General features: G+C 47.8%; 1 long non-coding RNA gene across 3 annotated transcripts; it reads left to right on the top strand.

Moving 5' to 3' along the window:
* The first annotated feature begins 43005 nt into the window (after positions 1–43005).
* Gm12111 (predicted gene 12111) lies at positions 43006–66285 on the top strand. 3 transcript variants are annotated; one of them, NR_166843.1, is made up of 4 exons: positions 43006–43116; positions 46556–46636; positions 55285–55447; positions 65955–66285. It is a non-coding gene; the product is annotated as a predicted gene 12111 (long non-coding RNA). The 3 variants fall into 3 exon arrangements; NR_166845.1 differs by lacking the exon at positions 46556–46636; NR_166841.1 differs by lacking the exon at positions 65955–66285 and having other exon boundaries at positions 55285–57675.
* The last annotated feature ends 5467 nt before the right edge of the window (positions 66286–71752 follow it).

Genomic DNA, 71752 nt, shown 5'->3' with positions numbered 1-71752 from the left:
CATCATTTCTACACTACCACCACCACTATTAACACTTACATTATTACTCTGCTACCAGCAACCACCGTTGACATCAATACTAGCGTCACCATCACCACTACTCCACCGTATCTGTATCACTACCACTACCCTCACCTCCTTCAGTAACTATGTTACTTTCATCACCATCCCACCCCCACCCCCATTAACACTACCATCATCCCCACCACTACCATAATCTCTGCCCTCACCAGTACCACTACCTCTACAGTCTCACCATTATGGTCATTGTCATTACCTCCACTGCCTTTATCACCATCACTGTGAACTATTTTGTGGTACCACCATCCATCCTCTACTTCCACCACAATCGGCTCTTCCATCATGCCAGTCTTGCCCTCACTATTATGCTACAACAATACTAGTTTCCCCTTATTGCTGTAACAAACAGTCAGAAAATCGGTGGCTTAAAACAATACGAATGCATTATCTTTCAGTTCTGGAGCCAAGAGATCCAAAACAGGGCTCTCTGAGCTATAGCCAATGTGCCAGCAAGGCTGCATTCTTTCTAGAGAACCATTTCCCTTTCTGACCCAGGTTCTGGAAGCTGCCCACTTTCCCCATTCCATCTGTGAGCCACGAGCCTTTCTTAGATTGCTCCACTTTGCATCTCTTCCTCTTCTCTTGTATACTACCATGGATGTCCCTATGATGACCCACAGTCATCAGGGTAGCCTCCCTATCTCCAAGCCATCAGACCGGCAGCCCTAATTTGCCCTCGCCATTTGATATAGCATATCCACAGATCTGAGAATTGCAGGAATTTTCTCTTACCCAAACCGTCATTGTCATTGTATCCAAAACTATTTCCACCACCCAACTTTGCTTTCACCACCATGGCTAACAATGATTACCTCTGCTACCATTGGTCCCAGCATCTCCTCTCCCCTCCAACCCCTCGCCCCAGAGCAGATTCCAGACAGGAGCACCTTCTCCTGACATTGTAGCCTTCTTAGAAACTCCCTCTGATCTGTGTGCATCCCACATAGAAAGGGGCACTAGACTGTCTAGAAAAGGTAGGGACCTGGTCTGACACGTTCACTGTAGCCATCAATATCTGGCCCAGAGACACACTCAATAACTAGCCACAGAAGAGAAGAATGTGCTGTGGCTGTAGCTGAGCCTTAGGTATTGACCTACAAGGTATTCCTGGAGGAGTAACATCCCAGCTGGGATCAGATGCAGAAGGGAGACGAATGAGGGTAAAGGATGGTAAGAGTCAAGGTGGGTTCTGGAGGGCAAGCTGTATTTTGAGAACTCAGGGATTTGCAGTGTAGAGCTGCTACAAAACACCCTGACCAAAAATGAGACAAGGAAGACACGATATCTTTAGCTTACATTTCTATAACATTATTTACCCTTGAAGGAAGCCAGGACAGGAAGTGAAACAGGGCAGGAACCTGAAAGCCAGGGGCTGATGCAGAGGCCATGAACAGCTGCTTACTGGCTTGCTTCCCATGGCTTCCCAGCCTGCTTTCTTATAGAACCCAGGATACCAGCCCAGGGCCCTTTCCCATCAATCACTAATTAAGAAAATGCCTTGCAGCTTTGTCTTATGGGGACATTTTTTTTCCAGTTAAGGTTCCCTCCTTTTAGATGGCTCTAGTTTGTGTCAATCACACAATGTGTTGCCATGGACAATAGGTGACCCACCAGAGGTGAGATGAATGGGTGGGCAAGCAGCTGAGAAGGTCCGTCCTTGTCCTAAGAGCTGTGGAGGTCTTTGGAATGCTTATGGCTTGTGAGTAGACACGTGTTTCTAGAGGGTCACTCTAGAGGGGAGAGATGTAGGTGGTAGTAGCTTAGAGAACTTTTTGCTATCTGGAAGTGAGTGTTAAGAATGGCAGGCAACGGAGAAAGAAAGCAGGGTTGCTGACTGCAGTAGTTAAAAACTCAGAGGTAGCTCAGGTGTAGACAGATAAGGGAGGAAGGCTGCTGCTCAGGACTGCCCAGGTCTCCACTTGCAGAGCTGGGCTAGGACAGAACTGACTGGATCCTAAAGGGCAGAGACCATTGGTTCATGAGAACAGGGGCAAGCTGGTATTCTGTGCCCTTATTGTAAATACTAGTAAGCCACAGAAGCAGGAACTAACTAAAAATAGCAAATTCCCCAGAAGCTAACCTGGGAAAAGAGATGCAAAGGCAAAGGCAAGTAACGGGAAAGCAAAGCATCCAAGGGGGAGGGGAGGGATGAGAGAGGGCCTGAATGTGGTTCTGAACGGAGTTCTCGCAAGGTACGGATACCATTGACACTGGGGCGTGGACCTGCAGGGGACTCCAGGAGCCAAAGGAGAACACCACCTCAGGGTCACATCACCCAAACATGAGGAGCTTGGGGGACAATGGTCCCTTCTATCCTTTCTGGTCCATGGTTTGATTTCCATGGTCTCTGTTACACCAACCACAGTTCATAAATACTATGGAAAATTCCAGAAATGAGCAATCCTTGAAAGCTTAAATAGCATTCAAGTTTGTCATTTTATTATTGTCGCCTATCTCATACTCTGATTTACAAATTAAACCTTAACACGGGCATGTTCATACAAGAACCAGGTTCAGAACTCTGACATTTCAGTGCCCCCACTGTGGATCTTGAATAGAGATGCAGGGTCACTACATTTATACACAGTGTGACTTGTCAGTCATTGGAGGTAGTGTCCAGCGGTGTTGATTTTCCACTTTACTCCAGCTTTCCACACTTAGGGTGAGATGAGAGAAATCCCTAAGGTAAAAGCAGATCTAGTGTCTTGCCCACTGATGCAGTAGGAATTGGGAGCCTGAAGGACCTTGGCGGCTTCTGCTTCTGCAGTCAATACTAAAGAAAAGGTTTCAAATTCTGTCTCTTATGGAGCCAGGAGCTGTGCATGCGCAGTAAGCATCCACCCCCGAGGCTTATCTTTAGCCCCAGTCCATTGCTTTTTAAATCTCAGGCTTATGAATGAATGAGAACATGGATGAATGGTTGAAAAGACAGACAGACAGACAGACAGACAGACACACACACACACACACACACACACACACACACTGATGATTGGATGATAGAAATTCTAAGAGAATGGCTGGGTGAGTGTTTGGGTAAATGGATGTATGGATGGTATAATAGGTGGGGTTGGGTGAATGGATGTATAGAAAGATGGAGAGATGGATTGGATTTTATCATATGTGCTGGTGGATCTGTTGCCTAGAGTGTGCCTGTGACTTTGAGGCTGGACAGTGAGGTGAACAGATGAAGTTCACGAGGAGAGATGGCCAAATGGATGGACAGACAAATGTATGGATGACCTAGTTTACAGCAGGTAGATCCTCAGCCTTCAGCTGAGGTGAGCATCACTCCATCTCTTCTAACCCTCCACTGATCCAGGAGGACTCCTTCTTAGTCTACATGGACCCCAATTCTGCTCTCACACTGATGGCCCCACATAGAGAACCAGATGGGGACCCAGGCAACTGTGGAGAAAGTGTGACTTGGGGAAGCCTGTATGGTAGAACAGAAGGAGGTTGCAGTAATTGGCTTTGTACCTAGAATGATGGTGTCTTGCCTGGGGCTGGCTGGGCATCCGTCCAAGTGACAACATCATAGGGCTGGCTCCGGCCACCCTGCCCTAAGGGTGGATGTCAGACATATCCAGGCTTGTCCCACCACTGAAGCACCACAGTGGCTGAGGTAGAGTACAACTCTCACAGTGGGAGTAGGGAGAGGAGGCTGACATCAGGGGGAAACCCACCATCTTGGCAGAGCCCAGGGGAGCCCAGGGACACCAGGCTCCAGCCCAAAGCACAGCTGATGGGCTCAGCTCTGCCAGGTTTCATTGCCTGGGGCACATTTTTATGACCAAGGAATAATGAAAGGCAGACATGTAATTCCCAGATTTTCCTAGTGCAGGTGTGTGTGTGTGTGTGTGTGTGTGTGTGTGTGTGTGTGTACATAGATGTCATATGTAGGTCTTATGTTCCTGCTTATGTGTGTATTCCAGAGTTTGCTAGGGCACTTTGGTACACATTAGCATGCTCATGTATGTAGGTAAGCATTTTAAAGCAGGGGCAGCTGTTTTTATGTGATGTGAGCATATTTGTATGTAGGCGTTTTTGTATGTATGAGCATGTATGTATGTGTTCAATATGTATATTTGGGCATATAGTTGCTGTTTGCCTAAGTGGAATCCATCTGCTTTCTCTCTCTCTCTCTCCCTCTCTCTCTCTCTCTCTCTTTCTCTCTCTCTCTCTCATTCTCTCTCTGTCTCTCTGTCTCTCTCTCTCTGTCTCTCTCTCTCTCTCTCTCATTCTCTCTCTGTCTCTCTGTCTCTCTCTCTCTGTCTCTCTCTCTCTCTCTGTCTCTCTCTCTCTCTCTCTCTCTGTGTGTGTGTGTGTGTGTGTGTGTGTGTGTGTGTGTGTATGTGTGGCAGATATAAGAGGTAATCAAAGAACAAGATCCATGGGATAGAGTTCCATTCTCTAGCTCCATTCTCACCTCTTACCCCAACCCCTCACGACTGTACACCAACTTCAAGAGTTGTTCACACATTTTAGGCTACCCTCAGGCCACCATAGCTTATATGCATCTTTGCCCTTTCTTCCTGAGGGGGAAGGATTGTGTTTAATTCTTTTTTTGAAATTCCAGAGCACAGAACTGAATCTGATGTGCCATGGGATGGTGGAGGGAGGGGCAGATGAATGGATAAACAGATGGGTAGGTGGATGGATGAAAAGACACATGTGTAGATGTGCAGACAGACAAAGGATTGGTGGACCTGTGGATGGATATGTACACAGGTAGAGAACATGATTAAACTTCGCCCTTCTGCTCAAGAGCACTGGGTACTGGGGCCAGTGTGCCCAGGTTTTTTCTCCTCACCCTCACTGTGGTGTGGCAGAGACAATCTCTTCTAGCTACAGAGTCATCTCTGCCCTCTCCTGTCTGATCACCCCCGCTCTCAGGACTTCTGGCTCCAGGTTGGCCACCTACCTCCTCACCAAGGAGCAGATCAGAGCTAAAGAGGCATCGCTAAGTGGCTTAAGTTGGCTCCTGTTTGTGTTTAGAGCTTTCAAAGACTGAGGAGGGGCCTGACTTGAGGCCCACTGCTAAGTGGGCAGGGATTGTAAGCCCTCTAGGCCTTGACTGCAGGCAGCTCAAAGCAGGGCCCTAGGAGTTCTGAGACAGGAAAATAGTGTTTTGTCTTCTGAATGCATTTACTTGGCTTTGCCCTGGAGAGCAGGCAGGTGTCCCCAGACGGCTGCTTTGAGCTGGTCCAGGGAAGGGGGCGGGGCGCACTCAAGCCCTGGATTACAGAGGCCATGCAGAAGAAGGAGGCCTTTGATGGGGCCAGGCCTGTTGTCCAGAGTCTGCTTTGCTGGTGGCTGGAGCCCCCTAATGAGGGGAAAAGGGCTCCACTCTGAAGCATTCCCTGGGCCTCCCCTGGGTAGCAGGCGGAGACCTCCTTTGATGTTGGAGTCCTTAAGCCAAGTGGAGACTAATTGCCAAAAGGTACAGAGTGTTCTGGGTGCTTGGGGGGTCTGCAGCTTGCTCACAATGGCACAACCACCCTGGGGTTGAGGGGAAAAGCCAGCCACCAGCCATTCTCCTGATGTAGGCAACTGAAGGACATTTTGTTGCCCCCCTCCACCCCACCCCACCCCCAACTCCAGGCATTCAGATCCACACACAAAATGGGAAGCACACTGTCGTCCACAGCAGGTTTGTCAAAGGCTTCTCTCGGAAATTGTCTTCTTTGAAAATCAGAACCAGTGCATCGGGAGAGACAATAGGCGCATGAGAGGAAGTCAGCAATGGCGGCCTGGAGCCAGCCGATCCAGACTCCAGTCTCTGTTTTATCACTTGTAGCTGTTGAGTGTCTCTGGACTGTTTTGGCAGATGCTGGGCCTGACACACAGTAGGGCTTCTGTTTTACTGTGTGTGTGTGTGTGTGTGTGTGTGTGTGTGTGTGTGTGTGCCCTTCTGATGAGCCAGAAACCAAACGCTGGGACATATTGCTAGGGCTGCTGAAGAAAGCAGGTGCAGAGCCTGGTTGGTCAGGTGGGACCCACCTGCTCAGGGAAGGAGAGTTTCTGTGGATGCCCACGGATGCCTCCTGGTTTCCATCGAAAGAAGGATACCCATGCAGTGACTGACTTGAGAGTACCCAACCCACTCCCACTTCTACCTCCCCATGGAATCTGGAGCCAGACGGAACAGTTTCTATGAGAAGAACCATTGCTGTCAACAGTTAGGTTTTTACTCTACTGTGCACAGCACTGGGTTCTTGGCCTACAGTCTTGCTTGCCTTCACAGGGACATGCTCAAAGGCTAGTGGATCGTTTCCCAGACTGGGAAGCCAAGACTCCAAGATAACATGTTCAAGGTCATCCTATGTGGGAGTGGAGGAGCTTTCTGATAGACCTGTCTGAGGGTCATATCCTCCACAGCCTTCTTCAGCTGAGCTGCACGAGCCCCTGTAGGCTTCCTTGCCCATCATCTGACCAGCAGGAATAACAGCAATGGTCTCCCTCCATCCTCTGGCTAGCTTGCAGTGCCAGTTAAGTGAGGTCACCTCAGGAAAGTACCCAGAGAACTATAGAGACATAGCAGGGACTTCCCTCTACTGCCTCTGTCCATTAGAGGGTGTTCTTGTGGAGAGCAGAAGTGTGTGTCTAGGTTGTTCTTTGGGACTATGGTGCTCTGTGTGTCTCCGCCCTGTCTTTCTGGCCTGCAGAAGCTTCAAGGAATGAAGAGGAGAGCTGCCTCACCTCTGTGAGCAGCTGAGCAGAGGAAGGGCCTTGGTATCGGGGGAATCCGGCAGGCGCTTGTTAAAGGAGTCTACCTTTGCCTCTGTCAAAGTCTGCAGCCAGTGTGGGCAGGGCAGTGGGGTTTGAAGAAAGTATCATCTGTGTTTCCCAGATGAGACATGGGCATCCTCGGGCGTGCACAGAATGCATGGAGAAGCATGGGAGAAGCAAGAGTCTGGCAGATCTGGGTCCTAGAAAGAGTAAGGGTAGACTTCAAAACTGGCCTGAGGGGGTTGCAAACTAGGTATAGCCCCGAGGGTCCCTCCTAAGAGGAGATGCCCCACAAAGAGTGCAGAGAGACAGTGCCACAGCTATCCTGGGCTGTTGGAGGTCTCCCTGACCATAGCTAGCACACCTGGACAGAGAAGGGTCTAAGAGGCTCTGAAGTTTCTCTGTCCCCAGATGTCATCTCTACTCATTCTCTTAATTAAAAAAAAATCAATGTGGAAACAACTTCCTTGTTTTATAACAGTATGTACCCTCTCCCTTTCATGCCTGAAATAGAAACAGATGGAGCTGGAGAAGAGCTCAATTTCCAAGGCCCTCATTGGGTGCCTCACAACTGCCAAACTGCAGCTCTAAGGAACTCCGACTCCCTCTTCTGGCCATCTGCGGTATTGCAGTCATGTGCACAAACCTACTCACAGATATACACATAAACACGTATTTGAAAAGGAAAAAAAAAAAAAAAAAGAAATACAGATAGGCCAAAAGAAGCAAATAAAAAGTGGCCAGAAATGACTATACCTGTACATTCAGCTGTCCCACAACATCTGTAGATTCCTCATCTGCAGATTAAGCCAAACAGTGGCTGAAAATCTGTGTGCATGTCTGTACTGAGTATGCCCAGACATTTTCTTCTGGTCCTAGCTCTTACCCAGTGTCAGTGTGACTAGTCACACATCAGTTTTGGCATCTCAGGCATTAGAAGTCACTGTGAGATGATGACAGTAGACAGGAGGCTGTGCAGGGGTCTGGTGTCAACACTACTCCATTTTGTGGGAGAGAGTTGGGCTCTTGTGTGTGCTAGTGTCTAAGGGAACCCCGGGGCTAGTCTGCCGTCCATGAATGTGTATGCATGCATGTGGCATGGAGACCCAGTCTCTTTTACTTATACTTTGCAGGCATATGCACATATCTGAATGATGACTTTAAACAGTTTCCTAGCATCCCAAGAAAGGTCATAGTTTGAGCATCCCCAGCTGTTGAGTGTGTAGTTGGTTAGAATGCTTTGTGGCGAGTTCCCTTTCCACACTGGTCCTGTTCCCTTCTGCGACTGAGCTGTTTGTTGAGTGCTATCGCTGTGCTGGAGAGTACTGGTGTTTGAAGCCACCAACAGCCCTGATGTTCCCTGGGAAGACCTGTAACATTCTGCCTCCCCTTGCAGTACCCAGAAAGCGATTTCTCCCCTGGCATCAGCCTGGGTTTGAGAAATCACATCTTAACTTTTGGTGATCTTGCATGGGAAACAAGTTCTCTCACACACTGTACATACCTTTGGCAACTACCTCAGTTTCTTCAAAGTAAATACAGTGGGTACCTATCCTATCCCAGGCATCCCCTACCATAAGGTGGTGATGGTGTCTATTTAAAGCACGAAACCAAGCAGTAAAACCTATCAGGAGGAATGGTGGCCTGGTGAGTTGGACTCGTGGGAGCTCTGACCCGTCCACGGTCTGTCCGAATTGACTTTCCTTTCTATAGGCAGCCAACCACCACGATCTCATAGAAAGTGTAGTGTCTTAGTTAGCTTCGTGTTATTGTAACGAAACACTGGAGGCAAACCACTGGAAGGAGGGAAAGTTGCTTATGGTTCATCTTCTCTTGGTGCTATTGTGTGGGAGAATGCAGTAAGGCAGAGCATGCCATGCACTACATGCCACAGTGAGAGGGCATGGCAGTAGAGGCTGGTTCACAGCATGGCCAGAAATAGGAAAGAGAAAGGACAGACTAGGGACCCTTAGTCCTTAAGCGAAGCTCTCAGTAGGCCCCGCCCCTTAAAGGTTCTGTCATCTCTCAACAGCACCAACATGGGGATACTTGAGTTAGTTCCAGACGACAGCACATTCCATAAACACAGCTCCACTTTGTCCTGACTTCCAACCCTTCCAGTTAGACATTTTTCTAAGCATTTCCAACATAGGCATTTAGAATGTCCTTATTAAGAAATTCAAGGCAGGGGCTAGAGAGATGGCTCAGCTATTTAAGAGTTGCTTTTCCAGAGGTCCCGAGTTCAATTCCCAGCAACTGTATGGTGGCTCACAACCATCTATAATGGGATCCAATGTCCTCTTCTGGAGTGCATGAAGACAGCTTACTCATACATATAAAATAAATATACATATACACAAAATAAATAAATCTTTTTTAAAAAGTCAGGCTTACTACATATATAGCCAAGAAAGAGAGAGAGAGAGAGAGAGAGAGAGAGAGAGAGGGAGGGAGAGAGAGAGAGAGAGAGAGAGAGAGAGAGAGAGAGAGAGAACCAAGGCAAGGGGCTATCTCTTTTCCAGCCTGCCAAGCACTGACTATGGCATACACTAGCATGCCCAGCAAGGACTGCCTCTCTCCTGAAGAGTCTCATCTGCATAGGCCTACTTCCCTTGTACCGTCTTCTCCAAAGGGCAGCTCTGGGTTCCCCCAGTCTAAACCTCTCTTCATTCCAAACTTAAAATGCCCTTACAGGACCAGATAACCAAACAGGGACTGATTAGTGCCCTCCACAGTAGGTAGCTATGGTCAGTCCTCTGCTTCCCCAGAGTGGCTGGCCTGGGGGCAGGGGAGCACTCACAGGCCAACAGTTCCTTTAACCTATTTCTTACTTCAGTATACTATTTCCCCATAGTAACAGAGGTTCCCAGAATGCTCCCCCAATTCTTTTTGCGTGAACTCACAGATAAGACAACTGTGATTCAAGGAGAGTTAGGGTTCTGACAAGTTTACATCTGTAGGAAGGGAAACTCCTTGAATGTCACAGCAGGGCCTATGTTCCTGTATCATGGTCAGATTCAAAGTCTATCCTTCTGCTCTGGACTAACATGCATGGGAGTCTTGGGTCCTTGGTAGTAGTCTGAGAAAGGGCCTTGTCTGTAGTTGGTATACCCCCAATTGTAAACTGAGTCAGGAGCCTAACACTCATCTGTCCACCCGGATAGGCATCTGAGCAATGCAAGCATATGGCTGCAGTCACCATGGGTGATGGGCTAGGCAAACTTTCCCTGCTGTCTGATGTCATGAGCTCATTAGAGCAATGGGGTTTATGGCACAAGGCAACTGTCCAAGCAATAAATTAAGCTGCACGATTTAGCACTTAATTATCCTCTCTCTCTCTCTCTCTCTCTCTCTCTCTCTCACTCTCTCCCCTCGACTTCACTCGCATTCCCTGGGTGTCCATCTGGCCCTTCTGCTAGATAGAAGGATATTCGTGGGCTTCATACCCCACAGTCTCTATCATGCTGCCCCGATGGGGCCACCTTGGAAACAACCCTCAGATACATTCCCTCTTCCGAATCCCATGAACTTGACCCCTCACCTAGTCCTCGTTCTTCCTTTGCCCCCAGACGATTACTGCTTGATCTCTCGGGCATTAATTCCCTCTTGCATCTCCCATAGCATCGGGCATTTAGCTGGCTTTGGCCTGAAATCTAGTCCCCAGAATGTTGGCATTCAAGGGTGATGGTAACTTTGGAGGTGGCCTGCTCCTTACCTTACCATCCTCTTCCTCCCAAACCTACACTGGTCACCACCCCATATGGAAGCACCCAGACCTTCCTTAAGAGGCACACATGGAGACTTCAGGCTAACCCACCTCTGCACCATGACTCCCCCAACAACATGCACACTCTTGTAGACTTGCCAATCTACCCATCCCAGTGGCACTAGGCTTGAGGGACTTTCCAGGTGAGCCTATAATAAGATTTCTCTTTTTAACTGCCCCCTGGCCATCTCTCAGGAATCTCTTCACAGGGCTGCCCCTCCCCTGAGGGTGCACAGTGTCAGCAACAAGGCCACCCATCTGTGGAGGGCTCTGATGAGGCCCTGTCCCGCTGAGCTCCTTCAATGGCTTCATAGTGGGATGCTTATTCAAGCCCCAGGGGCCCTTTTATAGGCTATGCTTTAGAAAGGGAAACTGAGGTTTCGATGCCAGAGCCTGGTCTTTACTGGGTGAAGCAAAGACAGTGACTTGAGGTCTAAAAGGACAGGCAAAATGACCCTGTGGGGTACCATAGAGCAGGAGAGTCTTCAGGGACAGACAAACATCAGCTGGATCAAGGATGTCGTCTGACCCAGACCAAGCTTTCCTGTCAGTGGGCTGCACCTCACCAACGCTTCTCTTGCTGAAGGTACAATAAGGCTTGTGGAAGAGGGGTCACAGTGACAGAGGAGGGGCATGAGTGCAGCCAGTCTAACCTCTCTTTGTCCCCTCTTCCCTTTCCCTACAGTTGGAATGAAACATTTCCCAGGCTCCTACCTACTGGATCCGAAGGCTAGTTGTTAGCAATATAGAGATAGCTGTTGAGGTGAATTGAGTTTGCTGGTGGCTGGGCCTGGCACATGGTGGTGGTGGTGTGTTCAGTAAGCAGAGCCTTAAATGACTAAATTAACAAGCAAAGGCCACGAGGGCCATAATGTAGCCCAGCTATAACACTGTGAGCACTAGGATTACCACATTTCCTTGGGACCTAAAGGGGTGGATAAATGTGACCCAAGCCTTGCGGGGGCATCTTGGCTATAACCATCATTGCTCCCATTTTGCAGAAAGAGGCACTGAGGCTCACAGAGAGTGCGAGACTAGCCTCATGCTCTGTGATTAGAAAGCAGTTCTCAGCCATTCTAAGAAATGAATTCAGCATATTGTGCATGTGGTGTGTGTGTGTGTGTGTGTGTGTGTGTGTGTGTGTGTGTGTGTGTGTTATACATAAAGAATGCTTTCCTTTTGATGTCTAGACAAGAGAAGTCTCCCTGAGAAGGTCACTCGTTGTAGATACCATCCGTTCTCCACAGGGCTTTGCCAGCTTCTGCTACATATTTACCAATATCCCACCACGTATGGATCAAGACTGCATCTTCCAATGGGCGGTAGGGAAAGGGCCACGCACACTTTGCAAGCCTGAAGCACAGAGCTGTTAGTAGGCTAAGGAGCTGGTTCCAGGCACCAGACTGGGTGAGCGCAGCATGGGCCCTTCCCAGCATCTGGTCCCCAGTCACATCCAAGGCACGGGAATGTCCCTTGTTTCCATAAGGGGGAGCCTGTGTGCAGGAGATCCCAGCCCAGCTAGAGCAATCAGAGTCCAGGGACCAATTCTGGCCAGAAGTGGACATTTTGGTGGCTCCAGTGGACATCTATCCTGAGGGGCAGCCGCGGGGTTCTAGTGAACAGCTTTCTCCCACTTACCTATGTGGAAAACCAGGGTAAATAAATGAGTGTAAGGCTGCATGTGGAAAGAACACAGCTTTGGAATTGACACATTTGAGACTCAAGCTGGCTTCATCAGGAGCACCGCATAGCCTTAGACCCCAGTTTTCTTATCTGTAAAATGGGGAGCCCTACCACCTTTAGAAACAGTTATATACAATTATGACAGTGCCTAGAGCATAATGAATATAAAACCAGAGGACTATGCTGATTGTGGACGGGATGTGCATAGAAGTCTTAGGAGCTGCACAGTGCGGGCTCACCCATCTGCAGCAGACCCTGCAGACAGAGAGAAGATGGGCCGGCATGCCAAGCTTGTGGCTGCAAATACAGAGCCACTACAGAGAGAAGAAAGGGAGGGAGGGAGGGAGAGGGAGAGGGAGAGAGTGCTTGGTTCCCTCCCTCAGATTCATCGCCTGCTCTTACTGATGCAGTGGCCTGACACACACACATTTAGCACAGTGAGACATACCAGGATCTTCATTCTCCACTCTCCACAGAGTTTTGGTCAACTTTTCAGCTTCTTTCCTGCCAAAAAGCAAACCCCATCCATCCCTATCCCTTGGGCTGGGAACAGCAGCCACGCAGCTTTGCTCTGCACAGACCTGGTCCTACCTTTAGGGCAGGATGCACAGCAGGTGCCTGTTGGCCTTCATTGCCTTCTCCACACTCATGGGCATTTTGTGTTGAGACAGGGCCTTATTATGTAGCTCTAGCTGAGCCTACCATGTAAACTACACTGGACTTGAATTTGTGTCATCCTCTGTCTGAGATTACAGATGAGCACCACCAGAGAGATAGCTGGTATGTGACTCCTGTGAGGGTCTAAGATCTGAGAACCACTGCCTAAGGCATTTCTACCACCTACATTCTACTATACCCCAAAGTGTCTCCCACCTATGTCCTTCTATTCCCCAAGAAATCCCCCAGCTATGTTTTACTGTCCCTTAAGGCACTCCCATCAGTGGTCTCTGTCTAGCCTTTCAATGGCTGTTCCAAGTTAAATACACAAAACTAGAGATTCAAAGCTAAGATCCATGGTGGCAGAAACAGCAGGAGCAACAGCTGAGAGGTCAGATCTTGATCTGCAGGCACTAAAGGGAGAAAGAGAGAGAAAGAGAGAGAGAGAGAGAGAGAGAGAGAGAGAGAGAGAGAGAGAGAGAGAGAGGCAGACAGAGAGACAAAAAAACCAAAGGGTACAGCACAAGTCTTTTGAAACCTCAACACCTGTCCCCAGTCACACATCTTATCCAAGACCATACTTCCTGACCCTTCCACCAGCTGAGAAGCATCTATTCAACTATATGAACCTACGGGGCCATTCCCAGTCAGAGCAGCACAGAGATCTAAGATGACCTCTGAAAAGCCTGGAAACAAACTGCCTCCTGACTGTGTGCCACTCCCAGGCGTATTCCCAAGGATTCTGGGTCCTACTGCAGAGATGCTCGCTTCTTCAGGTTCACTATTCACATGACCATGACCTTTGCTGGGTGTAATCTTGACTTTGAGAAGTGGTTGGGGGGCAGGGGCGGGGGTGTCTCCTCAGCCTAGCCACTGAGCTGGGCATACCCAGTTATATCCAGTCCAGCTTCTATTGCATAGTGTGCTCTTACTGGGAAAGGGTTTATTGTTGCTTCATAGAATAAGAGAGGGTGACAATTCAAGACGGTCATTTTGTTTGTTCTGTTTTGAGGAGGCCATTTATCCAGCTGTCTCATCTTTACAATTTGCTTCAAATACCAACCCCCTGTCCAAAAGTCCACATGGAGTTTGCTGGCAACTTCTCGTGTAGTTTGGTAAGATGCTCTACGGTTGTTCTCTGTTGGTCCTTGCCAACTTCTGATGCCACACACACCGCTGCATAACTCATCTTCAAGACTCTCATCTCATCTCCTTTGCAGGCTTTTTTTTTTTTTTTAAATGTCAGAGCTCCCACATCTGGACACTGCTGTGAAAGGGGTTAAGTTCTAGCATATGGTGACTGAAGGACTTGATCATCTGTGGCTAGTGGCAAGTCCTTTACATTTAAATTTTAAATTATGTTATTTTATGTATATGGTGTTTGCTGGAATGCATGCCTGGGGACCATGTGCATACCTGGTGCCAGTGGAGACCAGACAAAGGTTTGGATCCACTGTAGCTGGAGCCACGAATCATTTCGAGCTTCCGAATAGGTGCTGGGAATCAGGCCCAGGTCCTGTAGAAGAGCAGCTGGTGATCTTAACTGCTGAGCCACCTCTCCAACTCCAGCAATAATTTTATAAGGATTCTTGTTTCTTCACTTCAGTGAGCACTGTTTCTTACCAATGGAAGACATGAAATTAAAGTAACCATGTGTGTGTGTGTGTGTGTGTGTGTGTGTGTGTGTGTGTACTGCTGGCATATGTGTAGGAGGTAAAGAAGAAAGACTAGGAAGACAAGGATTTTCCCTGAGCCAGCCAAGCTTGCCTGGTTCAACATAGCAGCTGCTAGCCATGTGGCTCTTGAACACTAGAAAGACAGATACAGATTCAAGTCCTTGGTACCAAGGAGGAGGAGGAAGAAGAGGAGAAGGAGGAGGAAGAGGAGGAGAAGGAAGAGGAGGAGGAGGAGGAAGAGGAAGAGGAGGAGAAGAAGAAGAGGAAGAAGGAGAAGGAGGAGGAGAAGGAGGAGGAGAAGGAGAAGGAGAAGGAGAAGGAGAAGGAGAAGGAGAAGGAGAAGGAGAAGGAGAAGGAGAAGGAGAAGAAGAAGAAGAAGAAGAAGAAGAAGAAGAAGAAGAAGAAGAAGAAGAAGAAGAAGAAGAAGAAGAAGAAGAAGAAGAAGAAAGAGAGGAGGAGGCAAGGGACCTTAATGTTTTATATTGATTATACACTGAAAGTATTCTTGGATGCATATTAGGCTAAGCAAATATATTTCAGTATTTCAAAAATTAACTTCACCTGTTGGTTTTTTTTTCTTGTACTTTTAGAAAGTGACTACTAGAAACTCAAAATATGCCTTGTGGCTTGCTTGTGTGGCTTCCATAGTGTGGAATATGAGCAGTGTGGGCCACTTTCTCACCCACAGTCCCTTATGGTCAGCAGTGGGCAGTGACCATGCAGAGGCTGGAGCCAGGAACCTGAAGCTGAACCACCGCATTAAAGGCAGCTGGGCTCTGTGGTTCTGCTCTCAACAGCCAGAGCCCAACCACAGGCCCTCCCTACGGCATAGTGGAAAAGAGCCTGAGGTCAGAGTGGCCTTTGCTACAGTCCTAGCTCCTCAGGACTCTTCTCACAACTTATATACATGTTTGTTCTATTGTCCATGAAACAGGGGTCGGGGAACCTACAACAGAAATATTCCCCCATTTAAGCAGCGTTTTTTTGTACCTATTATGTGCCCTAAGTACACTTTCTGGCTCACTTCTTTCTCACCTCCAGAGACACAATGCTAAAAATAGTTAGTGTGTGTGTGTGGGGGGGTAGTACATTGTACTGAGCTCTTTAGGAGCCCACTAGTTCCCTGGAATGGATTTCTCCTTGGTATTGCTGTGTGACTTCACAGAAGTAATTTCTTCCTCTGATTTTCAACTTCCCCATCTTTGAAATGGGGATGATGGCATTACCTGTCCCACTGGGCTACTCTGAGGGTCAGAGGAAGCAGAGTTGAGTCCACTCTGGATCCCTGGACGCCAAAGGCAGTGTTCCTGTGCTAGTTCTACTGTGGTTTTCAGATCTCAGTGATCCCAACGGTGTTCCCAGGAGACAGAAGGGAGAGGTCTGGAAGACTTCTGCAAGTGATGGGGCTCATGCCAAGACGGGCCATGCCTGAGCTGTGTAAGTCAGCCAAAGATATGGTAGAAACAGCTGCAATTGCAGCCCACCAGCTCAGCCTGCATTCCCTGTCCACATCCCTGGATACTGGATACTCACCTCTGCCTGCAGATACCCGCCAGCCTCTGACCATAGGTTTCTTCAGTCTAGTGGAAGTTGCCAGGCCTAAATCAGTTAAGAGCACCAGAAGAGTGGCTTTGGACTAGAGGTGAGCAGGTGCCATCCCTCAGCTCAAATCTGAAGACCCTTCAAAGCATGTTCCCCGCTGACCAACGCTCAGATTTCTCAGTAATGGGTTGTGATAAAGCACCCATAGTTCACTGTCTTGGTCTCCACTCCCCCCCCCCTCCCCATGCCCCTGCTAGTATTGAGCATGTAGACAAAGAAGATGAAGTTTAAACTTTGTTTGGGGGAACTCAACTCAATAGTTTCTTCTCAAGATAATCCTGATTGGATGAGGTGGCATCTCTGCCTGCAGAAACTCCCTTCTCCCCTCTCTTTCTTCCCCACTCCATTCCCACACAGCCCTACAGGCACCAGGCCAAGAATAGTCAGCTGCACTTCAGGGAACCAAAGTTTCCTACTTCCTGAAAGTGTGCCAGAGTGGCTCTTGGTCCTAGTGATGCTAGTTAGTGTTGCTACCTTGACAGGAACTAGAATCAGCTGTGTGTTGGGTGTCCTGGATGTGTCTGTGGAGGCAATGATCTTGATTGAGTTAATAGAAGGGGGAAACCCCACCTGAGAATGGTAGGCCTGTTCTCTGGGCAGGAAATCCTGTCTGAGCAACTGTAGAAACATCCAAGTAGCAACAAACACACTCATCTCCCCCTGCTTCCTGGCTGCAGATGTAGTGTGAACAGATTCTTCAAACTCCTGGCCCCTTGACCTCCCCACTGTGACTGACTGAACCCTTGAACCTCAAGCCAGAATGAAGCTTTTCTCCCTTAAGTTGCTTTTGCCAGAGCATTCTATCACAACAGGAAAACAGACTAAACAAGTCCTCTTCCAGGTGTCGCTGTCTCTGGGACAAATGCCTGGGACTTCTGTGGCCATCTTACTGTGTCCTGGGAAAGAAGCCATCATGGCACATGGTAAGTTGGTGGACGGAGAAATGGTTGCCTCTGACCCATCCCTCCCAGCCATCCAGCCCCTCTGGACTTTTTCCTCTGTAAAATCTGTTTGAACTCACTTAGAGCCACCCTGGAACTGAGCTGGGGCTGCCTCCACATTGCCCCTCTCTAGCTATGAAGCCAATCCTCTCCTTAATCCCCACACCATTCAGAAGGCACAGAATTATTGAAACTCTGGGTAGAACACAAAAGGAGCCCTCTCTGTGGGAGGGAGAGGTACTGTGGTGCATACGCATGTACTGGTTGCGCCCTGGACTAGAAGCAGGTGTTGCAAATGGTCAAATGGATGGTCAAGTTCATGGCTTCTGCAACAGTACCCTGTAAAAAGTGAAAAAAAAAACCTTCCACAGAATCAGAATCCATTGTTATTTCCCAGTCTAATAGTTCACATACAAAGACCCTTGACCCTAACTTTTGTCCCCATTTCTTTTTTTTTTCATTTTAAAAAACTGGTTATTTTATTTATTTACATTTCAAATGTTGTCCCCCTTCCCAATCTCCCCTCTGCAAATGATCCATCTCCTTTGCCTCTGTGAGGGTGCTCCTCAACCCACCCACCCATTCCTGCTTCACCAATCTAGCATCCTCTTTCTCTGGGGCATCAAGCCTCCTCAGGACCAAAGTCCTTCCCTCCCATTGATGCCAGAGAAGGCCATCCTCTGCTACATAGGTAGCTCGAGACATGGATCCCTCCATGTATACTCTTCGGTTGGTGATTTAGTCCCTGGGAGTTCTGAGTTATCCTGTTAGTTGAAATTGTTCTCCCTATTGGGTTGCAATTCCCTTCAGCTCCTTCATTCCTTCACCTAACTCTTCCATTGGGTCCCAGGCTCAGTGTGATGGTTGGCTGTGAGTGTCTGCATCTGTGTTAGTGAGGTGCTGGCCGAGTCTCTCAGGGGACAGCTATACCAGGCACCTGTCAGCAGCTCTTCTTGGCATCAGCAATAGTGTCTGGGTTTGGTGTCTGCAGATGTGATGGATTCCCTAGGGAAGTCTCTGGATAGCCTTTCCTTCAGTTTCTGCTCCATTTTTTGTCCCTGCTTTTCCTTTACACAGGAACAATTCTGTGTTAAAATTTTTGAGCTGGGTGGTTGGCTCCATTGCTCAACTGGGTTGTCCCCATTTCTTAGCTGAGGATACCAAGACTCATAGAGAGCCAGTCACTAGCCTAATGTCACACTGTCTGGTAAGATGGAGATTTTCAATCATGGGTCAGACCCCTTTGTTTTCCTGACATTCTATACTGCCCCCCCACCCCCACCCCCACCTCTGCCTCTGCCCCAGGGTCTACTTAGCTAAGAGAGTGACCAGAATGCCCTGCAGAGGGAAGGATCCCACTCCCCAGGCAGGGCGCCCACAATTCATTCCTGCCTGCCTCTATTCCTTAAGAACTTAAATTCCCAGAAGCTGTTCTTTGGGTGCCTGCTTCTTTACATGTCCTTCCCATATCTGTTTTTTGAGACAGAGTCTTGAAACTTTGGCTGGCCTGGAACTCACAGAGACTCACCCATCTCTGCCTCCCAAGTGCTGGCGTTAAAGGTGAGAGCCTCCACGCCCTGCTTGCTTTCCCCTGCTTTAAAAGGCTATTATTTTAAAGATGACGTTTCTCTTTTGGCTGTTTGGTTGTGCCGTGTCATTTCTGATGGTCCACTTGGCTCTTTCAACTAGTAAGAGCACATGGACCTTCAGGAAATGGGGGGAGAAGCTGAGACAAGTCCCATTCCATCCATGAAAATTCTGACCTCTCTGATGTTTTCTGGGGGAAGGAGTACAGAAGAAGAACCCAACAGTCCAAAGGTCCCATAAAAATACAAGGGTTTTTTTTGGGGGGGGAGGGGGGCTTGGCACACATAATTAGTTTTTTGTTTGTTTACAACAAACAAAGATTGGAATTAATCAGCCTTCAAATGCCTGCAGACTACACCTAAATCCTATACTTTCTCTTTAAAAAACTCAAAAACTGTACCAGTCTAAAGACTCAACATTACAACTGGCACGGGCTCCTCAATCCCTCGAAACCCCTGTCCTTCCCTATTACAGCGTGCGGCATCCAGACTGTCCGTTTCATTTCCCCCATCTGGACACCTGGAGGCATCCGACTTTGCAAGCTTTATGTGTAAAACCTTGCTGTAAATTGTTGATTTTGTTTCTGATTCACAAAAAGACAACATCCAAATCAGCCTTCTCCAGGAGGAGTGCATCTCCAGGAGGGCCAGTGCTGACGAAAACCTCTGTCAGGAAGAGCCTTTTCCTTAATAGAATCTCTTGTAACCAGATCAGCAGCATCTCAGACCTCAGACTTGTGGAAGCCTCTTTGCTACCAGACCCAGACCCAGACAACAGAACTCTTACATCACGCTGGGGAGAAGAGACCTCCATGGATGCCTGTGCTAACTGACACTGGGATGCCCCGGTCCTTAGCTAATCACTCATTCTGGAATCCTAGTAAAACCATTTCCAAAGGTAATTAAAAAAACAAGCAAGTAACGTCTTCAGTTTGTGTTTACTCACTCAGATTAGCTATGATGTTCTTCAGTTTGCAACATCAAAAACACAGCTCCCATGATCCTGTGAGCTCCGTTCATGGAATGGGGCCCAGGATTTGCTGGGCCAACACTCCTGTATCACTTTGGACTGCCACCCTTTACTCCTGAGCCTTAGTTTCTCTATTTTCTCTAAAAGCTGCCATGGGGATCCGACGTGGCACACGTCAAGTCCATGGAATAAAAGATGGGACATCCTACGTCATTATTTGTGTTAGGATTGATTGCCTTTTTTTTTTTTCCTGAGTTTGTCTTGTTCCACACGTGAGAAATAGAAATCTGGGCCATGACATTTTTATTACTCTCCCATTCCTGCAGCAGACCCCTGCTTTGGTTTGTGGACCTCTGAAATAATGCTAATGGCCTTGGTAGCAATTGCAGGCTAACATTAAAGGGATGCTCCACAGGAGAAAGGAAGCCTCCTGCCCCTTTCCTCTCTTCTCCATCAGTATGGTTGGCATCTGGACATACACTGGCTATCAGCATGCACTAACTTGGCAATCTAGACTAAGAAAATATTCTTACCATCTATTGCTTTACACCCCTGCTTGTGGTCTTCCTAATTGTGCTGGCCTGTGGGAGGCCAGAGCTGCTATATTAGAACGGCTGTTGGCACTCTGTCCTCCAAGCTTTAAGAGGTTTGGCATTCCCGGCCCCTGGTGTTCATGGAAGTCATGACCCCTCAGTCATTGCAATGGCCTTCTATGCTCTCCCACGTGTCTGCACGTCCCAGGGGGGTTTGAGACTGCCATTGTTCCAATGAAAATGGCTGATGGGACTTTTCAAGCTTTCCTGTCTTGCAAACTTGAGTCAGAGTGTCTCTCTCCAGCCTTCTGGAGCTCAGTTTCCTGGTCTTTAAAATGGGAGAATCATCCCCATCCACTGGACTGACTGCTGGAAGGACCTAGAGGGAGCAGGCATGGAACATGAGTGTTACACAGTAAGTGTTCAAGTGTAGGGACTTAACACAGGGTGCAGGCTTCAGCTACCCCTTTCTACTGGTCATGTCTCGATGTGACAGGGCCAAGGAGACGTTTCAAAGCTTTCCAGACTTCATTCTGGTCTAATTGGAGTCTTTGTGGAATGAAGTCCAGTATTGAATTTGGCCTGTGTTTGACAGATCACTCTATGCACAGCTAACAGAACTTGCTCTGCCTATGCTTAATACAGGGGGGATTCTTGGCCAGGGCTCAGGAGGGATTGCTGGAGAAAATGTCCCATTCAATTAAAGCTGATTGGTCTTGACAGTTGTCTGGGTGAAGTTTATAAGGTACATCTAATCTGCATGCATCTGGTCATAAAAATGCAAAACAAGCTTTTCCCACCCAAGTTCTGACTCCAGATGTGGCTGACTCCAGATGTGGCTGCCTCGCAGTGATTGGCATCGTGTTTTTTTTTTTTTTTTTTTTTTTTTGCAGCTGTCCTACATTTTAAATCTTTTTCTATTTAAAATATATTCCTCATAATTATGGAATGCAATAAACAAACTTCGGCCTGATGACAAGCTTTAAATATAAGATTGTTTCAGCTTAAAATAAATGCCATGATTTTTCAGCCCAGGATGGAGCCTGCACTGGCAAGGATCCTCCAAAGGAGCCCTGACCTTGTCACTGCTGACCAGAACCAATTTCTCTCTGGTATTGGCTGATATTTGGATGGGGTACAAAGGAAGAAAAATTAAAAGAGCTATTTATATCAGATTTTGAAAAATATGCACAGTTCTTCAGAAAGCCATACTTGTAGGACCGAAGAAAAAGCCCTGCATTTCAATTGATCATGTCTGGAGAACCCAGTGGCATGGGTATTTCTCTGCCTGCACAGAGATTCTGCACGACACTGGGACTGATGTGGTCACCAGATTGCCTATGGTAGCTTCCAAATTCTGTGCTGTTACTGGGAGGTGAGCGTTGCTGTGTGCCTAAGTTTCCTTAGTTAGAGAATGGAAATCCATAAGGGTGCTTACCTCACGGTGTAACTGTGAAGGCAACGAGGTCGTTGTAAGAAGGGTGCTTAGACCTAAGGGTGGCTCATGAGTCGTCAGAGCTGCTTGCTGCTGGGCTAGCCATTGCCAACTGGTCTCTTCCCATGCGTCCTTTCAAGGGGAAACTCACATTTCTGGAGGAGAGATTATTTGCACAAGTCTCATGGCGAGGCTGGGAGTCAAACCCTAATCCTTTTGGTTTCATTGGTGAACTTGCAAGCTCATGGTCAGTTTGGGTCACATTGGTGCTTTCTGTCTGAGGTTAGACTTAGCAGACGGCTGCTTCTGCATACTGACGACCACGCTCTCCTCTATACTCCTGCTGTCCACACTGCTTGCTCTTGTTTGCTCTGATGTGCCATATATACACTGATGGATGACATCTCTACCAGTGCCTTTTACTCATCCCTGGAGCATCCTGATAAAGCATGTTTGGGAGAGCATCCTTGGGCCTTTTCTGTGCCTCCTGGAACTCCTCTTTATTTTTTGATACATTTAAATGAATTTATAGTTGACAGCTAAGAAGCTAAACTCGCTGGCTAATTTTAGATAAGTCAGCGTGTTCCCAAGCTGCTAGTTTTCTGGCCACTCCTGGACCTCAGCCATGACCTAATGATTCTGCCATTAGCAGTGTGGACAGCTCTGGTCTTCAGAAAAAAGAGCACTACCCAGAATTTGTGTCAACAGTCCACTCCTCTTGAAAGTCACAAGCCCTCCAGTTACTAAAGAAGTGTCTGCTGCTAAATTTGGATCCTGACTTGGTAATTGTTCTCCTATTAGGCTGATGAGCGCGTTAGCAGAGCAAGGGCCCCTGGGCTTCTGCCCACAGTGTGAGCCAAACAGGAAACAACTCTGTGAACTTGACTTCTGAGCTGTGTAAAAGGCCTGTCTATCACTTTGCTCATGGCACAGGCTCAGTATCAAAATAGCATGTGCTGTCCTTCCCAGGAGATGGACTCCAGGCCTGGCAGGATCCCAGAATCCAGCAGGAGTCAATGTCTTTACTGGAAAAGGGGTGGCCATGCTTTGGTTCTCCCTGGAATCCTGGCAATGGCCTTTATGATATCCACAGTCTTGCCTGACCTGCTAAACTCATTCCTGTTTGAGGGGAAGTGGTATGGAAAGACATTGACAAAATATGACCTCTGGAGGTCTGTGAGCCCAGGTTCACACACTGGCTGGGGTACTGGTTGCCATTTATAATCAGGGTGAACTGGGATGGCCATCCTTGTAATGTGGAAAGAAAATGAAGTATGACTTTTGGAGGTAGGTGGGCCAGGGCTCAAACACTGGTGACCTCTGTAGACAGGTTAGCCCAGGATCATATACTGATGATGTCTGGAGATGGGCTAACCCAGGTTCACACACCGATGACCTCTGGAGACAGGTTAGCCCAAGCTTACACACTGATGACCTTTGGAGGTGGGTAAGCCTGGTTCACAAACTGGGATTACTGTTTATAAATATCATGAATTTTGACGGCCAGCCTTGGGTCTTTTTTGGATCATCATGAAGGATGGATAATGTCTCATATGGAAAAGACTAAGTTCAGACTGCATATACGGGAGGAAGGGGCTGAGGTTTTGTCTCTGGAGCCAAAGAGGCATTTGATCTGAGTTTCTGAGTTATTGTAGGCAACAAATATATACATATGTGAAAAGAATTGCTATAATGGCTTACATAATAGGATCTGGGGATGTATGCATGGAGGAGAGCCATAGTAGTCTACAGCTACCCAGCCTGTGAAGCTGTGTACCTCCATAGTCCCGATGTAATGCTGAAGTCCTGGAAGATTCTTGGAGAGCTGGTGGCATTCTACATTAGAAGACCAAATAAATGTAAGTCTGTTGTCTGTGACATAACTGCGGCGGCGGCATAGCAGAAGCAGTATAGATTCACTTATCAGCAAGACACAAAGGCAGCAAGCAACACTGCTTTATCTTTGGCTTCTTCCTATCTGGGCTAGCTGGCTGAGGTTGTTGCCTACCCTGAGGGAGGGTCTCATGCTGTCAGTTAATACTTTCTGGAAATACTCTTCACAGACACACCCAGAGTCATGTCTCTTAACTGAGTCCAGATCCAGTCAAACCGACAACCAAGACTAACCATTACACTTGGATTAGGAAGTTTGTTTTCCCTTCTGTAACAAGATGGAAAATGAACAATTTGTGCTGTTTGTTTCAGTATTGATCAACTGGAAATGTCTGAAAGCCAGTGATGGATTTGTAATGTCTGCCCTGGCTGAGGAGTAGGTGGTAAGAATAGCATTCCATGCGTTTCTGTTTCCCTTCTGGAATGTAAGCCCTGAGGCTAAATTTGAACAATAATCCAAAGAATTTTTGCTTCTTATTCTTCATAAGGCTTATTCTAAACCCATATTAAACACTCTGTAGCCTACAATGACCTAGAGTGTCAAAATTACAATTACTATAACTAGGCAAGGAAACCATCAATAACCTTACCCTATAGATAAGGGACTAACATCTCAGGTTCGGGACAAAATTGCCCAGAATCCTGCAGTAAGATGATAGCAGATAACACGTCTGCTCAGTAAAGCTGGTACAAAAGACCCCATGTTATTCCTGTCTATGAAAAGTGGGTGTTCTGTGGTATGGACACTTGTCCAAGGAGGGTTTTCCACCTTTGTTTCCATGGCTCAACCCACCCCACCCCAAAGCATTCCCCAGAGAGCATGAAGAGCCTTTGGTATTTTAGATTTCAGCTCTAGGCCATCCAATGACCTTGGGTATATCACTTTTCAGGATCTGTGTCTATGCTGCCTGCTCAACCCAAGAAAGAGGCATTCCCTGGGATACACGACTTGGTCAGCAAGTCTAGCTACCCTTTCTCAAGGTAAGACTTGCAAAGAGAACACTCCTAGAGATTTGAGGCCAAGAGGGTTTTCTCTTCATAGGAAGATCAATGAGGAAATGTGTGTGAGTGTGTGTGAATGTATGTGTGAGTGTGTGTGTAGAAGTATGTGAGTGTGTGTATGAGTGTATGTGTGAATATGTATGAGTGTGTGAGAGTGTGTATAGGTATGAGTGCGTGTGTAGGAGTGTGTGTGTGTGTGTGTGTGTATGTGTGTGTGTGTGTGTATGTGTGTGTGTGTGTGTGTGTGTGTGTGTGTGTGTGTGTAGGGGAGGAATACAGCAATGACAGCAAGAACAAGACGTTTTAGTCGCTTGCAGATGAAAGCTGCCCTTAGAAGCATTTCAGCCTCTACACACCAGTTCAGCTGTGCCTGGAAAATCACTTAACTCGACATTGGATGCCAAGTCATTCGACAGACAGGGAAAGACAGAGACAGAGACAGAGGGACATGGAGGTCTGCTTCCTGGAGGGCAGGCAGTCTTTTTATTTACTCTGTATGTGGTGTTGCAAGGAAGTGGGAGTGAAGGGCTTTAGTGTCTTATTTCATAAGAGATGGAGAGAGAAGGTAAAAGAGAAAATGAAAAGGGGGAGGGCGAGAAAAGACCAGAAGAGGGAAGAAAAGGGTGGAGAGGAACTGAAAAAGGAGAAATGGGGAAAGACATGGACCTGAGGAGAGAATAGATGAAGGGCAGGAAACAGGAGTGAGGAAGAGGAGAAGGCAAAGTGGGGAGGCATCGAGAGAAAGTGTGGAGAGAGGAGCAGGAGCCAGGGGCACAAAGACTGGCCACAAGGACCATGGAGCATGCAGATCCACCGTCCCCACCCCACCCCCACCCCCACCCCTGTCTGTCTTGAACCTGCCCTTCTATACGGGAGCATGCATCTGCAGTGCTATGTGTGCCTGGCTCCCATGTGGGGCCAACTGGTCCCAAGTCCAGTCAGAGGTTGAGCTTGTAGGAAGGAGAGTCTTCAGTCTAGATGCTGGTAGAGATGTGAGTCAGGCCTTGAAGCAGCAGATCCCACCCCTCTGTGCCCAGGACCCCAGGGGAGGGTTTCCAATTGATGTGACCAGTCTAACGACCTAGACAGAACAGGGCTTGAATCTTGATCCATTTTTACCGTTAGCTCTTGGCATGTGGTTTTGAGCCTCAGTTTTCCTATCTGTGAAATGACCCTAATACAAAACCAGGTTTGGTGGGTAGTGAAGAGACTAATGAAGAAACCAGGCAGCCGGGCCTAATTCTGAGGCCAAAGCTGTAAACTGATGTCAGGCAACTGGGTTCGCCAGGTTTGCTTCTCTCCTTCAGGCTTTGGAAGTTTTAAAATTAATTATGGATGTTGGCACCCAGGAAGAAATTTCTATTCTCAGTTTCTCATGAGAGGTTCTAGCACTGAAGACCGGGTACTGGGTGGCTCCCTTGATACATTTCCTTCCATGACCCAGAAGTTATTCAACTTTTTCTTCAAGCACCTGCTTCGGCTTGCATTTCTGTTTGATTGACATGGTCTTTCATAGAGAAAGGTAAACAAACTAGCCAAGGTTCAAGTTGTCTTGTCTCTCTCAGTCCGTCATCGACTCTGCCACTCCATCTAGCATGGGACCCAGGGGCTGACTGGATTGTAAGCATATTTCCCAACGAGCCCAGTAGCCAAGCAAGAGGCAGTTTCTCTTTAAAGAATATACTTCAATGTAGTGTTTAAACAATGTGGCTTTCATTCCAGCATTGCTTGGGGCATTGTAAGATTTTCAAGTATTTTGGCAACAAGTAGCTACAATGACAAAATGACAGACTCAGATGAGGGACCTTTCTAAGGCCTGGAAGACTTGGTCATGGGAAGTTTCCCATCAGTATCCCCATGCTTGCTGTGCAACTCCAAGGTCCCTTGTGTAGCCCTTGCCGGGCACTTACACACAGCTTCTGTAGACTTGCAACCTTTTGGGTTGCTTACAGGTTTAATACAATGCTATTCGACACTGTTGAATAGCTGGAGGAGAAAAGGGTTTCTACAGGTTCAGAGCAAGCACAGCTTTTCTCTGAGTAGTGTTGATCAGATGTGGGTTGAATTCATGAATGTTGGATCCATCTTTCTCGAGGACCAAGTGTGTGCCCGGCAGGATGCCAAAGGGCAAAGAGGCAGAAAGGTCCTGAGTTGACAGAGGCAGGAGCCTCCACAGCTTAAGTACCTGCTGTTCTCTGAATCCAGGGCTGAACCCTCATCTAGACGTCCACATCTATGGTCCAGCATGGGAAGGCAATAGCCAAGCAGACAAAATCAAGTTTTTTCAAGACAACAGTGTAATGTTTTGGGAAATCCAAGAGAAACAGCTTTGGAGGAGTGTGATTCTGCTCCCTGGGAAGGTAAAGCCCAGAGAGCAGTGGGGGGAGGGGGGTATACGGAGGTGAGTGCTTTGGGCAGGGGGGGGGGGGTTGGGAGCCACAAAGATGTTGCTAGGGATCCCAGAAAGACCAGACGGTGGTGTGCTGGAACATTGTAAGGGAGAGCTGAAAGGAAAGATGGAGCAGGATGGACTGCTGGGGTTACACAGGGCATGCGCTCTGGCGCTCTGGCTACCAAGTGGAAGATGCAGGTAGGTAACTGGAGCTATAGGCAGCTTCCTAGAACGAGAGAAGCCAGATGATACTCAAGAATTGGAAAGGTGACTTCGGAGGCGAAGAAGCAGAGGCAGCTGGAAGCAGGTGAGTCTGAAGGTAGAAGGTCAGAGAGAGAAAATGGAGGCAGCAATACTAACTAGGAGCAGAGATTGGATTGCAGAAAGCCTTGCTGGAAAGAAAGCTGCAGCTGCAGCATCCTGGAATGGAGTCTGATTTGCATAAAAAGCTGAGTCTCTGTGAAGTTCCACCCCGACCAATGGGTGGTTAATTAGGTTTATTCATCCAACAGCAAACATTTATGGATGCTGGCCCCACTGGAACTTGCAGCTAGGGGTCCAAGAAGAAGAATGAGAAGAGCAGATTCCTGCTCAGGAAGTAGAGAGCCACCTGGGAACCTTGCTGTATAGAGGATTTTTGTGACCCAGCATCCTATGAAACAGATGGTTGCCCTCCCCCTCAGCCTACACTCCAGCTCCCATTTTCCCTGGCTCAGATAATACACATGGCTGCCACTGAACTCAGGCAAGAAGAGCCAGGCCTGATTGACAGTTTCCTGTGTGCCAGGCCTAGTATCAAGGGTTTGTCACCAACTATCTTACCCCAAAATAGAGCTCAAGGCTTGGCAAGCTTCCTGTGAAAGGCTGGGCCATCAAAAGTTTAGGCTCGAAGGCCAAATGGTCCCTGGAGCGGCTATTTCAATCTACCATTGTACATGAAAGCAGCCACAGACTAAACATAAATGAATGGACAAGACTGCATTCCAATAAAGCTTTATTTATACAAATAGGCTGTGGGCCAGGGTTGGCTCCACACCATATTTTGTTAATATAAGATGGAGTACCCTTGCTGTAGACGAGGAAAGTGAATGTTACAATCAGGGCCCAGAGGGTTTCCTGAAGATAAGACTGTCAGTGAGGAGTTAGCAACAGGGAAGGCTATTTCCTTCAAGGACAGCCACGTGCCGGGCAGTGGCGGGGGGGGGGGGGGGGGGGGGGTGTGCGCAAACCCTGGGATGCAGAGATATCAGGCAGAGGCAATGGACAGTTGCTGCGCCCTTGGAATACTGAGTCACTGCCTCATTGATGAAGTGGGGGTGATACTCTGACCTGGGTCCCCTCTGTCGTCAGCTGTTGTTCTCCTTTTGTCCCATTGGAGACGAGGGTATCGGTGAGTCAGGCAGAGGAAAGCAGGCTGGTCAATGGAAGACATTCAGACCCCAGGACAAGACAACCAAGGCTTGGGGAGGCTGAATAGCTAGCTGCTCAGTGGTGTGGTACCCGAGCATCATTGATGGAGCCCCAAACCTCTCTTGTTCCACATACCTTCTGCTGACACGTGCTATTCTATGTAGCACTGAGCACAAAGCCCAGGGTCTCATACATGTGCTCAGTGAGTCACACCTCAGCTCGCCATGTTCTCTTTGGGTAGAGCATGACATGTGAGAGGTGACAGGCCACAGGAGAGCCAGGAAGGTTTGCCGCAGGTGGAAGCTGCCCTCCGAGGGAAAACATCTCCAAATGTGGTTCCTTCATAAGATGTTAGAACCAGGGGAAGCCTGTGTCAAATCCCAGCCTGGCTAATTACACCTCTGTGTCTTGGGGGAGCTCCTTTTACCTTACTGAACCCCACTTTCTCTCTCTGTGAAAGAGCCAAATGTCTTTCTTATACAGAACGGTTTTCTAGGGGTTCTCAATAGAACATATGGCCCACTGGGATGTTAGTTTACCAAGGAAATTCCCAGGACCCATCTCAGACTGCATGAACCCCAGAGTCCATGACTGATGAGAACTCACGTGCTTGGTTTGGGTCCTGGGGCAACCTGAACTTCCCATCTGTCTGTGAGAACCCTGTTGTATCTGTTTCTCTCCCCATTGCTGGGATAGACTACTCTGCCAAGTGCATCTAAGGAATAAGGGCTTTACTCTGGCTCACAGTTCAAGGCAGGCACGGTCTCTTATGGTGGAGAAGTTAAGGCAATAGACACTCGAGGCAGCACCTCACATACATGCACAGCCATGAGCAGAGTGTGGTGAGTGCTGTCAATAATGGCTTTTCAACTGCCTATGTAGATCAGGATCCCACCAGGAAAGCTGCCACCCAGGTAGGTGGGTCTTCCCACCTCAATCAACACCAGTAAGAGGACTCCCCGTTGGGATGGAAAGGTAGCTCAGTGGCTAAGCTCATTCGTAGAGGATCTGAGTTTGGTTCCCAGCATCCACACTGGGCAGCTCATAACCTTCTATAACTGATGTTCTAGGGGATATGACACCCCGTCTAGTCTACGTGGGGACTGCACACATGCAGCGATCATACAGACCAGCAGGCACACACATGTACACATAAATAAAATTAAAACAAAGAAAGGCAAATAATTCCTCACAGGCATGGCCAGACACTCATCTTCTAAGAGATTCTTGATTCTGCCAGTTAATACTAGTCGTCACACCAGTCTTGTAGCTTTTTTGTGAGATTAAAAAAAAAATCTATATAGTTACAGGCTTGATGTCAGCTAACCCATCACTTGAAAGAGCAGATTCTCCTCACTGTTAGTGGCTGGAATGAGGCCTCAAATAGTCTCACCACCAGGAGGATAACATCACGTTCATACCCATTTTACAGCTGGGAAAGCAGCAGAGAGCAAAGAAAGTCCCAGATACCTGCCCTTGCCTATCCTATCCTATCCTTGCCTATCCTATCCTAGCATGTGTGCTGGCTCAGGGCCTCTCCTCTCCTGTGTAGTGGGGCATGGTGGGAAGCCAGTGGAAGGGAGGGTGTAGCAACTGGGAAAGATCAGAGGCCCCTGGGGGAAGCCTGAAGGCTGAAGGTGAAAGGTTCAGTCTCCTTGCATGGTTGCTGCAGAGAAGGGCCACCCAGTCAGGGCTGGCAAATTCATCCAAGCTTCTCCACAGGACAGACACAGCCTCCACAAAGCTGTGTAACCCAGCAGGGTGTGCAAACCCAGCCAGGGTGTGCAATTCACACTAGGGTACTGGCGGCCTCCACACCGAGCCTTCCTCTCCTCCTCCTTTTAAATGAAGACATGAGACTGTCTCATGGCAAAGGGGCCCAGATACTCTGATTTGCACAGGAGGAGGGGGAAGGGAGGGGGGAGGCAGAGGGGGAGGGGAGGGGAAAGGGGAGGGGGAGGGGAGGGGGAAGGGAGGGGAGGAGGAGGGGGGGAAGTGCCAGGATTCTCCTTGGCACCTTTATGTGGAGATACAGAGATAGGTTGGTGTTTTTTAAAGCTAATAAATCCTAAACTTCTTTGAATCCCAACCTAGAACAGATGCAATACATGTGGTCAGTAGACCTGGAGCTGCAAATAAATACATTTGGAAACCAAATATTTAGAAAGTGATTCTTCTCTGTCTTTTTCTCTCTTTCTTTCTGTTTTCCTAAGGGTAGCTGCCAAGATCAGCCCAAGGATTGGGATTTCCCGAAAGCCACTGCCACAGGCTTGTATCCTCTCAGCCAGAGGGGAATTATAATGCCTTAGGTGAGGAGTGTGTGGAGCTTTTAGCTTTCATGCTCGTCCCCAGTATTGGTCATGACTGCCTGGAACACTAGGCTAAAAGGGGACTTAGGCTCAGTTGGAAAGAGTGCTGTGATTGATTAGTAATGTCTAGTCTGGGATTTGTGGTAGGCAGTGGAGGGATGCGTGCCACATTATTGTTTTATTATTATTTTGTATTGTATATAATATATATTTGTTTTGTATTGTTTTCGAGACAGGGTTTCTCTGTATAGCCCTGACTGTCCTGGAACTCACTTTGTAGAACAGGCTGGCCTCGAACTCAGAAATCTGCCTGCCTCTGCCTCCCGAGTGCTGGGATTAAAGGCATGCGCCACCACGTCCGGCTTGTTATATATTATTAATTATGTAATATTTATTGTATTATTCCTAAGAATTTTAGTATCTCATAAATTCTGTTCGCTGAGACATAACCACACTTTGTTTACTTTGCATAACGTGTGATGAAAATTTAGGACACAGAAGAGTCAGGGACTTTGAAGTGTCTCACCTGCCATCTAAAAGCAAAGCCCAAATAGCTAATTGCTCCTCTTGCTAATTCAACCCTTTGACTAAAGGTAAGAACTCCTTCATCGGCTATTCCTGGTCCACAGAGAGAGCACTTAACACAGACTTTTATCTCTTGTTGGTGTTTCCATATTATTGGTTGTTGGCTTGTTTCCTGACCAGAATGTCAGCTTTGCAAGGGCAGAGCTATGGTATGTTTTTGTTTTTGTTTTGTTTTGTTTTGTTTTGTTTTGTTTTGCTGCTTTGTGCCTGTGTCTAGCTGACCTTGTTTGTCAGGAGGTAGACCCTCGGTGGAACTCTGGTGAAATTCATCTCATTTCTTCATGTATCCACTTGCTGTTGTTGTCTTTAGTACTCTGGGCTCAGCCCAGGACTGGGTTTGCAGATCCAGATTTGGTAAAACCAATGTGTGAGCCGCAGCCACATACACTGGTGACTCTAGGTTGGATAAAAGGCTCAGCAGTATAGTAGGTGTTGAGGAAAATAAGCTGTCAGGGGCTGGCAGGGTGGAGCAATGGGCTCTAATGGAGGAAGAGGAATCTTTTCATTCTGTCCCAGTTTACAGGGGCAGCCTTTGGACACTCCCTGGTGTGGCTGAGAGTCAGGCTCCTCCAACCCTCCCACCCACATTGTGTGAGGACACCATCAGCACTCCAGGGACCCTGAGGGGAGCATCAGCTCTGGGGTGTGTTCCAGGAGACACTGACCTTGGCCCACAAACGTACACAGCCTGTTTTCACAGCTTTTTGCTCAACTGAGCCAGGAGAAAATGTCATCTTAGACCATTTTTCCTTCCTGTTCTTCAGACATTTGCAGGGGACAAGGAAGCCAGGTAGGTAGATTGCTTGCTTGGAGGATCTCAGACAGATGCAAATTTGGAATCTCATCTTTTCCAACACTGCTTCCAATGCCAGCACAGAAAAAGAACAAAGCTAACATCAGCCATGACACAATACTTGCCAACATCGGCTATGATGTCATGCTTGCTAACATCAGCCAAGAAACCATGCTTGTTCTGTGCATCTGGGACACACAGTTCCCATCCTTATGGAAGCCTAGCAAGCCTACCCCAGGGCTTCTGGTTTCTCTGTTTTCTCAGATGAGCCTCAGTCTGAGTTTTCACAGGCAGAAGTGACAGGAGGAAAAGAAAAGCCATGTTCCCAGATTCCCACACTCTCAGTTCACCCTTCCATCATTTATCTGTTTATTTCTGGTTTCTCTCTTCTCTTCTCTTCTCTTCTCTTCTCTTCTCTTCTCTTCTCTTCTCTTCTCTTCTCTTCTCTTCTCTTCTCTTCTCTTCTCTTCTCTTCTCTTCTCCTCTCCTCTCCTCTCCTCTCCTCTCCTCTCCCCTCCCCTTTCCCTTCTCTTCCCTTCTCTTCCCTTCCCTTCTCTTTCCCTTCCCTTCCCTTCTTCCCTTCCCTTCCCTTCCCTTCCCTTCCCTTCCCTTCCCTTCCCTTCCCTTCCCTTCCCTTCCCTTCCCTTCCCTTCCCTTCCCTTCCCTTCCCTTCCCTTCCCTTCCCTTCCCTTCCCTTCCCTTTCCCTTCCCTTCCCTTCCCTTCCCTTCCCTTCCCTTCCCTTCCCTTCTCTCTTTTTAAAAATCTTTTGTTTGTTTGTTTGTCAAGACAGGGTTTCTTTGTGTAGTCCTGGCTGTCCTGGAACTCACTTTGTGGACCAGGCTGGCCTCAAACTCACAGATTTCCACTTGCTTCTGCCTCCCGAGTGCTGGCATATGCCAACACCACCTAGGTATGGTTCTGGTCTCTTAAATAGTACTTTCTACTTTCAAAAGGGTTTATAAGAACTAGTGGATATGCTAACTAAAAAGAGGAGGAGGGATGGAGGGACAAAAGGAAGACAGGAGGAAGGAAAGAGGAAGGGAGAGAAGGGAAGGAAGGAGGGAGGGAAAGAGGGAGCAGGCCAACCTTGGCCATTGGAGTGGAGAGGCTGAGGCCAGAAGCATCTGTTGCAGCTCAGGGTGCAAGGGTCTGCTTAGATGAAATTTACTCTGTATGGGGGTCTGGATGGATCCAACTTACCCAGATGATTTACACAGGCCTGTGAGGGCCCAGTTTGTGCAAGATACAGGGTCTGGGTATGTCTGGTCTATGCAGGGTACAGAGGTCTGAGTGGGTCCAGTTTGTGCAGGAACAGGGGTCTAGGTGAATCCAGTCTATGCAAGATGCAGGGGCTGGGTAGGTGAGAGGGTCTCATTCACCGAGCACATGGTTCAGTTTGTCCCTCTGCTGGATCTGGGAACACTGAGCAGCTGTGGTCTTGTGGCTTTCTCTTCTTGCTTCTCTAGATCATCACTTTGTTTCTAAAGTCATGTCATGAGATATGCATGCATCCAGAATCCCGAGTCTCCAGCTGAGCTGCTCAATATCAGTGCATCAGGGCCAGAGACTGTTCTTTGTCTCCTACTTCCGACCTTGGCCCTGAACTCTCCATTTTCACCACGGTTTGTTGTTGTTGTTGTTGTTCTGAACTCCCAGTCATTCAACCATTTAGGCTGTGGCCCTTAGTGTTCACTTTTGTTTTAAGCAATCCTTGTCTTTCAGTGGGAACTGTGGTCCCCTCCTTGTGAGCCACTGTGAGGAGTAGATCCCTGTCTTGTTTCTGGTTTCTGTCACTCCCAACTGTTCTGAGTTCTCAGTTAAGCCTTCTGGTCTCTTCTCACGTAGTCACCTTTTCTTACATGAGTTTTACCCTTCCACACTTCCTTGTGGCACTTACCGATTGTAGATGCTCTCTTTGCGGTAAGCAGCTTTGACTTATCAAAACATAGTGTGAATTACCAAGACTGCCACTTACAGATGAAGTTTTTTAAAATGGGGCTGTGGAGAGGGGTGGGGGTGGGGTGCTCTGCCCGTCCTGCAGCCGTGTGCGTCATACTAAATCAACTTGCTTCCTTTAAAAAACAAACAGCTAAACAGAAACCTTGAATCCAAATTAAATTAAGTCTAATTTAATGTATATCCTTTGAACGTATATGGTATTGCTATCAAATATTCTGATTCTATGTGCATTTGAAATGCACACTTACCCTCTCTGGCTCCCCTATTTCCTCCTATCACCTGTGGATAGTTCTGGAAGACTTCCTTTCTGAAGAAGCTCCTTTTAGCACAGTATCTTTAGACCGATTCCTTCCTGGGCTCTTGGGGGTCCTCCCCAACCTTCCGGTTTGTGGCATTTCTGATTTGCCAGTCCTGGTTTGCTCCTTGGATGAGACATGCTGTTTTCTTCCTACCCCTAGGTTTCTCTCGTTTTGCCTCAGGCTAACAGGAGGTTAATTGTTTTTCTTTATGTTTGTGTGGCCTGACACAAGTGCCAGCTTTTAAAGCAGCTTTGTGCAGTCAGACACTGCCTAGTTCTCTCCTTTTCTTCCAGGACTTCAGCCACACTCAGGTGACATTTCCCCTCACCGTCTTAGCAAACATTTTATGTTCTTTTCTCTCTTTTCACTCTTTTCATTTTTATCCTTCAATTTATGTATTTTCCCCTTAAACCCACTATTCAAGTCATTGAACTTTTCTTCAGCTGTGTCTACTAAATAAACTTGTTGTTAGAACCACTGCCTGGATTCTTCGTTTAAATTTTAGTATTTTTCATGCCTGTGGCTTTCAGTTCTTGTTTATTTCTAATTTTTTGGTGATGTATCTCAATTTTTCATTTCTTTACATCCTATGTTTATATGTGCATGTGTGCACATTTCTTCATGCCTTATGTTTCTATGATCATGTGTGTCTGTTTCTTGAGACTGAACCCAGGTTCCAAGCCAAGCGCCTCTACCCACTGTGCCATCCCACCTTCCCTTGTCATTTATTTCTTGGATAAATTAAACTCTGTTTTTAAAGCCCAAGCCTGTTGATTCTGTCATCCAGATCCCCTGTGTTTCTATTGTACCTTCTTTCTTCTTTGCCCTGGTCTTGAGAAAACGAATACCTTTTGATTGGATACTTGGAATGCCATGTAAAAACTATTGAGGCCCCAGGTCATATGATTTTCCTTCAGAGCGATCCTTCAGCTTGTGGCAAAGTATCACAGTAGGGGACAGTAAGGACAGATGACCCTGTGATGTGCTGACTTAAGTGGTTTTTTTTTTTTTTTTTTTTTTTTGGTTTTTGGTTTTTGGTTTTTTGAGACAGGGTTTCTCTGTATAGCCCTGGCTGTCCTGGAACTAACTTTGTAGACCAGGCTAGCCTTGAACTCAGAAATCTGCCTGCCTCTGCCTCCCAAGTGCTGGGATTGTGCCACCACGCCCAGCTGTTGTTTTAATCTCTGTAAGGACACATCAATTTCCAGATAATCTTTGATTCTTAGGTACAGATTGAAATGCGCCATGTCCAACTCAAGCTAGCCCAGGGAAAAGATGGAACAGATGAAATGTTGCCGTGGGAGGGTGAGATGGTGGGGACCGCAGGAGTGAAACAGCAGGCCTTTCCCTGCCTCCCACTTTCTGACTTCACATAGGAATGGTTGGGGACACCCAGTCTCAGGAACACACTTCCAAGATGCTCAGACTCAAAGACAAACATCTCGAGGAGGAGACTGGCTCGAGACATGACAACCATGGAGGGACTGGGCTAACACACTGCAAGGCTTTGGAGGCAGCTCGAGCAAAGGGTGACCCCTGAACCCAAAGGTTCATTTGCTTTGTGATAAATGTCACTTCCACCTTCAGATCAGCGCATCAACACTTAGGAGGATGAAGTCCCTTGCTCAAGGTCATATGTCACCAGCAACAAATGGGAGACGTGTTCTCTGATAGATACTTTCCTTCCTCTCAGTCTCCTAACTCCTCTATTGGGGCTTGGAGAAAGTAAGAATACAGAACTGTTAAGTACTGTGTTGGACAGCGTTCTGTGATTGTGACGAAATACCTGAGACTTTCAACTTACAAAAAGGAAAGGTTTTGTTGCTCACAGTTTGGGGAGTTCAGTCATAATCAATTGGCTTTTTAGTTTTTTAGTTTTGCCTAAGACAAGGCAAGGAATCATGTCATGGGAAAGGTACGGTAGAGGAAGATGCTCACTTTGTGCTGGTGAAAAAGGAAAGGGTAGAAGGGGTGGAGTCTCTACAGCCCTTTCAAGGGTACATCTAACAACTGGAAGATCTCCTATTAGCTCCTACTTCTTAAAATTTTCACAACCTCCCAGCAGTGCTGGAGACTAAACTTTTAAATACTTGGGCCTTGCAGACATTCCAGATCCAATCTGTAGCAGGGTTTGCAAAAAATCAAACTGAGAGTCAGTATGCTAGCAGGGCCAGAGCCCTGATCCCACCGCAAGCAGCCCCAAAAAGACATTCTCAAAGAGCATGGTCTATAATAGTTCCAAGGGCTTTTCAAGGGGATCCGGCAGAACTAGCATGGCATATCACCAGAAACCAGGCCTTCCCCCTGCTGGTCATCTCCTGCTGGGAGACTATATTCTCTCTTGAGGCTGAGCTTCAAGTCCCAGTATGAAGTTTCTTGATGTTTGAAAAGATGAACAGGCAGAAGATGCACCAGGCAGAGGATTCTGGGCTTGCCGTGATGGGCAATGGACAACAGAGACCATGTATTTTCCTGTACACAAAGAACTCAGACTTTTATCACCCAAAGCAAACAGGAAGGGGACACTGGCTTGAGTGTGGATACTAAGTTTTCCTTCCTAAACTCTTGCTGTGTTTGGAAGTGGAGCTCAGGAGCCCGTGCCTCAGTACATTCAGGGTGAGCAGAATTCCAGCCTGAGATCTCAGAGAAGCCCGGACTCCATGATCATTGGAAACAGACCTAGGATGCACTGCTTAGTGTTAACACGTGGGAGGTTAAGTGTGAGCTCTCAGGCCCTTTGATGTGTTAAATACCAAGGACTTTAACGTAATAAAACTGTAAACCTCAAATCAGGGCTAATCACACTAATTTGCTGAACTCTGAAACCAAACCAAAACGCTCTTTTCTTCTTAAATTGAACCACAAATCCACGTTGTTTTGATCTGCGAATCAACCTAACAAAAGATTTTTGGTGGCTTACGAGAAATACGTGCAATAAAACAAAAATCTAACTAGATAAAAACCAGGATCAGGGAAAAAAAATATCAAAACCAGAGGGAACATTACAACTTCGATCTGCAAGACGTATATAGTAATTTAAGTTGAAGCAGGGAGTTCCTGAGCCCCTCGCAGCCAGAGCAACATGGAAGACCCATTAGTTATATGGAGTGCATTATCCACAAGGAGAAATCACTTAATCATTTCTAGACGCAAGTTAGCTGGTTTGAAACAATAACAACAACAAAAATCCCTTCTGATAGGGTGTGTTGGGGGCAGGGAATTAAAATTCTTGGAATCACACTTCAAAGTGTTTCAGTTCAAGACACAGTTTCATGCACACGAAAGCTTTGCAATCACCAATTGCTTTATCATTTCATTTCTTTCTTTTTTTTTTTTTTTTTTTTTTTTTTGCCGTCAATAACCTTACTCAAAGACATTGCAGAGGGTCCAGATTTTTCTTCTTTCTTTTCCTTTTTTCTTTTCTTTGTTCTTTTTTTTTTCTTAAACTTTTCAAGCCATATTGCTTTTGTACACGACCTCGTTGTTATAACGATTAAAGAAGGAAATTTGCGCGCATGTCTTCAGGGAGAGACGAGTGCAGGAGGTCAAGTGTGGTCCTGCACTGTGCTGTGGTTCATAATCTCCAGAGAGCCCCCCGCTCAAATGCTTGGATAAACTGAGGAAATTTCCCGGGGCGGGGCTGGGGGTGTCATGACACTGAGCCTGACATTAATCTTTGTAACAATTCTTCCAGATGTGTGAGAACTCCAGGGTGTGGAGGGTCTGAGCTTCCCGCTACAGGCTCTCCGGAATGGGGCAGTGGGGGTGGGGCTGGGCTGTGGTGAGGCAGCCAATGCGGTTCCTTGCTAAACACCCCCCCACACACACACACACACTCATCCCGCCCCCGCCCCCGCCCCCCCCCCCCACGCCCCTGTCCTTCGCCTGTGTTCCTGTGCTCCCAAGGATGCAATGCTTGAGCATCGCTAATCTGCAAAGGCAGGTTAAGGACAGTGCAGGGTGGAAACGGGTTACAGATACAGAGAGCTGGACCGTATAGGCACTAAGGTGCCAGCAGTGCTCAGAAACATTTGTTTAAAACAATAGGAAAGCTCTCTGGATGGAGGGAGTCTTGCCAATCACACTCTGCTAAATTTTCTACAACAAATACACACCGTTTTACAATGGCCCAAACCAAATAATTATTGTTTTCCCTCACAAACAGTCACTCTAGAACAACCAAGGGGCCTCGAGTCTTCCCACATTGGGAAACTATACAACTCTCACCTAACTCCAATTCTTGAATGATCACATTGTAGCAAGGTTTACTTGGGCTGTACTCTGTGGGTGAAGCATTCTCTAGAGATTCCTGCATGCCTCACCTTTAAGGGCAGACTGGAATTGGCTCTTGGATTCCTATTCTTTGTATTGCTTCAGGGACTGAGATCAGTTTGCAAATACTGTTGAAAGAAAAGAGAATTTCAGTACCCGCAAAGCAATTTTTCCTTATCCGTCTGACAACTTCAGAAACAAATTAGCTTCCCTCCACATGACTCTACCGCTCCTCTGGATCTCTCCACCCGCAACGCTCAGGGCTGCCCCTTTCTAAGAATTCAGGACTTGAGAAGGAAGTCTTAGAGCACAGAAGAACTTCTCTTTCAAGATAAGTTGTATGGGCGACCTATGTCTGCATGTGCAGGAGTGGGTGTGTGCACACTCACAAATGTGTTTACAGGTGTCTGTGTGTGAGTGTGTGAGTGTGTGTGTGTGTACGCGCGCTCGCGTGCGCGTGTGTAGTTATGCAGCTAATCTGTACTCACTTCTCCAAGTGCAAAAGACCCTTCCACTCAGTGGTCAGCAGCAGCATGCCCAAACGAGAAGATGTAAAGTCCCCACAGAGAACCCTACTAGTGTAGGCTGTGTGAATGGACCTCAAAAGTTAAAGGCTTTGACCCCCACGGTGGTAGTGTTCAGAGTTGGGAGGACTTCTGGAAGATGGGTTCTAGTGGAAGGTCCCCAAGTCATTGCCTATGTACCCTTGAAGGATGTCTGGGACCCTGAACCCTGTTTTTTCTGCGTTCTTCTCTGGAAATCAAGTTCCCTGTCACTCAGGAGCTGAGGTCTGGGTGCCCTAGTTCTGGACAAGAATGCTGGGAAATTGCACCAGGTTCTCAGGTAGAGAAATGGATAATCCACAACTCCAGTGACTCCACAGAGCGTGTCAGGGGCTACCGCTCCCACCAGGAAAACAATCAGGGGGTCAGAGTTTGTCTGCTGGGTGGGTCACTTGGGCAGTTCAGGCCCTCAAGTTGGATTTTTTTCAGTGTGGGAAAATTCTGTGTTTCCATGCGCACCAAAGCAGGAGATAATGGGGGATGGGGGCTGGATGGAAAGACTGTGCCCACGAAGTCAAGCAGGGCTCCTAAGTCAGCTTCCTCTTCCGGAAGAGGAAGCTTCCATCTTATCTGAAATCTTGAAGCTTTGAACCTCAAAGGTGAGGGTTAGAGTCTTGGTCCCCCTTTCTCTCAGAAGTCTCTTGTTCTGTAAGGCAACTGCTCTAGCCCCATCCTCTTGGCTTCTAAGCCTAGTAGATATAGGGGGAGAGGGTGGTATGTCAGGAAAGTGAGTCCATTCAAAAGCCAATGCCCTGGGCGTAAAGGAAGATAAATACTCCAAACCCAAGCCGAAATGCTTGCTCCAGCCCACACCATTGAAGAAAGGGGTCAAGTACTTTTGGCTTAAACACAAAAGAATTTTCTACTAAGAACAGAACTGGCTGACAGTGTTTGCTTTAAAAAAAAAAAGAAAGAAAAGAAAGAAAGAAAACCAGAATACAACAATAAAAATAGACCATGCATCAGAAATAACTCCAGGACACGTGTCCCTGAATGTATGTCCACAAGTATACTTAAAGTTTAATGAGCGCCATATACCCAGCAGGCACTATGCCAAGCTCTGTGGCTGTGATCATTCTTCAATTCTCCAAACATCCCAGTGAGCTGAAACCTACTCTTAGGTTTGTTCTGTGAAAGGGAAGCAGAAGGCTAAGGAGGTGGAGAGAATTTACCCAAGGTCAGGCAGCCAAATGCTATTTTAAAGCAAGGTTACAAACCCACATTATCTGACTTGAAAGTCTGCTCCATTTCATCGCTCACCTTCTCAGAGCTTTAGACTGACAGAAACTAGACAAATAGCACAGAATTCCCCCACCTCAGCCTGTGGACTTCCTTTTGGTGCATCTGACTTTAATGGGGTTCTTTTGTTTGTAAACAGAACTGTTAGTTAACCGATTACTATCTGCTCAAGCCTGTGGTCTTTTCAGAGTCCCTTGGGTTTTACTGACCGTTCCCTTTCAGTGTGTGATATCTAGTCACTGTGTGTCCTTAGGCTGTTCATAGCTATGACAGTTTCGTGAAACTCCTGCCTGTTGTTTTAAAGAGTGACACTGTTGTCTTGATCAGCCTGGGGTTACAGGGTCTGGAGGAATGGCCACAGAGGCAAGAGTAGTTTGCAGAACATGCTGTCAAAAGTAGACACTCTAGCACACTTCCTGAGTATCGATGGTGGCCTTCTTCATAGCCAGTCAAAGCCCAGAAAGTAGGTACTCGGACCTTGAGGTGGAGTGCAGTAAGTGTCTGAGAGCCAACACACCCTGCCAGCCCACTTTGTGTTTATACCCCTGTACTGCCTATATGAGGGGCTACCAAACATCACTCTGTTTACATGGCTCTAGGCATTTGGACCCCATCCCCAGTCTCAATTGTATCCACCTACACATAGTGTCTCACTTGTCCTAACTAACCTTCATGGTCTACTTCACACAGCCTAGAGTTACCCGAGAAGTAAGTCTCAATGGAAGAATTGTCTGGATTAAAATGGTCTGTGGGGATGTCTTTGTGAGATTGTCTTGATAGTTAATATTGATGAGAGAGGACACAGCCCACTGTGGGTAGCACCATTCCCTGGGCTGGCAGACCTGGACTGTGTAAGCATGAGCCTATATGTGAGATAGCAGGGGACACTAAGGAATGGCTGCTTCAAGTGCTTGCTTGAGTTCCTGCCCTGGCTTCCCTCAAGGATGGACAGTAACCTATAAAGCTAAAATAAACCCCTTTCTCCCTGTGGTATTTGAATAGGAATGGCTCCCATGTATTTGAATGCTTGGTCATCAGGGAGTGGTACTACTTGAAAAGGACTAGGAGGTGTGGCCTTGTTGGAGGAAGTGTGCCACTGGAGGTGGGTTTTAGTTTTCAAAAGCCTAAGCCAGGCCCAGTGGATTTTTCTTCCTGCTGCCTGCAGATCTGGATGTAGAACTCTCAGCTACCTCTCTTGCACATGTCTATCTGTGTGCTGCCATGCTTCCCACCATGACATAATGGGCTAAACCTCTCAAACTGTATGCCAACCCAGATAAATGTTGTGTTCCTTTTGTGAGAGTTGCTATGGTTATGGTGTCTCTTTACAGCAATTGAACAGTGACTAAGACACTCCTCAAAGTTGCTTTTGATCAGAATGTCTTACCTCAGCAACAGAGATGAAGGTAGAGCATCCACTTCTTGAGTCTCTTTCCATTTGAATTATCACAGACATGTCAGGTTAGGGAGCCAGGGTTCAAGAAGGCAGCAATGTGCTCATCAGCTGTGAAAAATCAGTTTCTTTACCTGGTCACCTCCTGAAGCCCCTTTCAAGTCTCGGCAATGAGTAGAACTGCTGCAACCACTCCTGAGTAGGCTTATGTGGGGCATTAATTTTGACCTCATCTGTGTAAAAATGCCCGGAAGTGCAGTTACTGAATGTTTAACTTAGTAGGAAGCTGACAGGCTGTCTTCCAGAGTGTCTGTGTTGTCTGCATTTCCACCACCAGAGCACTCTAGGCTCTCTGTCCTCACCAACTTGGGCAGGACTGGCTGTGTAGACTGTCATCTTTGCGAGAGATTCAGTTCTACCGGTGATGGGAGGGCCAGTGAGGTGGTTCAGTGGGTGTCTGCAGCCAAGCCCGACGACCTGAATTCCATCTCTGGGATCTACAAGGTGGGAGGAAAGAATAGACTCCTGCAAGTTGTCCTCTGACCTTCACAACTGCACCCCCTCACACACACACACACACACACACACACACACACACACACACACTAAAATTACATAAATATATCTAAAGGTTTTAAACAAAAGATGTAGTCATGGTAATGATGTTCTAGCCACACACACACTCCGGCCTTCAGAAAATTCCGTTCAGTTCCTGCTACTCCAGGTGTAATGTCATAGGCCTTGTAGTGCAGTGGGTGCAAGAGTCAGGTCTCGGAGCCCTTCACAAGATTGAGAAGTTACTCTCCAGATCTTCTTGTTTTGTCAAGTCAAGTGACAGAACTCATAGTTCCAGTTCTGACAGCTAAGGTAGCTTCCTACTGGTAGACTTGCCTGAAGCAAGTCCTACCTGGCTTCCATCTTCTCGTCTGCGAAATGGACTTGTCCCAAACAATGTCTGCTTTACTGGGTTCTCCGGAGAATTGTATGTCACTAAGGACCCGCACCCAGCACAGTCAAGGCTCTTTACTTAGCAGCCTTACAGGATCATTTCTAGTCTTCTGACACCTGCCACTTGCCTTTCAGGGCCCCGGAGACGGGCACTCAGGAAATAAGCTACAAAACCGCGTAGACCGGTTCAGGAATGGGTAAAAGAAAAAAATTCAAATCGTGTTGGGAGTGAGAACCAGAGCCTTCAGAGGAAAGGGAGAGGAGGAGGGGCCAGCGGCAGAAGGGGGGAGGCACCCAAGGAATCCTCTAGGGGAGTGGGGGTGGGCTGCATCTTGCCCTTCCAAGAGCTTGCGGTGGCTGGGGCTGCGCTGGGGGTGCCGAAAGGTGGCCGTGTGGGTAAGTCCTTCCAGCTGCGGCCAGGTAATCCCCCGACCTGGTGCAGGAGAGATGATACCCCCGGAGGGCCAGGCCTGGTCCAGCGCAGGATGCTTGTCCTGTGAAAGCGCTCAGCCGGCCTCGCGTTTCGCAGCGCTCAGGTCCAGCATGAATCATTCCCTTTTGAACGTGTCTAAATGTGTTTATAAAATAAAGCTGCGGCCCAGGGCTGCTCCGGGCGAAGCGGGAAGGTAATATGTTTTTAATTGGAGAGATTGGGGAAAGGAGGCAGGGAGCCAGAGTGAGCTCACCCCGCATGCATGTGGCTGGGCGGAGAACAACTCACGTCCAGATTCCTGGACTGCAGTGGCCTAGCCGCAGGACAGGCCCGCTCAGCAGCGGCTCATGCAATGGGCCATCCCCTGGCCTCTGGGTGCAAGCCGACCCAGGTTAGCAGGAGAGTGGGCCTGGGAGCCCACGGAAACCCTAGATCCCAAAAGCCGGGTGGGTCAGTGCACTAGGAGGAGGCGGGTCTGGAATCCACACAACCTGTGGATCTGGGGAATTTGAGGCCCTGGCTTTGGAAGGGGCAGGGTCACCACCAAGCTCCTCCCACCCGCTCCATTTCCAGAGAGCTAGAAATCCTATACCGCGCTGATGTGAAATTTGAAGGCTGGCTTTATTTGATTTTATCCTATTTACTTTCTCCCCTTATTTTTGGCTTTGTGGGCCAAGTAAACCAGATGTGCAGGCCCCATTTGGCCTCTCCTTATCCCCCTTTTAGACCACGGGTGTGGGCCTCACTTGGTCAGTTCCCAGCTATCATGGCTTAGGCGAGTTAATTTGCTTCTCAGAGTTCTGGCTTCCTCAGATAGAAACCCGATCATTGAATTCTATTTCTCCTGACTGGACCCGAATGACTTTAAGATTGAGGCTAAAGCGGAGTGCCAAGAAAGGGCACGTGGTGGGTTCTGGCACCTGCTAAGCCCCACGCATGAGTGGGTCTTAGCAACCAATGGGCTGTCCTTTGCTTAGCCAGTGGTTCCCCCAGACTCTGTAAGCTGGACACTGTTTCTATTGTACACAGGAAGCAGGCTCAAAGAACTAATGATGATTTTATAAACAAGCTTCCCAATTTGGGAAATTGAAATTATTCTACGACTTAAAAATATGTATAATTAAAATATAATTGCATCGTGTCTCTCTTCTCTCCACCTCTTGTGCCTCCCCTCTCGAATTCATGATGTCTTCTTCTTTAACCATTGAGTTGCATGTACACATAAACAAGTAAGCACACAAACAACCTGTCAGTTCTATCCAGGGTTGTCTACATGTTTCTAGGATTGACCTGGCTTCCCCATATTGAGGAATCTATCAAGGGACTCACCCCTGGGGAAGACTCATAGACCCTCTCTCAGAAGTTGTTTACTGCGTGTATCTTTTCACCTGGGGGGGAGGCTCCCCATCCTCCTATTTTAAGTGCCCTGTGTCTTAGTAAGAAGTGTGGCGTGGGGAGGCTCTTTCAAGAGAAAATGTTGCAGAGCCGCTGCGCAGGAAGATACTTAAAGCTTGGGATGTTGGCTACGGATAACATGGAACTCTATTTACAAAGTGAGCAGACCAGCTGTCAGAGGGCATGATGACTTGGGCCTGCACGGCCCCAGTGTGGGCAACAATGAAGTGTCCTGTCCACAAAGATAAGTACTCTCCCCAGGAGTTGTTTTGTTCCACTTAGTAGCTGGTCTTGAAGGACTCAGTCCTAAAGAAGTAAAAGAACTGTGGGCAAAGGTTTTCAAAACAGAATTAGCAGAAAATCAAACGTTCCCCATAAAGGAAATAGTTTAATACGTTATGTAATATCTATACTAAGAACGTTCTGTAATGTTGAAAGACAGAGCCGTAACATGAGAAAATACTTAGAATATAAAATCGAGGAAAGAAAGGAAAGACTAAAATTACGTAAACATATGCACCATCCTCACACAAAAGCCCGTGGGGACATCACCACGTTAAGTCTCTTTGTGGTAGGATTTTAATTTATTTTTATTCTACTTTCTTCATTCTTTTGTTGCAATTTTTAGACTTTCTCCAGCATGCACATTCCATTTTTAGAATCAGAAATGTATATGGTTGCTGTGCGTGGTGGGCCCTGTCCCTTCCGGATCGGGAAGCAGATTCTTATTGTCAGGGTTCACATTTAGCTAAAAACAAAAGCTGGGCTGTCAAGATGGCTCAGCAGCTAAAGGGGCTTGTGGCCAGGTCCTCAGGCCCACACGTGATTGCTGCTCCTCTGCACACACCTTTTTTTGCTTTTCTGTGTGATTTTTAAGCATTTTACCTGGGTACTTTGTAACAATTGGCAGAGAAACAGACAAACCTTAAGATAGTCCCTGCATTCTGCGTTTGCTGCCCGGGTGGGTGGGTGGGTGGGTGGGGGATGGACATGTGATTGTCTGCAGAAGAGTTCTCCTGGGCTCCAGGTTGTCCCTACTCACTGCCTGTCTCTGTTTGGGTCATCATACCTGTCCCCTACCCCATGATGACAGAAACTGGTGACTTCTATTTTTTTAATTAATTAATTAATTTGTATCCCAAAGGTTGCTCCCCCTCACAGAGTCCCTATCCCTATCCCTCCTCCCCTTTTCCTCTGAGAGGGCGTCCCCTATCTCCCCACTCTGGCACATCAAGTCTCAATCTGATTAGGTGCATCCTTTCCCACTGAGGCCAGACAAGGCAGCCATAAAGACTGAGATGGCCTGTCTGCTACTTCTAATGTTATCCGATTCAGATTTGACCTAAAACTGCAGCACCCGGAGTCCCGATTACAGAGGAAGGGCTTGGTGTGGTTCTTTAAAGCTGTTCCCCCGAGTGTTGCTGTGTTTGTTGGTTTTTATTTAGCAGAGAAAAGAACATCTGTAGCAAGGCCATTACTGAGGCAGCTTTTCCTGACTCCCTGCCACTCGTGCGCCTTTCCGTGGAGCAGGTTAAGCTTCTGGCTTGGAAGTTCCAAACTCTCCTAGAATCCTTGTTAAAACTAGAGCTCTTTTTGTCCTGTGGATAGAGCTGCTGAGGTCCTCACTGGGCTCTGGAATAGACTGTATCTGCATCCCGCGTCTCTCCTGCCCAGGAGCTCGCTGGAATCTGTCTGACAGCTTCAGCAAACCAGCAAATCCTCATGGGCTGGCAGGTCTGAGGTAACTGCAGGATGGATCTGGTCTCTGAAAATCCCGAAGCTCGAGCCCCTGCTCCCCTACCTCTGGGGAGGGGACACTGCTGAAGGTCAGGTGGACTTGTGACTTGATCAGCCATGTGCCACAGTGAGCTGAAAGGCCAGGGATGGGAGCGTTTCCAGACAGCAGATGTCACGGAGGTACTGAGGATATGTAGCAACATCTGTCTCCTCTCCCACAGTTCACTCTGCTCATCTCTCCTCTTCTTTGTGACTTTCCCCCCACTATAGCCCATCTCCATGAACTGGTGGACTTGAGCAGAATGCTGACCCTGAGCTACATAACCGCCTGGTCCTCAGAAGTGCCTGGAGGTGAGGCAGCCTTGGTATATGAGCCCTGTGGGGCTGACTTTATCTTGGTTAGAGGGCCCCCACTGGTACCCTCTGCAGAATCTAGCAGTTGCTTGGGACCTGGGGACCCCTGTCCATGCTGTGCTGGAAGTGCACTGGGAGGGTAGAGTGGTCAAGACCATCATTCTCTTTCGACAGTCCACTAAAGCAAAGTGGTGGGCACATTCGCTCTTGCCTTTCTGTCTGTCTTCCATCACACGTCCCCTCACTCAGGAGTCCGAGTTCACAAAGACAAAAAGCCTCCTGAAACAAGAGGACAAACAGACAAGAGGACAAATAGACAGATATTCTTTATGAGGCTGCAATCTATCAGCTGCCTGATTCTCCAGTTTGGCTGGAATACACACTCAGCAAGCCTGTGGCCAGTTACCCCAGCCAGCACATAGGAATTCACACACGCCACAGTGGCAATGGTTTGGGATCAGTGGGTCACTCTCTTGGAAGTGGACCTTCTCCAGTGTCTTCGTTTACCCAGAGTAGTCTTGAATGTGCTTGAGAGAGGAGGGAGTGACATTAGTTTAAAGTCATCCTACTTAATTTTATGACAACAAGAACATTTAGGTTATTAGCAGCTAGAAAGAAGGCAAGGTCCTGAATAACCAGAGAAAATGAAGCCCCAGGAAGAAATCATTACTATTCTAGTATGTGACTTTGGATAAGTTGCTTAAGCCTCAGTTTCTTCATCTATCAAATGGGGATAATTGTTGTTTCATGGGGATGTCCGATAGTCAATTTCCCTGGCCCAATCTGTACCAAGCACAGAGAATTCTAGAACACTTAGCTTGACGACTCTGCACAGCTACAGTAGCAACTCTGTGGTGGGCAGAGAAAGGACCTTAGCCCCTATGCTGTCCAGGTGCCCAGGTCTCTGGCTTGAAAAGGGTAGAGGCCCAGAACAGACCAGATGACTTAGAAGTGCAAAGGAGGCCCCTCCTCTCAGGCTATAGGCATGCACAGCCCTGCCAACTTGCTCTGAAATGTATTCCAGATGCCCAAGAGAATGAGATTTAAAAAAAAAAAGTTGGAGAGAAAAGACTTGAATATTTATCAGCCCTCGTGGGAGAATAGGTTGGTTAAACTTAGAAGTGTCAGAAAAGATCACAGGGAAAGAGATGGACGGAGCTGGCTGAGAAAACAGCACATACTGGAGACAGCAAGTGAGCAACAAGCCAGAGGAGGGCGCTGTCCTATGTCTATGTGCCCACGTACTCCTGATGTTTGTGAAGTTATCCAGACCCTAGTACAGGGACAAAGAACTAAAGCAGAGAATTCATAGAGGAACAAATATATTTGGGCAGAAAGGGAAGACTGCAGTCTCATTAGCAACTAATTAAACAAGCTAGCACCTTGACACCATTGAATAACACTGTCTTTAAACATACTATTAAGACATGCCCACTGGCACAATAGTTATGGGAGCAACCAATTACTGTTTTGATTCTATATAAGAGTGATCCGTAAAATGGAACCCATGCTGGCATGGTTGACAGAGTCAAGAACCTGTGGCTAGGTAGTTCCATAGGCTCTAAGGGAGAGCCTGCTATTATTCTGCTAAATGGTCACAGAATTAAAGCAACCCCTAATGATGTATTGCTATGCCTGTAGCCTAATGCATTTCCCAAGCTCATCAGAGCAGCTTCTTCTTGCAGTAGGTCGTGATTAACATGGCAACCCTCAGCTGGTCAATATTCAGAGAGTCTTCCTAGGACATCTATGTCATATCCCTGACTCCAAGGCTCAAGGGTTGTTGTGGAAAAGGGGAGGGAAGATTGGGAGAGCCAGAGCCAGCTGGAGACTTCAGGGAAGCCATCTTTTCTAGCCACAACAGGGCAGCCACACACATGAACTCACAGTGGTTGTGACAACAAGCACAAGACTTATATAAGCTCAAGCCAAACAAAACCCAAGCACAGAGGAAGGGAGGCGGTGTGAAGTCCCACCATGGGCTGAGGAGCGATCAGCATTTACTAGCTGTGGGGACAGGGAGAGTCTGTTTTCTTTCGTGGTGTGGCTCCTGGTAGGTCTACCACACCCAAGGGCAGGCCCTACTCGTAAGAGTAGTTGGGTAACACATTTCTCATTGTGTTGAGAAAAAGTTGGGGGAGATGGAGGGAGGGAGGAAGAAAAAGGGAAGGAGGGAGGGAGGGGAGGAGGAGAGATTTCACCCAGTTGGATAGGCACAGAGGTAGGGGTATATCTGGGAGGAAGTGGGGGAGGGGAGGTGAATACAATCAGAATAAGCTGTATGAAACTCTCAAAGATTTAAAATGTTGTGGGAAAATAATACTGTTCTGTGCCAAAGAAGGTGGGGGGATGGGCACACTTCTGCTCTGTTGGTAGGAATATAGAGTCACCTAAAAAATTATAAAGGTGAGCGTCAGCTCAGGGAAACTGGAGCAAAGCAAAATTGTCGGTACAAATGTAGACTCCAGTGGGCAGATAGCCTAAAGGAGCTGACCATCTCACCTAAAATTGTGTCCCCTTGGGCAAGCAACTTCACCTCTCAGAACCGTAGTTTTCTCATCTGTAAGATGGAAATTTTGATAATCTTTTACAAGGTATTATATGAAAAGCACCTACACAATTAGATGTCTTTGAAAGGGGAGAGGGGGCTGGTCATTCCTGTCCTGTCCTTCCTAGACACTGTCCTGCCCTCTCCTGCATTGCTATGTCCACAGCGGTGATTTCTCTCATCATGAGGTGACTGGAAGCCGGATGGGGGTGGCAGGGATGGTGGGAGTGGTGGGGTGGGGTGGAGTGCATGCAGAACACTCTTCCCACACAATGTGTGATGAAGAGAATCTGGGTTGTGAAGGACGGGGAACACAATGGAAGGACCAGAAGCTTTACCCGGCTGCTGAGCCAGGGCCCCTTTAAATAGAAACATTTGTTAGGTTAAGCTAGTGTGCTTTGGAGATTAGCTATTGCAGCAGCTAGCAATGCCTGCCCTAACTAACACAATATTCTAATAACAGCATCTGTGGCCAGCGACCAACCGTTTGGGGCTGTTAAATGTGGTGCCTGATGGAGCCTTCGGTGAGCAACAGCAGGCCGCCTTAATCCAGTCATTACTCAAAAGTGCACATTGCAAGATTTTCAGAGCAGTGGCTGATAAAAATAAAAATAAAAATAAAGCCCTGTTGGTTGAATTAAGGTTTTGTTCTCAATTGTTGACTTTGGGTCTTGCGTGTTGAGGTTGGGATTGGTTGGAGTGTTTTGACTAGACTGGGGCTCAAAAAAAAAAAAAAAAAAATCCAAAGGATTTGCTAAGAATCAAAGTGGAAAGGGACAATGTGGAGGTGATCAAATTGTCTGTATCAGCTGATAGGAGTCTGGCCTGTGGCCAGGAAATGTCAGCCCTGCTGGCGATGTGGGCCTCAGGTGACTTTACAGAAGCAGGGCTCTGACAGCTGCCCCAGCGCACAGTTAATTCCTCTGACAAGGTGAAACAGCACACAGGGCAGTGCCGTCTACACAGAGGAGGGCAGAAGTAGTTGAAATGCCTGTGGTAGAGGCTCCTGGCTCCCCACCCAAGTCTTTCTGGAGGCTTCCTTAGAAAACAGTGGCCCTAGGCTTGGGGGTGGAGCTTGGTAGTAAAGCAGCTGCCTAACAAGGGCAAGGCCCGAGTTCCTCCTGAGCATCACAACAACCAGCCAACAGTAAAAATGGTACAGGCATCAGGAAGCCAGCCTCAAACGCTCCTGTAAGCTCCCAGTGGTTGCTCTGGATAGCCTTTGTGGCCTTTCCAATCCTGCTGCTCACTGATCAAGCTAGAATCCACTCCAGCCGGGAGTTTGCTGGCTAGAATGTGCTAGAGCCCTTTGGGGAAGCTGGGGTTAGGGAGCCACTGAGCGAGGATTCTTCCTCAGTCTGCTTTCCTTCTTCACTGAGGACCATGTTGCCAAAGCCAGAGAAGACCAATGGGACTCACAAAGACCGGCTCAGCCGCTGAGGCAACGTGGAATGCGGCTGTGTGGACTAATTCTGTCTCTGCTATTCTAAATACTTTGGTGCTTGCTCTCTTATAGTTTTTCTCCTTAGTGCTGTTACTGTGGCAGAAAACTCCTTAGGGATGGTTAACTGCCATGTGTAGAGTTTCATAAACATGGCACCCGGCTTTCCTCTGGAGTGACATGAAGGCCAAAGCCTGATTGGCTTTCCTGTAATGACTAATGAAGGAGAGGATGCTGAGGAAAAGACCTGACCTTCTGGGGTTTGGCAGAGCAGAGTGAGGGGCTGACCACGGCTGAGCCAGAGCCTTTTTTTGAAAGGAAGTCATGTAGAGCAAGGCATGCTGGGACAGGAGGATCAGCAGCATGCCCCTGGATGACACTAGGAAATATCAGGAGCTGGGGGAGCACTGAGGTGGCCAGCTAGGGGCTGTCTGTTAAATTGAGGCTCCCCAGAGGCAGGTCTCTGAGGAAACCTAAAGAAGACTCGGGATTTGTGTGAGGGCTCAAGAAAGTATAGAGAGCACTGACAATTTGTGCCCACCTTCAGACAAAGCACCCTCAAAAGGCTGTGAGGGACATACATGCAGGGCCTTTGGACCTTTAGTGCTTCCTAAGCCCCAGCTCAATGGAGATGGGATGTACAGAGGAGCAGAGAGATGACTGAAGGGAAGGCAGTGGAACCTCCCGCTATTGGCCCCTAGACTGCTCAGAGAAGTGGATCACTCTCAGGGTGCTCCCCTTAGGCTCTGCCTGTGAGAGGCATCCACGGCAGATCAGAAGGTAGGGAAATTCTCAAATTGGGATATTAAAATGTCACGGCTCAGATCCTAGGCACCTTAGGACTGGTTCTGTAAGCTTGGATGTCCACGTACCAGTTCTGGCTTCAGCCTCTGCTGACCTTCTGCCAGTGGACCCCTTCCCACCCACACTGTGTGGATCCATAGTCACGCCCATAGTCACGCCCACCATAGTCACGCCCACCCCCTTACAGAGCAGCCCCTGGCATCACCTACAATGAGTGACATCATTACAGCTGCCCTTGGGTTTAGAATTGCAAATACAGCTGCCATTTTGGTAGCCTAAAGTACAGCTTCTAGACTGCTTCTGTCCATGTGTTCCCATTCTTGGCTTTACTTGGCTCCAAATAAATGTAAGGTTTCTCTGTTTTTACTAGATTGGCTTTGTTCTAGGTCAACAATTTCCCCTCTCTTTCTTGAGAACCAGAGCCCCTTCCTCAATCCCAATTCTTAAGATGACTGCAGTCTCCCCAGTTTACAGAATCCAATAACTTCTTCCTCCCCTTCTCCATCCTAGATGCTGGATACTTCCTGTAATCACTTCTCTGTGTCGCCATCCTATCCCCTTTCTGTCCTTCTGTCTTTTTAGCACCCATTTAACCAGTCCCCTGTACCAAGAGCCTTCTGGTAGGAATCCCTGGCCTGGTTTCTGCTTTTCAGCTGCATCATGGCTGCCGAATCCATCTCTCCATCCAAGGGTCTACCTGCAGAACCTCCAGGTGAGATCAGAACTGAGGAGAGTAAAGAAGTAACTGTGGTTTCAGTATTAGACACTGTAGAGTAATAACTGAAAAATATTATATTCTAGGCCTGAAAGGGATTTGGAAGACCATGCTCTCACTGAGAGGCAGGAGAGAGACAAGGCAGGAAATGGGGGAAAAAAAGATGGAAAGGCAAATGGTGAAGGTCTGCCCTGATTCTGTAGCAATCTAGGATTGTGTAGGAAGCCAGCTCTGACCCACAGTGACCTGGAAAGGCATCACAGTGAGGCTGGACCCTGGAGGTCGCACCAAGCCTACTCATCAGCTTGGTTCAAGTGTTGTTTCTTATTCGGGGCTTCTCAACAGAAGGATGGGGGCATCTGGAGCACGTATTTCTTTGTTAGGAGTTCAGAACCTTCCTCCACAACCTACTGTCATCTTGGGCTAGATGGTACTGTCCTTCACTCCTTGCCTCTGGCTTCTAGAATCCAGCAGTGCCAGTTATGGTACTAAACGATGCCTCTAGATCCTATCAAATGTCTCACAGGCAGAAAAATAGCCAGAGAACTCCTGCTCCAATTGGGACACTTTGCATTAAGAATAAATCTATGGCCAGTGAGATGACTTGGTGGATAAAGTCGAGCCCTGGCAAACTGAGTCTGATTCCATGAATCCACTGGCAGAAGAAAGAACCAACTCCAATTTTCCTTGGACCTCCATATGCAGATCATAGCGCACACACTCCTTCTGCAGTGGTTTGAATAGGTAGTGCCCCATAGCTTAATGTGGTTGAATGCTTGGCCATAAGGAATGGCATTATTAGGAAGTGGTCTTGCTGAAGTAGGTGTGACTTCGTTGGAGGAAGTGTGTCACCAGGGAGATAGGTTTTATATGGAGGTTATATATCCTCAGGCTATGATCACTGAGACAGACAATCCCTTTCTTCTGCATGGCAATCAAGATGTAGAACTCTTAGCTCCTTCTCCAACACCATGTCAGCCTGAAAGCTGCCATGTTTCCCACCTTGATGATAATGAACTAAACCTCTGAAACTGTAAGCCAGCCCCAGTTAAATGTTTTCCCTTTTGAGAGTTGCCATGGTCACAGTATCTCTTCACAGAAATAAAACCCAAACCAAGACACTCTCTCACACACAAAATACATAAGTTAAAAAAAAATAAGTGGAATTTCCAGCTTCTCTCAGAAGTGAAAACCTACAGATGGGTGAAGGCTACATTGATGTCTCTGTCTGAGGTGATCACCAGCTGCCTCTGTTACATGCCATGCTATCTATTTCTGCACAGTGAAAGCCCTAAAAACTCCTTAGCTCAGAGCATCTTTTATTGCCTCCCAGTGTTCTGCCTTCAGATGTCTGTCAGAGCTCAGTGGGATTTTTTGACTCAAGGTCTTCACAGAGCAACACTCAAGGTGTCTGCCTCCTTGAGTCATTACCAGGAGGAACTGGGGAAGCATCGTCTTCTGTCAGAACTCAGTTCCCTGTGGAGATCACCTCAGCTGACCAGGCTGCTGTCCAGGACCACCTACTGCTCCTCATCTGGGGGGCCTCTCTGGGCCAGGTCACAAGATGGCAGCTTACTTCCTGAGAGAGAGCAAGGAGAACTAGAGGATGAGGGAGACAGCCAGAGTGTTGACTGTTAATCTTGGAAGTGACCCTGGCCCTTGCTCAATTATGGGATTCTAAGCAGATGGTAGGAGGTGGGGGCTGCTGGGAGCTGCTACAGATGTTGGTGCATCTGTTTCGGGAGGTCAATGCAGCAAAGAGCTCTCAACTGGGACAGCCTAGATAAAAGTGGAGGTTGCAGAGGCTTCAAAACTACAGTCAAGCCCTCTGCTAGGCCTGGCTTTCCCTGTAGGCTCTAGGGATGACTCCTTCCAGCTTCTCCCATCTCCTGCTGGCTGTCAGCAATCCTTGGCATGCCTTGGCTTGTGGTAGAGCTGCCATATCTGCCTCTTTGTCCATTCCTCTTGCATGGTCCTGAGCACTTTCCCTTCATCTTACAAGGACAAACTTTGGTACAGATTTCTCTTAAGTTGATCTCTTCCCCAAAGACCTTATTTGCAGGAGAGGTCATTTTCACAGGTACTGGGGACTAAGGTCTAGTGACTCATCTTAGGGAACACAGAGGGACCTGCAGCAGAGATGGTACCAGCGAAATGCTGCTGACATAGATTGCTACAGTCTCCACGCTGCATGAGGCTCCATTTATGAAAACTCCCGTGTGACCTCAGGGGCTCCTCCAGGGAAGATTTTTCTTTACCCTCAGGAAAAAGCTTGACCGAAATGCTCTGTGTCTTGACCCAAGCTCTGCTCCCCATTTGTAGTCACAGACTCAGAAGGCATCTATCCCTATCTCTTCCCCAAGCCTTGGGCAGAATCCTGTCAGTCACTTTCATTGTAAGACCAAGACCTCACCTGATCCTTTTCAGAGCCATTGGTGCCTCCAAAGGGTTGCACACCATGTGTGGGTGAACTGATAGGTCAGAAAATGGCTAGGTAAAGGAGTAAGCTTTCAGTGCGTGTGGTAGCCATGTCTTGAAATAACTTTTTTTTGCAGAGGTTTTAGGTCTCAGTATTTGCCCATGATTTTGGCTCCTGTGCTGAGGCTATCGTGTGGTTTGATGTATCTGCTCACTGAACACACGCACACCACTATGGTACTTATAACACTGGCGTCTATCACAGCAGGCATGACAGCAGAGCCTTCCATGCCCTCTCTAGTTTCTCTCCTTGTCTCTTCTCTCTGTTCCCTCTCAACTCCCATGCTGTGCCTGAGAGCCTTGTTAGCTCCTTCTTGGATGTTTTTTGCAAGTTCAGGTACCCAGAACCAGTGCTGTCCATGATTGAGAACAATGCCTGTCTTAGGGGTATCTGGGCACCATCTGGGGAAATGCTGTCTGCACATCCCCCCCTCTGGATGTGAAGCCCTGCTGTCTCTTCCTGGGCCCATTGCAGTCATGACTTTGATCCACTGTCTAGACAACCTCCTGGGTCAGAGTCAGTTGGGAGAAGCTGGCAAGGTCATTATTGGCTCAGGACAAAGCATTGGTATTTCAAGTGATTTAGGTTAACATTATGTAGCACAGTCTATTTTCCAACAGTCCTGGGACAATGTCAAGCCTTCGCATTTGCATCCTAGTGGCTGTGGAAGAAAAAAAGGCAGAAGCCACAGCTGGCCCCTGGGAACCGAAGATGGTAGAATGCCAGGCATGCATCAGAGGACCAGCTGAGACCTTTGCAATCCTGAAAGACTTAAGTGAAGATGACTACTTGGTTCACATTGGCTAAAAGAGCCCTTTAAGGCAAGTTCCTGTCATTTTACAGATTGGGAAACTGAGGCTCCTGGGATGGAACCCGCTAGCCCAAGAACACATCTCTACCTCTCTCTCTGTCTCTGTCTCTCTCTCTCCATGGTTCTTTTTCCTCTGCATCCCTTTATATTCTCCACTGTCTGTCTTGACTTTGCCCCTCAAATTAGTGAACACGCAATAGAAAGCATGGTCTGTGCTCCAGCCCCACAGCCCTGCAACCCCACACAGCCTTGCAACCCCACAGCCCTGCAACCTTACACAGCCCTGCAGCCCCATAGCCCTGCAACCCTGCATCCCTGCAGCCACACAGCCCTACAGCCCACTGCCTGCTCTACAGCTCTGCATCCCTACTGCCCTGCAGTCATGAGACCCTGCAGCTGCACAGCCGGGACACGAGAGCAAAGGGGGCTCTCCTCACCATGGCCAGGGCAGGAAACCTCAGCAAATGCCTTGACTGGATCTGGTGCCCAGTCCTGGACCAGTCACTGTTGAACCTTGGTCATGTGCCAACCCTGCAGCTGAGACAGTGAGTCGGTGAGTGTGGACCTCCACAAGCCCTGTGGGCAGACCACAGGAAGAGTCCCTGTGTTCCATGGCAATGGGAAGCTGACCAGGAGCTCCCTCCCATTCTTCCCCACCTCTGGCACTCTGTCCTTGGAGCACAGTATTCTTTACTGCCATTCTCCAGACCCTCACCTGGGACGATGGATGTGAGAGCACATCCCTCCATTTCTTCTGAGATGGCAGTCTCTAGGATGCTCACTAAATTACTCTAGAAATTCCTAACACTGACATTTATTGGGCCTTGGCCAAGGCATCAGACAGTGTGAAGTATATTGCTTGGATGAAGTCAAGTCAACCCTGCAGACACACAGGTGAGGCAGAAGCCATTATTGTCTCTGTCTTGCTGATGAGGTAGCTGAGGTGCTGGGTGCTGGAGTGAGCCGCCATGTGAGATCAGGGAAAGGTAGTGTTCAAAGTCAGGGTTGTTGCAGTCACCCAGTGCCCTGGGAAGCTGTGGTAAGCCAGCTCACTCTGGGCTGGGCAGCAGAGAGGGGTGAGCCCCTAGCCTGCTTCAGGAGTTTTCAAGACATGTACTGTCTATGACACAGGCCTAAGAGCCAACACTGTGGAACTCTGCCTTCACAATCCATTTTGGAGAAAAGAGAGCAGCATCTGATAGTGAGCCACTCACCTACTGAGAGGCACAAAAAGTGGGCCACGGAGACTGCGATTCACGTCTGCCTGGCTGAACGCCATGCAACACACTTTTCTGCAGAGTAAACAATCCTAGGTTTGAGCCTGGGGCAAGGGTGTGAAAGCGGCAAGGCTCTTTGGGAAGATGACAAAGACTTTTGGGGAAGTGACAGTCCTCTTCCTACATCCAGTGCCCACTCTCATATGGAGAACGACTGTGGCCCTGGGGACAGGTGGGAGAGAGGAGCTGTCCACTCCACTCGCTCAGGATTTGCTCAGAGAGGGGTTTGTGCCCACACAGATGCTGCATTCTTCACAATTAGTGGCAAGTGACAGAGTGTGGCTTGAATTGGTTTAAGGGGGGATAGGGAAGAGATTTTCTTTCTGAAAAGCTCAGAGAAATCTGCTTCAGGCATGGCTTGATCAAGGAACTTAATGTCCACAGACATCTCTGCCAGGCTCAAGCAGTACCATCAGCCACATGGGCTCTGCTTTCTAAAAGGTCTCACTTCCTGAAGGCAGGCTACCCAACAGACACCCAGGAGACACGCTAGACGGACACACAGTTAACAGCTCCTGAAAGGGGAAGTCCTATTTACATTTATTCTCAATTCCAAGATTTGAGTGTTCTGGGGTTTGTTTGGGCCACAGGTCCCTCCATCTGTGAAACATGGTGATCCCACAGAGGTAGAAGTAGTGACTGACTCAGGCTACGCCCTCTACTACCCCGTGACATTGAAGGAGAGTCAGGCTGTGGCCTGTGATGGACTGTGCTGAGTGAGGAGAAGCCATCTGGGCATCCCAGAAGTGAAGCATAGCTGGAGACCAGGGGATGAAAGGGAAGGCTGTGAGACTCAACTACACAGGAATAAACGGGGCTGCAGGCCTTCTGGGGAGCTCAGAGCAGGGATTCCATAGAGGTAGAGAGCAGAGATGAGGACAAAGGCTTTGGCTGGATTCATGATTTGAGGTCTTAGACAGTGTCTCCCTCTCCCTCTCCCTCTCCCTCTCCCTCTCCCCATCCCCATCCCCTCCCCCTCCCCCTTCCCCTCCCTCTCCCTCTCCCTCTCCTTCTTCTTCCTCCTCCTCCACCTCCTCTTCCCCTTCTTTTTTTTTTTTTAACTTTTGAACAAACAAAATTTTCTTTGAAAAAGAATCCAGTCAATTTCCCTAGAAAATTTTCCTGCTTAAATTCCTCAAAAAATAATCCCAAGACCATTTGACTCTCGGTTTAGAAATCTGAGTGGGTTTTCCCCTCCCCCTCTCTCTTTTGGCCTGAACTTATCAGCTGAGCATACTGTGAATATTCTTCCTCAAGAACCTTCCCTGAGCCCCACCTCTTCTTCCTAGGGCCATCCACTTTCCTGGGCCACTGTTGTTTTGTGGGGGATGTAGGTGTGTGTGGACAGACTGACAAGCATGAGTCAAAACATCAAGGGAGGCAGCTCTGTGTAAGCAAGCATTTAACAAGCGCTTGGAGCACAGTAATTAAGAGTAAAGTAATATGCTAGTTCAAATTGTGTGCACAACTTTGATAAGCTGGCCACATACTATTGGAATACACACTACATTTGGTAACTCTAAAATTTATATTATGCCTTTTCCTTTTAACATGTTTAGGTACATACCAATGAGAAAAGCAATTTATCTTTATGCATTAACAGATCAACAAAATTTTTGTGTTCTAGGCTATAAAAAGTTAATATTTAATAAAATGCAACATCAACTTATGAAAGAGAAAAACAAAGCAACACATTATATCATTATTTTATGGTCTCCCGGCTGATCTGAGACCACAGAAGGCATTTAAGAAAGACTGTCAGGTGAACAACAAAGACCAACCCATGAGATGTATGTTGTTTACAAATTTCACTTGCAAGGAAACGAGTTGCCTGGCTTAATTTTAAAGCTAATTACAAAATTAGTTTTTCTTAATGGTCCAGATACTTTGCCAATTCTTCCAAACTCAACAGAACTTCCACCGATTTCCACATTCATTACATACAACAAATGTTGTCATTGGTTCATCAGCACTACGAGTTTGCACCTGTGTATAAGTGCAGTTCTTCTTTTTACATTTGCCACAAGTGAACAAGTCAGTCTGGGTCCCACCAGTCTTGGCCATCTGATGCTCCCTGATGGCTTCTTTGGTCAGGTTTTTCCTCATCTCTTTGAGCTCATCACTAGCCATTTCCTCTAGCATATTACTTTACTCTTAATTACTGTGCTCACAAAGCCTCGGATCCTTGGATCTCTTGCATCTGTGACTAACCACAGTGATCATTTCTTTTATTTCTCATACATATATAATACCATTTTTTAATAGATTTTACTCTGAAAACGGACTTGGTTTATTTTATTTGACTTTGTGCTATATTTTAGTTTTATAGAACTCTGTTATAATTTCCTAAGCTTTTCATAAAGCCCACCACAGGTATACTTCTGATGAATTGTCCCCAATAGGAAGACATGCTATGAAGAAAATGTTAGTATCTTAGTAGAGTTCCTGGAGGCAGCATGACTGTACTTGCACTTGGAAACCTACTGACCAAGGATTAAGCCTGAGAACTGTGTAAATCATTAAGCTATGCTCTTTGTGTATGGAGGTTGCAAAAAAAGGCACCTCCTTTAGACTGAATCTTTTGTGCTGAAATTTTTCTTACATGATGATGTCAAGCCAGCTGAAATGTAGGCTGTAGCAAATAGTTTTACAAAACATATTTCACAATTAAGTTTTACTTTTTAAATGTGTCCCACTTGTTTTGCTAGTAATAAGCAGTGGTTTTCACATCGTCTTCCTGACACAGATGTTGTAATGCATATAGTAAAGGCCACTTTTATAAATTAAGTGCTTCTGCCTGTGTTCAGACTCCTGTGTAAAAACCGTTGCACAAGCTTTGCACTCTTCTATGCTCTGCTTTGTAGACCGTTTGTCATAACATGGAAAACAATATGTCCATGTTAAAAGGATTGGTCTGCCGGGCGTGGTGGCCCACACCTTTAATCCCAGAACTCGGGAGGCAGAGGCAGGCGGATTTCTGAGTTTGAGGCCAGCCTGGTCTACAGAGTGAGTTCCAGGACAGCCAGGGCTATACAGAGAAACCCTGTCTCGACCCCCCCTCCCCCCCCCAAAAAAAGATTGGTCCATGGATAATTTCTGTCACTTTAAAAATAAAGTACAGTTTGAAAGAATTAGTTTAAAAGTAATAAGGTTAAAATAGTCCCACTTTTAAGTGATCCATTTTAAAATTTGTAAATCAATAAAGTTTTTTGTTGTTAAACATAAAAAAAAAAAAAAAAAAAAAAAAAAACAAGCGCTTGGATGTCCAAGTGCAAGCAACGATGCTCGAATGCTGTGTATGAAGCCGAGTCATCTCAAAGCTGCCTTTTCAGTCACAGATGAATGAATCTGTAAATGAATCTGCCCATGTGGAGCACATTTTGCTTGAATCACGTGGTTCAAAATCAAAGGGAAACGACTATGAGGAAGACAAACAAACAGAGGGAAGGCTTTCTACATTTTTTTATTATTGTTTTTGGTGTTAAGGCCTGGGGGCTGATAACTGAATGAAATTAGGTTGGACAAACACGGGACCAGGTGGCTCATTGTGTTTAATGAGAACATAAACCTCAGATTTCCATTACAGCACTTAGCCGCCCGGGGTGGAAGCCCAGAGAGGGAAGGCATCAACAGGTGGACCCGCTTCTCCATGTACCCAATAAAGTCTCGGAGAGAATTTTCCCTGGGGAACTAGTAGCTAGGTACAACAAGCTAAATTCTCTTTGGACACTCCATCAAACCGATGGGGACCGTTCACTAGGATTCCAAGGCACGGCACACACTGTTCCCTGCTGGTGACTTGGAACAGTTCCCAGGCTACCTGTAGCCTGGTCTTGGTGATACAGTTATAGCAGCCGTAGCTGATGTCTCTTGAACCCTTCTACGCTGTCTTCTCTACAGTTCAGAGAAGGTAGGCTGTAAGCTATCATCAAACCCCAGGACCTTGCAGTCTGGAGTGGAGCAGACAGAAAGGAGCAAGTATTCAGGCCAGTGGGAGAAAGGACAAGGGACTCCAGGTGGGGAAGATCATGGTGTGTTAGGGGACCTTCTGTGGTTTGCTAAGGCAGAAGATGAGGTTGGATGGAGTCAGGCCACAAGGCCAACTTCCTAAGGTGTCAGAGAGCTGCAGCACAATCCCCAGAGGTTCACTTCCGCAGGTGTGGTGGGCCTGGAACAGTGGCCAGGTCACAGGGCTGAGGGGAGAGGCAGGAACACAGCGGGGGAGTGATAAGCCTCCAGTCCTGACTGGCTGTGAGAAGAGAAGACAAAAGAAAGGATCCTGCCAGAGAAGCCTCCCTCGAAATCCCCCATGGGATTTCTAGCTACTGCTCAACCGTCTCCTGGCTAACACTGGCCTCAGAACCAGCTCTTGTCCTCTGGAAAGGTTCCTCGGTCACAAAGCGACTTCCTGTCTGGATCAACTTTCTGGAAGACTCTGGAATGTCAAGGCTCTCCCCATCCATCAAGGGCAGTGGAGCCACCCAGCTCTCTACCCTCAGCAAGAACTTGGGGTCAAGGGCTGCGGGGCATTTGATCTGCTCCTTGGCAGCTAACATTACCATATCCTTCCTGGTACAGAACCCCCTTCTCAGGAGGTCTGGGGTGGGGGTGGGGGATGGTTGGGCAGGGATCCAAGAATAAAATGCTGCTTTCTCTGCTCTTGGGTCAGAGCCAAGATTTAATTTTTCATTTTCAAAAACATGAGTGGTCAGACCACAGCTTGGAAATGGAAACCATCCTCCGAACCACTCGCTCTGTCCTACACTCTCCCACCTGCAGAGCAGGCAAGCGTCCAATGGGGTGAGTGTCGGTGTCCTGGCTCAGGAGTGACTGACTGTGGCTTTAGTTGGCACTCACGGTCCCCAGCACAGTTCTGGATTCTCCACAGGTGCCACTGGGATGGCTCAGTGAGACCTAGCAGTTATCTCACACTGTGGAGGCTGAGCCAGAAGGATGGAGGTAAAGGCTAGCTAAAGGTATATGGTGAGACTGTCAGAATAGTGAGGGAGAGGGAAAAGCAGAGAGGGGAGGGGAGAGAGAGAGTGGAACTATGGAGGGGGCTAGATGACAGGTAGACAACTGCATATGCTGAGTGTTCAATAGCAAACACTGCATCTCCAGAGTTAAGCTCAGCCAAGTCCTTTTATCTGAAAGAATAAAAGTGACATCATCCGTAACTTTACCCTCACCCCTATGTTTCCTCCATGTCTGGCCAGGTCTACAGACACTTTTAGAAGAGTGGAAAGCTTGGAGACTGCACTACTCTTAGCAAGTCACAGAGCTTCTCTGCAGGTGATGTTTTCTCAGCACCTGCAGGGACTGATCGCAGGAGCCTCATAGAGACCGATATTGGTGGATGCACAAGCCCTTTACATAAACCGTGGTATTTACACAAGGCTCTGGCTCCTTCTCCTAGACCACAGGTGATGGAGGCAACCAATCCACGGAAAAGCAAGGACTGCCTTGCTTGAGGGATGAGGGCAAGATGAGGAAATCAGTATGATACCTCGTTCCCACACATTCCCTCCACCACTGCTTCCCTTGGAGGGCACAGCCATGAGCACAGCTGCTTACTCTGGATGGGCAGACACCCTGCAGAGCAGAGGAGCCAGCCTGAAGTGAGAGGAATTGGCTTGTCTGAAAGGGACCGAACCCAAGGACTGAAAGGGTGGCTTTCCATGCCCTTGGAGGACCCTGAAGGAACAGAATCATCAAGGAATAGGACTTGTTGTCTGACTTCAGTAGAAGAACTGGCTATAAAATTTGCAGGACATGGTACCATAAAAATAGGGGTTTCTTGTTCACAAGTTATTCAGAATTTCAGGACAGTGATGTCAGGAATCCAGCTGTGTGATCCGCTGGAGTACAAGCTGCTGTGCTGGCTTCACCCAAAGTCTATCAGAATTATGTTTAGCCATGTCTTGCTTACTGTGGCCTAGACAAGGTGAGACACAAAACAAACCCCCCAGGAGGTAAACTCATAGCACACAGGAGCCCAGCCATGGCAGGCACAGCTCCACTCCCAGCCTGAGGTAGACCAGCTGTCTCTACCACTTAATGAGTCTGTTCATTTGTGAAGGTTGTATCAGTAGTGCATCAGCTTCACAAAATCATGGGGGTCAATTCCTAGGAAGAGGCCTCAAGGATCATGGGGGTACCTTAGGGGATTAAACAGGACACTGAGCAAATCTTGGGGGCTAGAATTTTATACTATGTGATGTTGCTATTTTTGATCCAATGTCACTTTCATACAGCCTGAGAGTGTGGGAAGTTCTGATTGTTGTCATACTACCTTCTGTTTGCTCTGTCAGAGATTATTCAAACCATACCCCTCTCCTGCCTCCCACATTGGTAGCTACAACAGGCCTGGTCATCAGTTCAGATCCATTTGGTTGCAAAATAGAATTCACCCCCATGGAGATGTGGCTAGAAAAGCCATTCCCACATAAGCACACACAGGCTGGGCATGCATCCCAGCATGCTGTCCTGCCATCGGCAGCCATGAAAAGGAGACGCCTGGACACTGTAAGGAAGTAGATCTAGAACACAATACTAGCTCATTAGCTGTGACTTGCCCCTTGTGCCTTAACTTCTCTATTTTCTTTATCCCCATCACTACAGCAGGTATTTTGGACCAGAGCTAAGTAACTGTCTCATGAACTTCTAGACAATGAAAAGTATGTAATCTAGTTACCTTCTGATTCAACCTGCTAGGAAGCTCAAAGGGCAATGTTCAGTGTCTATTACACTTCTAGAATCCATGTGCACCTTTCTTGTCTCCCCAGTTTTGAGCTGCTTAGGGTCACATGCATCTTACTCTGCAGGTGAATGCCCAGAGTCTGACCTTCAAGTGCTTATAGATGTGTGTTGATTCCATAGTCAGTTCAAGTGTTAAGTCAGACCCTGGGCTGATTATTCAGTCCACCCTTCCAACCAGGAGCATGGGAAGCAGCAACTGACCTGCATTCCTTCTGCAGACTATGAAATACTATGGATACCAGAGAGATGACTCAGTGGGTAAAGGGGCTTGTGTCAAACCTGAGGACCTGAGTTTGACCCCCTAACCCTGCATGGTAGAAGGAGTGAACAGATTTTGAAAACCTGTCCTCTGACCTCCACATGAGTGGCGTAGCATGTAAATGATTTACCACATGAGATAGAAGACAGACAGACAGACAGACAGACCAATGATAGATAGGGATATAGATAGATGATGCATACATAGACAGGTGATAGAGATAGATAGATAGATAGATAGATAGATAGATAGATAGATAGGCAGACAGGTAATTTTAAAACAAAACTTTTCCAAGTATAAAAACATGGGAAAAGTGGTACCAAGATGAGAATCTGTGTCTGTGGCCCCAAAGATTTCTCTTACCTTTCTATCCCACTGCCAAAGTTAAGGAAAGAGAGATTGTATCCTCCATCCTTGGGACCATGCCCCCTCTCCTCTTACTGTTCTCTCTGCATCCCTGCATCTCAGACTCTGTCACTCACGCTGAGGCACTTGCTGTCGGTAGTTCTCGATTCTTTACAAACCGATAGGCTGGTAGAAAGTGGTCGTTAGCATTAATCATTAACTCAACAGAATCTAGAACCATCTTTGAGGCCTTTGAGCTTGCCTGTGGGGGATGTTCTTTATTGCAGTATTTGATGGGAGAAGACTCATCTTGACTGTGGGCAGGACTATTCCCTGAACTGGGATCCTGCATAGAAGAACATGGAGAGAGCAAGCTGAGCACAGGCATGCATGTGTTTGTCATACTCTGCCCTTGACTGCCGATGCAGTGTGACCAGCTCCCTCAAGCTCCGGCCAGTTATCTCCATGCTGTAGTGAACTGCAATTTGGAACTGTGAGCTAACCTCACCCTCTCTCTCTTAAATTAGGATGGTTTATCACAACAACAAGACACAAAACTAAGACACTGGAATAGCCCTGGCTGCTTCCCACAAATGATATGTTCACTCCTACCCTCTTCACCTAGAATACCCACCATCACTGTGCAAGAGGGTTGTAGACCCACTTCACATATATGGAAACTGAGGCTTTCTGAAGTAGGTGTGATTTGATCTGGTCCATGCAACCTCAGAGTCAATCAAACGAAAAAGCAGGGAGTAGTAACGAGTCGACGCAGGAAGAAGCATGACTCTACTACACCTTTGGGGAAACTTTCCAAGTGTCTCTAAGCTCTGAGTTAACATCCTGTTCAGGGTGGTAGCTCCCCTTCTACCTCATCTTTTAGACAAGCCACTGCCTTGGCTCAGGTATCCTCATGGTGTGGAGGTCTTTCCCAGCATGGGTCTCCCACAGTCTGGACAGGGTGACACTGCTAGCAGATGGCAGGGACATCATGGCACAGGTACAAGAGCCTTGCTCTTGGCTAGCTCTGCTTTCAGGAGTCTTGGATTCTCTCCTTGACTAACACTGGGGTGGGCCACACAGTAGCCTGGTGGTAATCCAGGCAGCTGAATCCAGGACTCCCCTTCTGTCCCAGAGGTACCCCCAACATTGCCACCTTTGTCTTGCAGAGGTGAAGGAGCAAGAGACAGCAAACGCTCCCTTTCCTGACAACATGAGACACCTCTACTTGGACAGGAGCATCCTAAAGCATGACCAGTCTGTACATTAGCAAGAATGGGGAGGCAAAGGCTGTGAGCATTTTCATGTGGCAAGCCTTTTCAATATGGCTTCAATCTGTAACCTGGCTTTATAAATGATCATCTACACACAGACACACACCCATTTTGCAGGTAGAGAAAAATGAAGACTCAAAGATTCAAAATGGCAGGTGTAATTTCCCGTGGGGAATCTGTGGTAGAGCTGGGATCTAAGCAGGCTCAATGGAAGCAATGTGCCCTGGGACCCTTCTTCAGTTGGCTCTCTGCCCCGAGTGCCCTGTCGCATAGAGGAGACTTCCTGGCACCCTCTGTACACTTGCTCACACTGCCCAGCTCTGCATGCACTGCCAAGGGTTCAGACCTGATTTGAATTTGGGGTTCTGTCCACTGCAGCTCAGCAAAGGTTTTTGTTGGAATGGCCCTTGCTTTTCCAGTCTTTGAAGACAGTTCAACCACATAGTAAAAGGCAGGTCTTTGCCACAACAAAAGGCAGAAATATCACCAAGGAGTAAACAGAATTCCTTGGCTTCTTCAGAGCATGTGTCAACATCTAACTTGCCCTCCCCTCCCTGTCCCCCCCCCGCACCCCCCCCCCGCCCCCCGCTTTCCTCCCTTCAGTCTTCTGTCTTCAGGTCTAGCTTTTGCCTGCTTCGAGGACTCTTCCTGTTCTGCTACTGGCAGGTTGGACCAGAGGCTCAGCAGCTCTCTGAAGCTCCAGTAACAGGCGCCACCTCCAGCAGCTGAGAAAGCACAGGACGTCTTCCTGACACCACAGTGAACCACATGGAAAAGCCATTCGGCGGCTCCCAGCCCTCACCCTGCCCCCTGGCACACACGTGTGGCAGGCCATGGCTCCAGAAACAGGCCTTCCCAGAGCAAAAATGTATGTGACATATGCAAAACATCTTGCTCTCAACTGAAGGCTATAAAGTAAATGCATTTGAAATGGGCTTGCTGAACGATAATTTCTGGGAAGAACAGCCATTTAACACTGGGTCTCTAAAGAGCCCTCACTCCCAAGCAGGCTCATAACATAATGCAAACCAGCAGTCAGACCCCACCTGGGACCCCCGCTCACCAAAGGCACAGTGTTCACAGATTGTGAGTGTGCAATGTGTGCATGTGTATGTGTATGTGCATGTGCAGGCATGTGTGTGGGCACATGTATATGTGTGTGCAGTTTTAAGTCTGTATATAAAAAATATATGTGTGTGTGTGTGTGTGTGTGTGTGTGTGTGTGTGTACACACACAGAGAGAGACAGACAGATGGACAGATGACAGACAGACAGAGGGCCCATACAGGTGAATATGTGTATAGTCTATGAGTATGTGTGTGGGTCCCCATGGTATTCTACCCTGGCCATACCATTGCCCTAATCAGTGAGCACTAGGCTGTAGCTCTGCACCCCTTTCCTAGGAGAGAGTCTCAGTCATCAGGAGCAGCTAATGTCCACAAAGGAGAATGCATCTCCTTATGAGGTGGCCTCGGGTAAGGCTGTAGGGATGAGCAAGAACTCAGCATGCACAGACGCTGGGTGACAAGGACCCGGCAGAATAATACCCCTGCTCACCCAGAAGACACCAGCTGTGAGCTGAGCTCAGAGGAAGAGTGTTGCCCTTGACCTAAGGAAGCCCCCCACCCATGCTTGCTTACAACCCTGTCTCCATGGTTACCTCTTCCTGGCCCCCAGTGTCTTTTACCCATACTCTGTGTTTGGTGATCTGTGAATTTACTTTTCTAAGGAAGTGTATTAAATGTTTAGTATTTACTGGTTTTTCTTTTAAGTCTTTAAGACAAGTCCCTTGGGTTGTGGCAACGAGCTCAGGCCTGGACTGTTTTGCTTTGCTTCTTGGTGTCACACTGGGGACACTTGGGGTCACGTAGCTCTTTGATGGGGGGGGGGTTCTTGTGTTGGTAATATCCCTAACCTCTACCCACTGGATGCCAGGGCCCACCCCTAATCCTGACAAATCATTTCCAGATACCATCAAATGTCATCTGAGGGACAAAGTCACTCCAGATGAGGACTACTTCTCCAAAAGGTCACTTATATTCTATCAATACACAACTCCCATGGCGGTAAAGTGAGAATGGACAATCTGGTGTCCCTGACCTTACAGTATCTTCCTAAAGGAGCCACACAGGCAAGCCAATCAAGAAAGAAAGTATTATTAAGGATCTACGTACGACAGGGCACTAGGCACTGAGACAGGACAAGAAGAACCCAATCTGCAGCAGAGAGCCTTGTACCAACTTCTACGGAAAATCTCGGAAAATGACCCTTTAAGACAAGAGGACTACAGTGGTCCCAAAGCACAGAACAGGTCTAGAGAGAGGTACCTAATGAGCTCCAGCCCCTTCCGTCCCCCAGTGCAATGGCTGTGTTCCCCAACTCTGGGGTCAGCTACTACAGATACCACTGGCTAGCAACACCACTGCCTGGCTTGCCTACTCTCTTTGGATAAGATGGAAAGGTAACAGAATGACCCCTTGAAACCCTAGGCATAGGCTCCAGGGCATCTCTGAGCTGAGGCCTTCTGGGGTATGACTATAGCTTGTTATGCTTGTAAAGTCATTGTCAAACTCACCCCAGGGAGAGCAGAGTTCAGAAGCCAGATTCTGAAGGCCAATCTGCAGAGTTCTGATCTTAGAACTCTGACCCGAACCAGCACACCACTGGGACAGAGTTCTGATCTATCTTAGAACTCTCACCCCAGCCAGCACACCACTGGGACAGAGTTCTGATCTATCTTAGAACTCTGACCCCAGCCAGCACACCACTAGGACAGAGTTCTGATCTATCTTAGAACTCTGACCCCAGCCACCACACCACTGGGGACAGAGTTCTGACCCCAGCACACCACACCACTGGGGACAGAGTTCTGATCTATCTTATCTTAGAACTGTGAGCCCAGCCAGCACACCACTGGGGACAGAGTTCTGACCCCAGCCAGCACACCACTGGGGAAACTTGGAGTACCATTTGCAGTTGCTTAATATGGCTCTTGTGGGGTTTCTGGGAAATTCACAGAGCTGCGCCTTTCAATTTCATTAGTCACCAGTCACTGGGCACTGGCATCATCACACGTGGGGCACTGTTGAATACCTGAGATCAAGTGCAAGGGGGACCCCAGCTGCCAGATTTTAGGGCAGGGGAGAGGAGAAATCTGGAGCGTGCTTCTCCTTACTGTCCATTCCAGTAAAACGAAACGATCTCTCCCCCAAACATGTGTTACTGCTTAGACCAGAAACTGTATATATTGGTCTAAATCCAGAATGGGCTCTGTGACATACTACTCTGTATGACAAAATTACTACAACCTGCATTCTCTGTAGAAAGCCTGCTGCCGCGGTGCAGAATGATAATTTGTTATACAACAAAAGTACATAATAAGTTCATGTCAGTGTGGGCCAACCCTTGAGGTTTTCAAAAGGAAATCTGGGGTGCATATGGATCGGAGCTTAACAGGCAACTCCTCCGCCTCACCTACGGTCTCTCCTGTGGAGAGTGCTTAGAAAGGGGGCGGGGAGAAGATGGACTGTTTGTACAATCGACCACCTCAAAGTGAACAAGAACACACACACACACACACACACACACACACACACACGCACGCACACACACACCAGGCAAAACTAAGAACCAAGACAGGTGGCAAGCTGGTGCTCTTAGGCACGAGGCACCTGTGAAAGTACTGACTCACCTACCAAAAGGACAGCAAAGAAGCCAAACTTTGGGAGTGTTCCTCTTTCAGCACTGAGCTGTAGCAATCAGGTCTAGAGCTGAGCCACGTGAAAGCCTCAAGACCCACCTCCCCCCAACCACACACACCCCCTTTCTGGCCCTTGTCTGAGCTAAGGTTTCACTCCAAAGCCGGGCCCCATTCCAGAACCCTCGTCTGTCCCTCTAAGCGACTCCGACAGATCACTCCACAGTATGCGGATTCTCCTTGGGATAATGTCTTGGGAAGTAACAACCTGAAATGTGATCCAGTCGGAGTTCGTTACAGCAGAGTGTTTCTGTATGACACTTTTCACGGGCTGAGATGCAGACGGGGAGGAATCCATGGCTAGAGAAAGTGAGGCAGCACGTGACCCGGCTGGGACTCTAATACACTCAAGGGTGACTCCATCTTTCCTGGTGTGGGGAAAACCATGAAAATACTTCTTCCTCTCCCTTCCTCCTCTCCTTTGCAATCTCACTCCTCATCTAGTCTTCCTCCCCTCTCATTGGACAGTTTTGCAAACTGGTAAGAGGGTGTTCAAACCTGGGAAACTGTAGGGAATTTTCTCTTCCCAGGAGTATCCCTGGAGAGTGACCCAGAAGTCTCGCAATCTTAAACTTACAGAAACCGCTTAGATCACCTAAGGGCTTAAGTCTTCAACCTTCCTTAGGCAGCAGGACCTGGGTTTGGGGACCAGCGAAAATCTATCTTCTTAGAGTTTTTTGGTTTTTTTTGGTTCAATAAAACCTGAAACATATTTTGCCTGGCACTTCTCCTCAGGACTTTTAAGCCAGCGGGTCCTTTCTGGCAAATGGGATCCATATGTGCCCATTCATTGATACTAAGCCACCAGGGTGCTGTTATGCAAGTACACTTTGATGCACAAGGCCTGCAGCACTTGAAGGCCTTGCCTTTCACAAACAGGAAGTTTTCTCTTCTTAGGGTTCGTGGAGTGAGAGGCCAGCTCCCCCAGAATGTGGGAGGAAGCTCCAGGCTGTGTTTGTTTTTTACTTGGTGACAGCTACCCCAGCCCTTTTCAGCCCCTGCCTCAGGGTGAGGTGGGAAGGGGTTTGTGACAGGCACTAGGGCCCTCCTGATCACACCCACGGACTCAGCCATATCCCACAGTGGGCTCTGGGTGTGTTTACCACTTTGATGGGATGAAAATAGCCCTGCGCTGTGGAGCTGGTGAGGCCATTTGCCTCCCTCCCCTCAGGGCTACTGCACGGATCTGGCCTGTGTTTTTTTCCCCAGTAGGGCCAATCCCAGGCAGGTAGACAGCATCTGCAGACCTCTGAGGGGCTGTGGTATTTGAATATGCTGACAGAAACCTCAAGAAGCAACCTGTCTTTCCTGAGGTGGTCCCACCGCCACCACTGGACAGAGGAAGGAGACGCTACCAGAGGTTTGGACATAGACAAGTCTGGGCATGGGATCCCAGCTCTGCAGCCCCCAACCTGAACACTCAGTTTTCCCTCTTGTGAGACTTTAGACTCAACCTTCAGAGCTGTTAGGCCAAATCAGACCCAGGCCTGGAATCGACGCCTGCCTTGTCTCGTCTTCGTCTCTACCATCAGGGACCCAGTCCTCTTTTGGCTCCCCAGCCTCCTCCCTCTTGCTTGCTGCTGCTCTGTTTTGAGTGTTCCTGGGTGGAAGGGGTGGGCTACACCCTGCTCCCAGGAAGCCAACCAGGGAGAAGGGCATGCCTTAAACCCTGGAGGAGGAGGATTTTACAATTCAGACATCACACTGACAGGTGGGGCAAAGCCCAATCCTAGATCATTGGCCTTTCTGAAATCCTCGAAGTTGCTGAATGAGCCTTCCCGTGAGTCTTGTCTTCACTAAGGACAAGCGACATGCTTATTATTGGCATCCAGGAACACTGATGTAAGGGGTCCCCAAGCCCAGTCCCCCATGTTCATTCTCCCCACTGCCCCAACGAGAGTATTCGTTTCACCGCCACATCCTGGGTCAAGGTCCCAAGATGCAGGGAGCTACAAGCATATTGGACTGCTTCACCTCTCATCACCCTTAGAGATTCTCCATGACATCACCAGAAAAACCAGTGCACTCCCCCAGCCCTGCCTTGTGCAGATGTCCATCAAGCCCTAGCCTTCTGGTTCACCCCAACTCTCAGAATATGCCCCCACCATTTGCATTTGTGAGAGACGAAGGTATGTCTTACCTGATGCCCCCCAACAGCACCAGAAAATTGTCCTGCACACACACATGTCCCTGCTTACAGGCTCCTCAAGGTAGGTTGCCTCCTGCCCTGGGCAAGAAGTAAACAATGCCTACCACGCTACTAACATCTGAGAGCAGCCCATGGGAGTGGAGAACTGAACACAGCCTCTGCGTGCACATGTACACACAAATACACACACACACACACACACACACACACACACATACACACACACACAGAGTGCTCCCTGACACCAAGTCTTTTAAGCCGATTGCCACCAGCAGCCCACACATACATCACATGCTCAGCCTGGAACCAGAGCTTCAGCCCACTGGTGCAGAAGCCAAAAGGGTATCCCATCAAGTGACCTCAGCAAGCCTCTTACATTTCTCAGCTCCAGGCAAAGAAGGGATGACTTCTCTGAGAGCCCCTGCAGGTGTGCACTAAGGGTCCCCTCCTCGCAACTATGTACCTAGCCCTGACCCTGAAAATAAGTCAAACATA

Source organism: Mus musculus, chromosome 11 (assembly GCF_000001635.26).
Source record: "Mus musculus strain C57BL/6J chromosome 11, GRCm38.p6 C57BL/6J".
NCBI classification, from domain to species: domain Eukaryota; kingdom Metazoa; phylum Chordata; class Mammalia; order Rodentia; family Muridae; genus Mus; species Mus musculus.
Note: the sequence above shows the minus strand (reverse complement) of the source record. Positions and strands in the feature narration are given on the sequence as shown.